Source organism: Lepidochelys kempii, chromosome 7 (genome assembly GCF_965140265.1).
Source record: "Lepidochelys kempii isolate rLepKem1 chromosome 7, rLepKem1.hap2, whole genome shotgun sequence".
Taxonomy (NCBI): domain Eukaryota; kingdom Metazoa; phylum Chordata; order Testudines; family Cheloniidae; genus Lepidochelys; species Lepidochelys kempii.
The window spans coordinates 71,919,754-71,991,842 of record NC_133262.1 but is presented as its reverse complement, the minus strand read 5'-3'; the positions used below and the strand labels follow the sequence as shown (position 1 = coordinate 71,991,842).

The window sequence follows — 72,089 nt, the reverse complement described above, 5'->3', positions numbered from 1 at the left end:
AGCCTTCTTAAACCAAAGTATTGTTTAATCTTTACAGTAGGATCAAAGCATAACATAAGAGAAAAGGGTTTTAAGACAACAGAAGGGCTACAAACATGTCTGTCTTACCTGAGGCCCTAGACAGGCCTATCTTATCCCAGATCCCACAGGGTCTATTCTTCCAAACAGTTCCCAGCAACTATATAGCCTCTGGACAGAGACAGTCATCAACTGTTTCTAGTCCTTTTGATGTGTTGCTTCCCAGCATCAGCCAAACAAGCTCTGTAATTTAGCCGGAGCGCGGAAGGTAAGCTCTTCACAGTTAATAGCTCAGGCATTGTCTCTTAACTGCCCTGAAGTGTTTGCTTGGAGGTATCTTACCTCAAGTCATTATTTCATTTCCTGCTTGTTTTTCCAACAGCCATCTATTAAAGTAAGCCAATATAGTCATACAGTAAATATTCCAATAACCGGGTCAACATACACTATTCATAGATTATTGAAGAATGCCCTTCCCTTGTCATAACTGCAAGTTTCAGACCACGTGACAATTACACAGCAGGTCCAAACATAATTCCAGTTTAAAGGACAGAAATAACATACTCACAGTACCATACAGCAACTCTGACACTACAGTGTATCAACACTGCAGATTAATTATTAATACTGTAACTCACATATCAGTAAAGGTATTTCTGCTCTGGAATTGAAAAGATCCCTTGCACAAAGATAATGGTTGAGGATAACTAATACAAGATGACATTATTTTGTGTCATATCTTTCCTACAAACTGCATCCCAAAATGTTTCGCAAAATCAAATAAAATTATAAAGTTAAATTAAATTATACATAGTACCGGGAGAGAAATAGTAAAGGTATAGGCAAAGGGTCAAATGTGATCTGAAAATAGATGCAGAGACAATGAGGCTGTGAAATACAGGATGGCTGTTCCAGAGAACAGGAGCTGCACAGAAGAAAGTTCTTGCATCAACAGTGCTAAGAATGAAGGGATAGAGAGAAGGCTGGGGATAGTTTAATAGTTTATAAGGCCAGAAGGGACCATTGTGATCATCTAGTCTGATCTCCTGTCCAACACAAACCATAGAACGTCCCTGAATTAATTCCTATTTGAACTGCTGCATCTCTTTTAGAAAAGCATCCAGTCTTGATTTAAAAATGACCAGTGATGGCAAATCCACCACAACCCTTGGTAAATGGTTCAGTAATGGTTAATGACCATGACTATGTGCATGCCATATTTCTACTCTGAATTTGTCTAGCTTCAACTTCTAGCTCTTGGCTCATTACACCTTTGTCTGCTAGACTGAAGAGCTCATTATCCAATTTTTGTTCCCCATGTGGGTACTTAAAAACTGGGATCAAGCCACCCCACTTGAAATTCTTTTTGTCACGGTAAGCAGATTGGGGAAAGGAGCAGTGAGACAACAGTTCTGTGAGGTGGGGTGGACTAAGTCCAAAGAGAGAGTATCAGGTTATAGTCACAACAATCCAGTTGACCTCCTTTTTCCAGATTCAAGGCAGGATTTTAAAAAACGCTCAGCATTGGCCAGACTCCGCCCTCACAGAAGTCAAAGAGAATTGATTTCAAAAATGGGTCAATGGGGCTACATGCTTCAAAGTTAAGCACATACATATGTGCTTTTGCTGGTAAGGCTTTCAGGTGAGGCTGTCATTCTGCTTATTGGTTTCTGTCTTCCATTTACTTAGCTAAAGATGTTTACTACTGGAATATGAAGGGTCAGTACAACTTTATCAGAGGCACAGTTAAACCTGGGTTTAGTGCTGACTTGCTTAACTTTGCTATGTTTAACAATAAGATGATGAGATCAATAATATACTCCATTACAGCCATTCTAAATCCATAGTTAGTGTCCTCTGGAGCAATAGAAAGTTAACCATTAAAAAAAGTTAGTACATTAAAAAGTTTCACCCAGATACTGTTGCGGTAAACTTCATCCCATTTATGGGCTTTTGAATGGTCTCTTCCTTTCTCTTACTACTTTTCTTAATTAACAAAGATATTTGTATTATTAACACAGGCTTCTGCCTGCACATTTTCATCTCCTATGAGATCTTATAGTTATACCGACTTTACAACTTGGCAGCATTTCCATGGTGAAGGCTAAAAAAACAAATGATTGAGGGCTTGGCTACACTTGCAAGTTAGAACGCATTAAAGCAGCCCCGGGAGCCCTAACTCCCGATGCGTCAACACTGGCAAGGCACGTAGAGCGCCTGGACTCTGCAGCTGGAGCGCTCCTGGTAATCCACCTCCATGAGAAGCATAAGGCTTGCTGTGCCCTGGCTGAAACGCCCGGGCGTCAGTGTGAACGAGGTGTTGCGTTACTGCGCTGTGATTGGCCTCCGGAAACATTGCATAATCCCCTGAAGTCAAGTGGCCACACTGGTCATTGTTTTGAAATTGCCTACAGGAATGCAGATATGCCCTTTGAAAGCTCCATTTCTGACGGCTGGCATGCTTATCTGCTCCGGGACAAAGCAAACCATTAGTGTGGAACGCTGCTGTTGTGAGCGTGTGTGAGGTGGGTCTGCTGCTGTCTGAACTTACAAGACAGCATGCTGACATGCTCTCAGCCCCCCAAATACCCACTCTCTCTCCCCCCACATACACACAACACACTCCACCCCACCCAACCCATTTGAAAAGCACGTTGCAGCCACTTGCACACCGGGATAGCTACCACAATGCACTGCTCTTTGTGGCATTGCACGAGCTGCTAATGTGGCCACGCCAGTGTGCTTGCAGCTGACGGTGTAAACACACAGCAGCATTTTCCCTGCTGTGGTCTCCGAAGGCTGGTTTAACTCCCAGCGCTCTACATCTGCAGGTGTAGCCATGCCCTGAGAGTCACTGCACTTATTCAGACAGGAATCTGCAACAGTAGTCAAGGGAATGGCTTAAGACAGCTTCTCAAGCTATCTGATGTGGGGGACCGGCAATTTTTTTTCCCCAATGTGCGCGCAGACCGGCAGCTGGCAGCTCGCGGACTGGCACCGGTCCACGGACCACCACTTTGAGTAGCACTGGCTTAAGAGTCTAAACAGAAAGGCCAAGATTTTCTAAAGCAATTATGAGTGCTTTACTGTATGCATATGAATAGCCTATTGACTTCACTGGGACTACCCACTTATGCAAAGTTAAGGACATGCATAAAACGTGGCTGGATCGGAATTTTATTTGACAGGTTTAAATGTTTCTAAAAATCTCAGTTTTCCAATTCAGTGATTGTTTTTTTCTTTCAGATTGAACAGTGCACAGGTATAAAATGAATTAATTCCAGGATGTCTATATCAGCTGCAGGTGTAACAGGGTCTGAACTAACTCCCTCTCTCACACATTCCTCCTCCTCTTTCACAGATATTCCCTTTGAAAAGGTTTGAGTTTAACTATAGTTGTGATGAACACAAAAAGCAGTAGGGGGATGCCTGAACTGACTATGGCCTGTGCTCTGGGAGGGGTTAATGAGACAAGTTTTCTGTGTGCACAGATTTACTATTGCATTCAATCTTTTAATTAGTGTTTTGAATCTAGCTAACATTCAGAAGCAAAAACTGTAATAGAAACACCTTAAGGGGGATTCCAGCAAAGGTTACCCAGGAAGCCTTTACAGGTTTCAGTACCAGGAAGTTTCTTGTCCTTTATAAGAAGTTTATTGTCAAAGCCATCCATGCTTAGATGTTATTGTGATATCAGAGCAGGAGTATAAAACCACCTTAATAACCGTCAACAGCAGGAAATGTGATCAGAGAGGAGGAGGAGCTGCTGGTTAGTCAGGGCAGCAAAAGTTGGGTGGGAATGGAATCAAGAAGAATAGAACACCATGGGTTCTCTCTGCCATAGTTTCCTTCTGCTCTACCCACACCATCTCCTTGTGTGACTAAACCTTAAACTGAGATGTGTAGTAGTGCCCAATCAGTGGCACCTACAGATCCCCTGGGGAATAATGAAACCACAAAAAGAGCAATCACACGACTAAAGGGCAACAAAACCCAATCTATATATACTAGCATAAAGTAGCCAGAGAGTGGCTGAGAATCTGGGACAGACACTAAGTGCGGAATCACATACATTTCTTCTTTCCCTCTAGGAAGAGATTGGTTCTTCCTGATCCGTACACAGTCATGCCATAGGATGGACAGACACACCACCCCACTGTTGAGCGGGTCAGACAGCCAAACTCCACTTCCCCAGTTTACTCTGCTATGCTCCATATCCTGATCTGTCTCCTCATTGGCTGTGCTGTGCCACAGGCCAGCAGCTCAGATCACCTCCTCCAGGTAATGGTGTCAGATAAAGTGTTAAAAATAAATAATGACAAGATTCTGTAAAGGAAGCTAACATGGAGTGTAAGTTAATTTTTTTATTGGCGTTTCTGGCTTGCTCATCCGAACAGTATCTGGGCAGCTGTGTGATTTAATATTAAGGCAATGTGAGCTTAGCAAACATGTTACCAAAGCAAGACCCTCTCTCAATCCAGTTGAAGTTTCATGATATTTCCTCCTCTCCCTCCCTCTTCTTTAGAGCACCATTCGCCCTTGGCATCCCTTTGCCTCCTGCTCTTCACTCCCTTTGCCGAACACCTGCTGTCCCTGGTGCCTTACGTCCCTGCTGAAACAGGCCCTAGAGCTACCAAATTAATGTATACCTGGGTCTGTATCCCGGGAGCTATAAAACTCAGATGAACCCAGCCACACCCTTGTTAGGCACATTAAGCAATAAAGGCCAGACCATACAGTGTCAGGAAATGAGAGCATATAGTTGCTCTGTGCGAGTATATCCCAGCTTTCTCTTAGGGGATATATTTTCCTTTGGGGTTTTGTTGAGCCTAACTGGTTCATCTGAGACATTGAGATGGTTAAATCGCCAGCACTTATCTGACCTAATGCTTTATTATGAAAATAGTTACATTCTACATATGAAAAGCCAAAGCTCTTAAATCTGACCTTCACATTTATACAGCATACATGATTTCTGGCGGGGACTTAGAGAAATGACTCTTTCAATAAAAAACTCACCAGAAATCAGCAGCACTCCTTTCTAGTTCCTTAACAGCGATTGTATTTCTTTCTTATTAAGATGAAAGGAAGGCTCCTCTTCCTGCTGCTATACAGGCAGGTTGCATGAGCAAGGTCTACAAGGAAAGACAAATAAACAAACCAAACAACCACCACCAGAACTTCCCAGTAGGCTCATCAAAGAGGCATAGTTACCTATTCAGCTGCTGTAATAAATCTACTGAGGAACGTGTGAATACAGGATACAATGAAATTGGAGGGAAATGTTAGGGTATACAGTACTTGTGGATTATTGATGAGGAGCATGTGGTGGGGGAAATGGAAGATAATTAATTATGGGGGAGATCTTCACCTTACAGATTAGGCCTTCTGCAAATATCACCCAGGAAGTCAGTTTAATACCAGAGCCTTTGGAGGAGGAATAAAAAGCAAAAATGAGGAGAACCTCCTGCCTGCCTAACTCAGAAAAGTACAACCAAAAATAAGCTCCGCTAGATTTTAATTGAGGGCCTTGGTTTATAACGACCTTTAGATAGTCCCCCTTTCCAGAGTGTTAGGATAGCAAAATTTGCTGGATTGACATTGCTGAATACTGAACCCCTTTACTCACAGCAGACAGCCACCTTATGACTAGGGAGGGGGAAAATGGTTAGTATTTAGATAAAGGTAATATTTGTATTCAGGGAGCCTAGGGCTCAGGAAATATTTGTTCCCTTCAGCGTACTCAGTTACTTACCACAGTTGCACATGCAAATGGATAGTATAGCAGGCTATAATTGTCTATTTCCATTCACAACAGCCCATTTTGCATTTGTAATTATGGATACATGTTGTGCATCTAGTTTTTGCATACAAACTAATTCCTTCTTCCTTTTCTGAAAGTTTGGTCTTGAATGTCTCTCCTCCATCATGAGTAGCTTTAACTCCCTCATGGACATCTGCTTTGTCTTTCTATAACAAATGCTAATCAGCTCTCAGGAACATGACTAGCAGGTTGTTTGACTCATCTTCAGAAATTGGACCCAGTATATTGCAATTCCAGAATTTGTGTGTGTATGTGTGTGAGAGATGATGGGAAAGCTTGTCTCTCTCACTAACAGAAATTGGTCCAATAAAAGATATTACATCACCCACCTTGTCTCTGCAATATCCTGGGACCAACACGGCTACAACAACACTGCATACAGCAAGATGAGTATGTTTTCAGTTTGGCTGCTCTCAATGATAGTCAGTGACCCAATTTCTTGGTTTACACTTTTGTAGGCTGGACAGATGGTGTTACGACTATAAGATGATTATCCCACAGCAAATCCCTGGCCTTAGTCATTCTCCCACAGAAGGTGAGTCAAGTAGAAAGTGTGACATTAATCTTCCTTCACCTGAAGACACTTATAAGGAACTGCATGCAAGACAAAAATAAACATTGAGGGATGGGCTATGACTCAGGAGCTCAAACTTCAACCCTATTCCCAAACCCATCTTTCTGCTTTTCTAGGTAGAAGAGAATGCTGTCACTCCTGCACTTACATGCTTGAGGGGATAGAATTCATACTTAGGGGATTCATGATGCATGAAGTGGAATCATAAAGAGAGCACTTAGGGCTGGATCCAGTGTCCATTGAAATCAATGGGAGTCTCTCCATTGATTTCACTGGGCTCTGGGTCAGGTTCTTAGTGAGAAGTAAGATGGCAGCACTCTTGTTGTGTGTCTGTACATTGGTGAACTGGATCAAGACTGTGGTGAGCTTACTGCCTGGAGCTTGTCCGTTCCTTGGTGGGCTCTTTATATTTCCTGGCACCAGCCCCATGTGTCCTGGCTGCCAATGTATTTTAAAATCAAAATTACTTTAAACTCAAACCTTGAAAGCAGCCAGTGTCTTCTGGGTGGAGTAGTTTCTCATTGCTCTCCCACCACCTGGGATGAGAACTTCCAGGGGGTTGCCAGTTTACCAGCAGAGCAGTATCTCCCTCCAGGAGCACTCCCTCACTGAGAGCAGGGCTCTTAAGTGCTGCTTTTCCCGCAGGGTTTTGTTTTGATTGGCTGGGGGATTAATTGGTTGATTGGGAGGGAGGGGAATCTTACCCTACCCTTCATTATAAGGCTCCTGGCCCTGGCTCCCTAAAGAGACAGCTGTCTCTTCTCATTGAGACTCAGCCTTACCTTGGTACCACTTCCTCTCTCCTATGTCTGCTCCTGCTGTCACCAGGGTTTTTGTACAGTTGGTGTTATTTGGAATGGGGTAGCCTGGGCCTCATCTGACCCCTTGATTCTTCTGTACTTAAAGGGCTGTTGACCAAAAAGCAGTGGGGTTTTTTTTTGTGCCCCTTCTGTCCTTGTATATTTCATGTACCTACTCATTGCTCTTAATTAGTATATGAACTATAACATGCTTATCCTTTGGTGGAGTAAGGGAGAAGAGAACGGATTTTGTTCCTTTACTCTGATGAGCATGCATAGCAATTAGAGGAAATGTTATCTATGTACAATATTGTTAATTCAGCAGACACAGCTGTAAATGCCACCATCTTGGCCAACAACAGGGATTGAACTGGAGACCACCAAAGCTAAAATCATGAGTCTACAACTTGAGCTAAAGAACCAAAAGCTCTCTAGCACTGAGGAGTAACAGACTTTCGTCCTCTATGGACTGAGTATAGCGGGGGGACAAACAACACACCATGACCAGTGGCTACATAATAATCTTCTTTTCATTCCTTCAGGTATAAGAGAAACATGATTGCGTACCGTTTTATTTCTTCAAACAACTGCTTTTGAAAGAAGTTAGAACCCTTCTTCCTCCTTTTCAGATAAAGACTCTTGCCTGTGTCATGATGTTTACTTTCTAATATTGCTGCTTTTACTACCCTCTTTCAAATTTCCAGTTATTGGACTATCACATGGGTCACTCCATGAATCACAGAAGCTCAGAGTCCAACACTTATTCAGGCAAACACAGGGATCAGTCAAAAATATCTTTATTGTAACTTGTAGGGTACATGGTTGTTCTGTTTAAACGTATTTAACCTAATACATTAGCCAGATAAACTAGGATAGATTTTGTATAATATATTTATTGGCCTATTTTAAATGCAGTAAGTAAAATACTTTTAGATCTAAGTAATGTCAAACATACATAATCCAAGAGAAAAGAAAGGGAAGGGAAGAACAGGTACTTGTAACTTATGTCATGTGCAGATTCTAGTTGCATGCTACTAGGTAGTAAAATACTTTAGTTTGTCCTTTCAAGGTTAGAGCCTGATGCTGAAAATATTCCTGTACTCAAGTAACTTTAGTCATGCAAGTAGTCCTACTGAGTTCAGTTTGACTATAGATGTAAATAAAGTAACTCAGATGTGTAAGAGTTTGCAGAGAGTCAGGCCATTTCATGGGAAATATTCCACAGAATATATTTTTCCACTGTTGCTAATGTATTTTTGAACTTAAGTTTTTGTTATCCAGTTTCAAACTCTCTTTCTTCCCCTTCTCCCATCAACTGGGATTGGGTTATTGTGGAAGCATCCACCATCATCATCTGTCCCAGCTGGCACTAAGTTTCAATTACATTGTTTTAAAGGGCTAATTTTTTCAGAGAATCATGTCACTTGCTTAGAGATGAAAACGAATGGGGTTAAACATTAGAGTTACTGGTTATTACTATGAAAATAATTTCTTCAGACCCATAAATGTGCATTGTGATTTTTAAAAAGTAAGTCAACCTCCTTGCCCCAAACAGATCACAGTCCAAGATACATGTATTACATTTAATTGTATTAGACACATTCATTCAACAAACTACAAAACAATGACAAAACTGAAATTAACATATGTGCCAATGAACCAGAATATTCAAACAGCTGATTTACATTTCTGATCTCTGAGATTAATGACATTTGGCACCTGCCTATCTCTGTTGAAAGCCAATTCTGTAGTTCCTGAGCATGGAGATACAGAGCCTATATTACAATGAGAATATTAAAACACCAAGCAGAAATGTAAATGTAAGAAATGATGGAACCCATCTAATGTCTGAACTGGGGACCACAGTACTTATAGTTAACTGCAAACGAGCCCTGCCAGTCAGGTTTGAGTGCACTTTCTGTTGTCCTTATTTTTCAATCCCTTGGTATCATTCTATTCCACCCTTTCAAAATGTGCTTTTGTTTATGTGCCATGAAATACTAAATTCAAGAGTGCTTCAGAAAGGACAGGGTTAAATAATTAATGTTAAGGGGTTTTCTGAATATTGCTCATCAACCAAATAATGCCATTCTCCTAGAGATAAGGCATCTGCATTTTGGAACTTAATCTAAAGCCCAGTGAAGTCAGTGAAGAGCTTCCCGCTGGCTTTGTATCAGGCCCTTAATGAATACTTCAAATTGACCTGTTTGCCCCTGTGTTGTGGTTCTCAGCTCCTGCTCAAAAGGGGGAGCTCTCTCTCACATGGGAGAAATTCAGCTCTCTGGAAAGGGCCAGCAGAAATTCTAAACACACCCATGTAAGACTTAAAGTGTTGCCTTGGTGGGCTTCATTCAGGTCCTCTGCATAGAGGCAAATTTCAGCACCCAGACATCTGTCTAAAATTGTGATCCGTTTGCAGATCTAAAATAAATCATTTCCAGAAACGTGGATTTAGGGAAAAAAACTGAATGACTACACGGAAAAACAAACAGTCCCTCCCCAGCACAGGTTTTTGTGCCACAATGATGTCACACAGAGTGGTAGCGTGGAAGGCTTCTAGCCAGATCTGTTCGCTCTACCACTTGTTGGGAGAGATCCACTAATGGAATGGAGGGCTGACGTGTAACTGTGGAAATCTTGAAGACCAATGACAGTCCACTTCACAGAAAGGCTTTAGCACCCCAGCTGGAGAGTTTTAACCGTATGCAAAGGAGAGGTGAGAACTCTATGAATGGATGAACATTAGTGACTGAAAAGCAAATACACTCCTGATTCCCCCACAGAGGGCCCCAAACGAAGTAAAAGCATTATGAGATGTGGCAGCAGCCAGACTGCCATGGACCACAGGCCTTTTACGCGCTGCTGAAGCTGTTCACTTTAACTCTGAGGAAGCGGTCCTGTTTTCCGAGGCAGCATGGGTTTTTTTTTTAAGGGATTACATGGTCTGCAGTGGTGTCTCTTTAGTTGGCCAGCCATGTCTGTAAAACACAGATGGAAAGGAGAGAGAGAAGGGAGGCAATGTTTAACTACAAGCATACAGAAATGTGTACATTTTTAGCAACAGAACACATTGAAGCCTTTACCTTGTCTCAGAAAATTCAGTCTTTGGATACCAACCTGCTTCATTAGAATGATTGACACCAGAGTCTGATCCACAGTCTGCTGAAGTCAGCTGAAAGTCTCCCATTGACTTGAACAGGCTTTGGATCAGGCCCTGACAGCCTACTATTAAGAACATCAGTGATCTGAAAATATCCTGTTACTTTATATACACTAGACGCCAAAAGAAGAAGGATTGGCTATTTTAGGGGATTGATAATAGAATGCAAAGTCTTTCACCATTTGGCTGATGGAAGTGACTAATTCCCAATGGACAGATGTCCCATCATTGAAACTGCCATTGTATTTGTCACTGTTGTTGGCCGTCTCCGCAGAAAGGCAAAGGACTGGATGAACATAGGGACAAAACTACCCTCTCACTCTAACCCATGACTCACAGCAAATGAACTGGTGCATGCTGGCTTACCCCCACCTCGCACTCTAGCCCACTTAGAAAGAACTATCTGGTGGACAATATTGCATGTTCTGTACTTTCCATCATTTTTATTGCCTCAGTTTTGGTATTAGAACTATATTTAGGCAATCAGGATCTTTGTTAAAATTTAATCTGAAACTGGTTGCTTATTTTCCCCCTAAAGTCATACTTACTATTTGGATCCCCAGATCTGGTTGCCTGACGTTTCAGGCTATGTCTACACTAAGGCCATTGCAGACATAATCCCAGAGTAACTGTATAGATACAACGTACACTGCAATAGAAGAAGATTTTCTGCTAGGATAGAAACATTATTAGCTCCCTGAATGACACTAGCTATGCTGACAGGCGCACTCTTATGTCGGCATAGCTGTGTCTACGCTGGGGTTTTTGCTGGCATAGCTATGTCAGTCCAGGAGATGGTTTATTTCACACCTCTAACTGACATAGCTATGCTGGTAGTTTTAAGCATAGACCAAACCTCAGATGAGTATGACTTGAGCTGGGGAAAAAGCAACAGGAGTCAATGAATGCTTAAGGAACAACTACCTTGTTTGTGTTCAAAATGTCTTTAAAAGTTTTAAAAAATCATTCGTACTTAAAGAGAAAGCAGCAGGTAAGCCTATGACACAAGATCTACCATTACGCCAGTATTCAATATCAACACAAAAGAGATGGGCCTGGGCTGGGAAGTTCAGATCCGGAATCATATATGAATGCTGGTCTGACCAATTTTGACAAGACTGAGCACTAAAGTTTGTCTCTGGATCAGGATCAGAGTGGGTTCAGATCTGGTGGTTTTGTATAGGTGAACCTATAATTAAGAGGCACACTTTGAGCACTGGAGAAAGGGGAGCTACTGATAATTATTTATTAATTATTTGTACAACAGCAGCAGCAGGCGGCTCATTTTGCTGGGAATTGAGCAAACCCATACTCTGAAGAGATTACAATCTGACTATGTAGCAAAAGACAACAGAAAGATACAGACAGACAGACAGACTGGGGAGCCACGAGGGAACAGTGAGAGTTAAACAATGCAAGAAGCAGAGGTCACAGCACACCAGCTGTCAGTCTAACCATCAATGAGTTTTTGTAGGCATCATGGCAGAGGAGGAATTTAAGGACAATGTGGTGGCTTTGTAGATTTTTATGAGGAGCTCTTTCCATGGACCTCTTTTTCCCAGCAGAGCCCTCTCCAGTGATCCATGAAACCTATGGGTATTTGCACATGGAAGAATTTGTAAAGGGGCACACTGAAAAGGCCCTCACCTGAGGGACATTCTACTCCATTAGCACCTCCAAAAACCAATCAGAAAAAGCAAATGACTGTTTTACAAATGGAGTTTGAAATACTTGTCAGATCTTCACACCCTAGAAGATTTCTCAGACATATTAACAAAGACTGGAGATTTCAGTTCAGTGCTCTGGAGACATAGTAGATTCAACCAGAATAAAGCATCCATTCCCGCCTATCCCAACCAGCAGCAAAGAATGAACTCTTCCTCTCTTTGACCTACATTGAAAAGGAGAATAACAATGCCAAGTGTGTTCAGGCTTGCCTAGGAACGCACTGGCAATGCTGCAGGGCGTAACTGCATCAGTATCCAGAAAAATCCTCTGACTCTATTCCACACAATAATTAAACCATATTCTGAGAGAATCACATCTTCACGCTATGCAGATAAGATGGAATTGGCACAATCCCCAGTTTGCCAAGTCAATAAAAACAATCATATTCCTCTGGTCACAGGAATGATCCTGTCAGGTGCTTAGTGTTCTTGGCTTACATTGTACAATCTAGTGTACACAACCTCTCACTGGATCAAGCTCATGCCACTAGGTGAAATAAGCCTTCCATTTGAAAGTATCAGTCACATTCACTGATTAAAAGAAAACTCCAGAGGAATACAACATATGAGGACTTCTAGCTAGCTCATCTAAATACAAAGAAGAGTAAAAGTACTTAAAGAAAAAAACTAATATAAAAATGAAAATTAGCACACACAGAATGCAACTATAGTAATAAATTGATGATGATAGGACTGAAAGATCAGCCCCTCATAGGAAATTAAGAGCAATCAGATTATTGTAGGTAGGTCAAGTTCTATACTTAAACAAAAAAGGATTAATTTAACCAAAGTTAAACCTTAACAAAACCTTTAACAAAAGATTAAGCCTAAATAAACAAATTAACCTTAACAAAAGGTAAATTTAAGAAATTTAAACAAAAGGGTAATTTCAAAATTAATTTGAAAAAAAATTAAAATTAAAAACTTTATTCTGCAATATTTACTCTAGCCCTTTATATATGTAATGATTTCTAAAGACTACAGAGACTGATCTGCAAAGACCTATGCATGTATTTCACCTATGTTAACGAGACCACTGACATGCAGAAAAGCAAGCAGGGAGTATTCTCAGGAGCAGGGTTTTATTTTGGGTCAACCACCACCATTCACCAACTAGTAAAATGGAGACAAGTGTTTTGAAAAGCAGCTTTGAAACTGTATTTCTTCTTTAGGAAATATTTCTTTAGCTGCCAAACGTATCGTTAACTAGAACTAGGAAAATACATCAATACACGCTTTGCGTGTTCGCATTTTGTGAACATCCCAACAAGTGAGCTGACTGGCAAGAATGGGCAGGTAATACAGGAAATTTTAAACAAATAAAAGAGAATGCACAAAGTGAATGCTTAGTCGCAGATGTGAATACTTACACTGAGATCCTAACTGTGGCTATGGCTACACCTGGAGCGGGGGGTGTGATTCCCAGCTCAAGTAGTCATAGTTGGGCAAGCTCTCATTGAGCAAGTGCACTAAACATTGCAGTGTCACCACAACAGCATGGCAGTAGTGAGTGGCAGCATGGGCTACCCACCCCATGTATACCCAACACCTGCTATCATGGCTTCTCTACTATTTTTAGCATGCCAGCTCTATGACAGCTAGTGCGTGGGACTTGTGTTTGCACTCAAGCTGGGAATCCCACCCCTAGCTCCAAAAGTAAGATGTAGCCTCTGACAATAAACACCAATACCCTCAAAAATACCATAGAGCTATGGTCAAGCTTTTAAAAAATGACTGGTGATTTTGGGTGCTCAACTAGAGACACCTTAAAGTAGCCTGATTCGCTGTGGGTGAGTGGCCAGTATTTTTCATTTTTGAAAATCTTGGTCTCTGCATCTTACTGACCAACACAGCTTAAATTGTGAATACTTTCATGTCTTGCTCATGCTAAACAGTGTTCCTTTCCTGTTTCCCTATGGAACATGTGCTTCCAGTGTGTCACAGCAGGAAATGAATCTTATTAGAAACAGTTCAGTTCCTTCTGAATATGAGCGTGCTCCTGCCCACACAATTCTTAAACTTTTCTGCTAAGGCTGAGTTGGATATTTGTGAGCTGCAGGGTGTGGGGCAAGCTGAACAGAAACAAAATAAAAGTTGTATTTGATTTACAGAGATGTGCTTTATTTAATCTATAATAAAATATGCCCTGAGAATGCCGTGGACATCTAAGGGGGACCTGAGCAGACAAAGGACAAGAGAAGGACCATGCAAACCACAGAATGACCTAATTGCTATTTGTGCGTTCTCTTTTTTTCTTATTTATAAGAAACACCGATGTCAGAAAAATCTTACACCTGCCCTCAAAACAATAGCAACACTTTTTGCATAGCAGGTACTGATAGATGGTCATTACACATTAAAACAGGAGTGTATTAGCCTTCTCTGATTGTTTTATTCTGTGGCCTAAAGTGGTTTCACTTCTACTCACTCTTGTGCTGTGCAGACAGGTATAATAGCCAAACAGCAGTGTGCATCCTGGTGCTCAGATATCAGTGGGTAGGGGGCAATATATGAACCTCAGTGGAATAAAACAACAGTCATCTTCTCCTCAGCCTGCTCCTTTTTGGCGGGGGGGGGGGGGGAAGGGATAGCTCAGTGGTTTGAGCATTGGCCTGCTAAACCGAGGATTGTGAGTTCAATCCTTAAGGGGACCATTTAGGGATCTGGGGCAAAAATTGGGGATTGGTCCTGCTTTGAGCAGGGGGTTGGACTAGATGATCTCCTGAGGTCCCTTCCAACCCTGATATTCTATGATTCCTCTTATATATATATATATATATATATTTATTTATTTCCTTTACACACCCACTCTTTTAAAACTTGTACCCAAGCTCAAGACTCCAACATATTATGACAGGAGTTAGGAGGGAGATGGGGAGAAAAGGCTAAAAGCTTGATAAAGGACCATGTATGGAAGAAAGAAAGGTGAACTACTCATGGTGATATTGTGATGGATCCAAATTCCTGTAGAACACTGAAGGTTTGAGGATAGCTGATTATACTGAGAAGAGCACACACATCTCATACCAGTAATACTAAAGTTTTCTGTTGTTCCTCTTTCTATTGAACTAATACTAACACTTAAAACTTATCTAGCAATTAGCATCTTCAAGTGGAGGCAGTGTTATCCACTGGATATGGCACAGGACTGAAAATCAGAAGACATGGCTTTTATTCACAGCTCAGCCTCTGATTTATTGCATGCTACTGGCAAGTCACTTAACCTCTCTGTGCCACATTTTCCCTGTTTGTACAGCGAGGCTAATACTGCTTACTTGCCTTTGTGAAAGTGCTGTCAGATTTACAGATAAAAAACACTATGGTGCTAGATATTATGATTAATTTATAAATACCAAGAAATTAATCTACCTAAAACTCAGATATATTATTATTACCTTTGCGAATTTTTGGACTCCGTCTGCAGCAGTGTTTTCGACTGTACCGACCTAAGGGTGAAAAACAACATGTTGCCAAAGGATATAGAGAATATAATAAACGTGTGTATGTCTGAATATAATCTATAGATACTGATGTTATTTCATTTATAGAAAATCTGAGCAAAGATAGCTGGAGCTTTACTGCAAAGCAGAACACATAGTAAAAGGATCATCAAAAGCAATGCTTCAGTGTAGAACTTGATCACCAGCAGGAAACAGGAATGGAGTTTGCTGCTCACCCGTCATTGCTAGTTGATACAATTGGCTAAGTACTGTAAATCACAAAGATTTTCTCTCTCTCTCTCTCTCTCTCTGAAATGTCAGATGCTGGCAGTCAATACAGTCAATGCATGACAAACTGCTTTAGGCAAGTTTCAGAGTAGCAGCCGTGTTAGTCTGAAAAGGAGTACTTGTGGCACATTAGAGTCTTTGACTGGGAGTAGATGTGTCATTACACAAAGTAAAACTATTTCTCCATGTTTATTTCCCCCTGCCCCCCCATACTGTTCCTCACATGTTCTTGTCAACTGCTGGAAATGGCCCACCATGATTATCACTACAAAAGGTTCCTCCCCTGCCCCCGCTCTCCTGCTGGTAATAGCTCACCTTACCTGATCACTCTCGTTACAGTGTGTATGGCAACACCCATTGTTTCATGTTCTCTGTGTATATAAAATCTCCCCACTGTATTTTCCACTGCATGTATCCGATGAAATGAGCTGTAGCTCACGAAAGCTTATGCTCAGATAAATTTGTTAGTCTCTAAGGTGCCACAAGTACTCCTTTTCTTTTTGCTTTAGGCAAAGAAATGATAGATTTGCGATGCACATTGGGGAGTAGGGAGAATTGCTTTGACGAGACCTAGCCATTTAAACCTTGGTTTTTCCTTGATCACTAGATCTGAACTGTGCATACTGAGCTCTTGTACAATAAGATTTGTTTTTAATACAGTATGCTTCATTTAAATCCATTACAGAGAGGCAGTCACAAGGTGCAAAGTGGATGACCTTGTAGGACAGGAAGTGAATCTGAGGTCTGGAGGGTGAGAGAGGAGAGTTTGAGATAGGTGAAGCATCAGCAGGAGATGCCATGTCTACACACAGTGTTATAACATTTGCTCTTGCAGTAAAGTGGTCTTGGGCTAGAGGAGTTCTGTGACCACACTAATTATTGGGGAGGGCTTGCCCACTCTTGTGCAGTCCACAGTGTGAACTAATCAGAAAATATATGATTATAATAGTGTTCACATGAAAGTATTGCCAAATAGGTGTTTGTTCTCTGGGAAACACAAGAATAGGTTACCTATCTGATGAAAGTTTTAAACTATCATACTAGACACTGTGCAACAGAGAGCAAGACAGATTAGCTCTGCGGTGCAGAGCTAACAGTATAAAACAAATGGAAAGCTCTGGTGTAAGACCAAATTGTTCAGGTCTAACTCCTTCTCAAAGTTAATTGCTCATCTCAGAGTACCAGGTGTTGGTAGTTTTAGAGATTGTGAATTCAGCCTAAAAATAGCAAAATATGTACTTTAAGTTGAAAAATGAAAGACTAGGAAAAAATAAAAGCATCACGGATATGGTTAGTAGGAGGTTACTGTACCTTCTGTGGAGAAAACACTGAGGCACAGGATCAAGACAGACAGCAAGCCAAAGAGCGTGAAGAGCTTCATTCTTCCAGCTAGTCAGGCAGTTTCTTTGAAGGGAGACTGAAGCAATGTTTTTGGTCTGCTTTCAGATATAAACTGGTGCTTTTATAAGGTATACTAAAGGAAGAATGCTGTGTTCATAATGGGTGGAGATTTGGCCTTTGTATTTCCCTTCAGGCTACAGAAAGAACCAGCCCTTCCCAAGCTAAGAAATGACTGGCTGCCAAGAAGTCCCATTTGTATTAGAGATTGGCCCAATGTACAACACTGGGATTCTGGATTTTGAGCACAGAGCATTCAGGGGTGTTTGCATTCAGGGTTTCAGCTTTGGACCCTTCTTTTGTTGGGACTGTACCAGCTTTGTTGAACAACATTGCATAAGTTTTGATGTACGCTTTGAGAATTGTCTGGGTGAGCTATGGATGAGAGGTATCAAGAGGTGATTGGTACTGAAAAAACTTTTAAAAAAATCACCCTGCTGTTTACATCAAAATTATTGTCTATAGTGCTGTCAACTCAACAAAATAATAAGACTTCTGATCAAACAGCGTATCTTCGGGTTTATTATTAACTTCTTGATCGTTATCATATCTGCAAATACAGCTGAGATAAAGATATCCATCAAACTCCATACAGAATCAAGGTCCAGAAGGCATGTACCGAGAATGTCTTTTCTAGTTTTAAGTAGGGATGAGCTGTGAAGCCGCATTCAGCTTGAGATCAGGTGGGGATTCGGGTCCTATGGCAGCAAAATCTCAAACATTATCCTTGAAAATTTTATCCTTCAAATGGTAGACATTTCATGAGACTAGCTCTTCTTGTGAGGTTTCAGCTGCATTAGAATCTGAAGTAGAACATAGACTCCTTCAGGACTTGGATCTGCTTGCAAAGGAAACTAGAGTGGACAGTTCCAATCCAGGGACTCTGACGTCTCTTCCCATACACACATGTTGAAATTCAAAGGGTTCAGAATCCAGATTCTGGACTTGGCCTATCTCCAGTGTTCAGGTGTAACAGTTTCAAATCTGACTACCTATTTATATGCATTTTAGAGCTTGCTACTTGAACGAATGTGGAAGCATGTTGATTAGTGTATCTTGATATATCTAGAAAATCTGATGATTGACATTGCTTGATACTGAGATTTGCCAGAGCTGCCATCACCTCCAACAAAAATTTAAAAAATAACAGCACTTACTACACATAGCAATGTTATTTTCAAAGTGCATTACAAATATTCATGCCTCAACAATGGGGCAAATAAGACAGCCAAAACTCTACTGGTTCAGCCTGCTGCAAACTCTTCAGTTTGCATCACTGCTAAAGCCTTTCATGATGTAAGTCTTTCTACAGTTCAGTTAATGATGTTGAGAAAGAAGAACCGGACAGCAGAGGCTTGATGTTGCTTAACATTATGTTCTCAGCCTGTCCACTGATAGCACAAGGGTACACATATAAACTTTGTTCCTGCACCGCTCTCTTTGGGAGTCTTGCTACCGATTTTAACAATCATAGGTTCATCCCTATAGTACTTAGATCATTGGATCATGGTAGAACAAGCAAAGTCCGTGGCTTTTTGCAGCTCATCTTTTACTTCATAGTTCACAATTCTCAGTTCTGGCTCTCTTCTCTAGGAATTCACTTCCTTTCAAAGGACAAACCCAAACCAAAAACCAACCCACTAACCCCATTAGTCAAATAGGTTTTTTTGTTTTCTTTAAAGTGCATTATAAATGACAAAAGCAATACTATTACATTTAAACCATTAGGCGGTACTGTAGGAGGTACTCTTGATTGGAAATGTCTTCACAGTTGGTTTCAGCTACACCAACAGAAATGTGGAATAACTCCATTGACTTCTGTGAGTTGTTCTGGATTAAAGCTAATCTGAGAGCAGAAGTTAGCTCATATTTTAGAAAACTGCATTAAATCAAATGGTTTAAGAGTTGAATCTCTTCAATTTAACTTTCCCAAAATAACCCTTTCAATCACATCAGCATATTTATGCTTTATCTGCCTGGTATAATGTAGTTCTGTTGACTTCAATTAATAAAAATTATACATTTTGAAAAATCCCAGCAATAACTTTAAACTTGCTCTGGCTAGCAGAGATTAAAAAGGATATTTTTGTTTGATGTCTCTTGGAAGGTATACATACCATGGTGACCTTATAACAACTGATAGGGAGACTATTTTCTAATGGTCTTTCACTCTTAGAATCCATAACCTATATAGGAAAGAAAAAGAAATACTGAAGTGGTTTAATGCTGAAGGTCTTATCAGCACGAGTTTGGGGTGGCTGCATGACTTATGATTCGAGTTGGGTGAACTTTTTTGGCACATAGCAAATTCACCGAAAAGTGTGTGTTTGGGGGGCACTGAATCTATTCGTGAACATGAGTTGAATTCAAGCAAATAGTTTCAGTGGAAAAAACTAAAACAAAAATTTCAGAAACGTTCACGTGGTTTGTTTCAAAAATGTCAAAATGAACCTTTTCAATATTTTGTTGTGAATCAGCATTGTCTGATCAGATGAAATGCAGATTCAAAACAACATTTTCAAAATGAAAAGGAGTACTTGTGGCACCTTAGAGACTAACCAATTTATTAGAGCATAAGCTCTAATGAAGTGAGCTGTAGCTCACGAAAGCTTATGCTCTAATAAATTGGTTAGTCTCTAAGGTGCCACAAGTACTCCTTTTCTTTTTGCGAATACAGACTAACACGGCTGTTACTCTGAAACATTTTCAAAATGAAACTCTGATTTGAATTGACATTCAAAACATTGTTTGACCTGAACAAAATTTTGGTTTTTCATTTCAGCAAAAAACCCCCACAAAAACAAACAAAGAAATTCAGTTTCAGCTTCAAACTGATTTGTGTGCGTGCACGCATTTGTTTGTTCAGATGCACTTCTGATCAGCAAAGTATTTCAAAAGAGTGTCCATTCAACCTTTATGCAGCACAGTCACTCAGGACCCAGTTCAGGAAAGCACTTGCTTAACATCAGCATGGTTAACTGCTTTCCTGAAAAGGAATGTTTTTCTGAACCCAAAGTAAAAAAAGCTGAAGTTTTAGATTTTCTAGAAAGTAACATTGAGTAAGTGACATTGCCATCAATATTATGGGAATCCTTTCTTATTGCTAAATCCTCTCAGAATTAAAGAGTCAAGAAGAAAATAAAACAAAAGAAGAAAATTAAGGACCTTTAGATTCAATATGCAAATTTTCAAAACACTTTCATTCCTTCTGGTGATCAAAGTGAGCTTTGTAATATTGATAATGAGGCAAAATATGTGCTTTTTTCTCCTTCAACAAAGGCATTATGATCATGGTGAGAAAGCAGGGACATTTGACGTCCCAACTATGTTAAAATCAAGCTCGGCATTCATCTCCTGCAATTAGCTCCCTGCGGGTCAAATTAAAACAAAACCAGAGGAAAGCAATAGGCGATTCTGCTGTAGTTGCAATGGAGCATGTTTGTCATAATCTGCAGCTTCTGGAGATCACGTATAAAGATCTCTCAATAAACTGGATACGCCAAAACGTTGTAGTGACAAAAGAGCAAATAGACTTGGCTTTTTTCACCAGGAAAAAAATACCAAAGATATAAAAATCATAAAGATCAGGGAAATCACTGGGCATCTGATTCTGTTTCTTCTGAGGTCAGCCAAAATTTTGATATTTACTTAAATGGGGACAGAATTAGGTACTGGGAAGAGAGGCGTATTTCTCTGTTGCATTCTATCAAACCAAGTTGAGATGATTTCCTGAAGCAGATATTTAATGAAGTAGGAAATATAGGGCATTTTTCATCTAATTCAAACTCTTATCTCCTCTTTTCTCTCTCCTGTGAAAATTACAGGCTAAGCTCATGAATAAATGTGGATTTTGCAAAACATTGGGAGACTTGGGATTTCCAAGCAGTAAAAAACAACATGGAGGAGGGAGTAATATTAGCAGCAATGGGTACTTTTAGGATGCCTATGATAGACAAGGAAATAGAAGATATACTCCTGGCCAGGAGGTCTCAGAATAGGAGCAACATTTTAAATCAAAGAGAAGCAGAAGTATCCCGAAGAGTACAAGGAAAAGACTGGCAAGAGAATTAGCTAGAAACAATTCAATTTAGAGAGAATTCAGCTATTACGTTGATAGGCACTAAAGAAAAATTCAAGACAGACAAAGCGTCAAAGCCACAAGTTATCAAAAAGTAGACAGAAAAACTTGTATGAAAGAACTGGCTTGGGGAGAGCCTAAAGACAGTGAAGGAGAGCACAACACTCCCTGATGTTGTGTCGTGTTGCTTTTTGCCCTTTGATACCACCCATTGTGCCCTTTCCTCATTACTCTACTGCTAAACCATTGCCCACATCTTGGCTATTTATTGCCTGGAGTAGTATAAATCTCTGACCTCATTTCTCCCACTCAAGTCTATTTTAAAGGGCACTGTTTAAAATATCTTTCCAATATCTTCCAGGTCATCCCCTCTTGAAACCCCATCTAGCCATCCTGACTATCTGTGCATCAAATTTAAGTCCCTCATCCTCATCTACAAGGCTTTACATAATTTTGCTTCCCTGTACCTTTTGCTCTGACTTCCTCCTCTTCCCCCTAATCTCCTTGCTTTACTGCTCCCTTCATCTCGTGCCAATATAGAGAAGGACCGGGATATCATACAGGAAGATCTGGATAACTAAACTGAAGTAATAGTAATAGGATGAAATTTAATAGTGAAAAGTGCAAGGTCATGCATTTATGGATTAATAACAAGAACTTTTGTTATAAACTGGGGATGCATCACTTGGAAGCAACAGAGGAGGAGAAGGATCTTGGAGTATTGGTTGATCACAGGATGACTATGAGCCGCCAATGTGATATGGCTGTGAAAAAAGCTAATGCGGTCTTGGGATGCATCAGGCGAGGTATTTCCAGTAGAGATAAGGAGGTGTTAGCACCGTTATACAAGGCACAGGTGAGACCTCATCTGGAATACTATGTGCAGTTCTTGTCTCCCATGTTTAAGAAAGATTAATTCAAACTGGAACAGGTACAGAGAAGGTCGACTAGGATGATCCGAGGAATGGAAAACCTGTCTGCTGAAAGGAGACTCAAAGAGCTTGGTTTGTTTAGCCTAACCAAAAGAAGGCTGAGGAGAGATACGATTCCTTTCTATAAATATATCAGTGGGATAAATACCATGGATGGAGAAGAATTATTTAAGCTCAGTACCAATGTGGACACAAGAACAAATGGATATAAACTGGCCATCAAGAAGTTTAGACTTGAAGTTAGATGAATGTTTCTAATCATCAGAGGAGTGAAGTTCTGGAACAGCCTTCCAAGGGGAGCAGTGAGGGCAAAAGACATATCTGGCTTCAAGACTAAGCTTCATAAGTTTATGGAAGGGATGACATGATGGCATAGCCTAATTTTGGCAATTAATTGATCTTCAATGATTAGCAGTTGATATGCCCAATGGCCTGTGATTGGATGTTAGATGGGGTGGGATCTGAGTTACCACAGAGAATTCTTTTCTGGGTGTCTGGCTGGTGAGTCTTGCCCACAGGCTCAGGCTGATCGCCATATTTAGGGTCGGGAAGGAATTTTCCTCCAGGGAAGATTGGCAGAGGTCCTGGGGTTTTTTCGCCTTCTCTGCAGCATGGGGCATGGGTCACTTGCTGGAGGATTCTCTGCACCTTGAAGTCTTTAAACCATGATTTGAGGACTGTAATAGCTCAGACATAGGTTAGAGGTTTGTTACAGGAGTGGGTGGGTGAGATTCTGTGGGCTGCGTTTTGCAGGAGGTCAGACTGGACGATCATAATGGTCCCTTCTGACCTTAAAGTCTATGATTCTTTCCATCCCTCTCCGCTCTCTTTCTCCCTCTTATCATCTGCCAATGGCTCTCTCCCTATTCCGGTTCACTCCCTTCTTGAAACTCCCTTGTTCCAAGAATGCTCCTACTCACCATCTCTGATTTCCCAACTCCTCCCTTTCTCATACTCTTGGGCTGTGCCTTGCCTTTGTTTGCCTTATTTTATATCTTCCAGGCAGGAAACATACGTGAAGTTTTACAAACAGTTGGGTAAGTTTATAGTGCTATAGATGTGTTTTTTAATTACGCATCATCCCAAATTTCTTATGAATTCCCCACCTTTCCAGTTAAGGGAATTTCACATTATAGTATATGTGCCAAGGGCCATTAGAGTCTTGGCATACATTTATGCTGTAATTAAATCAGTTTCTCATATAGACCTTTTCATCAGGATGGTGCAATATCCTCAAGATATTTCCAATGTTAGCCTATGTAATGCTCTCACAGAGTCAAATATGGGAATCAGAGTAGCAGCTGTGTTAGTCTGTATTCGCAAAAAGAAAAAGGTGTACTTGTGGCACCTTAGAGACTAACCAATTTATTTGAGCATAAGCTTTCGTGAGCTACAGCTGTAGCTCACTGCTGTAGCTCACAAAAGCTTATGATCAAATAAATTGGTTAGTCTCTAAGGTGCCACAAATACACCTTTTCTTTTTGCAAATATGGGAATGATATCTTTATCTATGGAACCAGCACAGCTCTCCACACTGCAGTTTACTCATCAAGGAAGGGTGGTCTCTTACACTGAAGTGCTCGGGGGGGTGTTTTTTCACACCCCTGAATGAGAAAGTTGCAGCGCTGTAACGTGCCCGTGTAGATAAGCCCAAGTTCTTGTGATGGGAAAGTAGTTAACTTCTTATCTCAAAGAACAGTGAATGATATGTTGCCTAATTACATCTACATATCTATCTTTTGGATCTGAAAAAAGTGATGCAAACAGGTGTGAACATGTTCTTTGAGAAAAAGAAAAAGATATTGGCTAACCATCTCACCTCTCAGTTTAGGTACTTTGAGCAAGAGCATTAATATGGAAGGGGTGATAGTTAGGGTTGCTGGGACTGAAGATGCTACCTTGTCTGTTGTTTTTAGTTCCGGTTATAACACTGATCACTGTACTTTTGTTAACAAACACAATCGTGTTGCCACAAACAGGGATAGGATACAGAGGGACCTAGACAAATTGGAGGATTGGGCCAAAAGAAATCTGATGAGGTTCAACAAGGACAAGTGCAGAGTCCTGCACTTAGGACGGAAGAATCCAATGCACCGCTACAGACTAGGGACCGAATGGCTAGGCAGCAGTTCTGCAGAGAAGGACCTAGGGGTGACAGTGAACGAGAAGCTGGATATGAGTCAACAGTGTGCCCTTGTTGCCAAGAAGGCCAAGGAACTGGGATTGTTTAGTCTGCGGAAGAGAAGAATGAGGGGGGATTTGATAGCTGCTTTTAACTACCTGAAAGGTGGATCCAAAGAGGATGGATCTAGACTATTCTCAGTGATAGCAGATGACAGGACAAGGAGTAATGATCTCAAGTTGCAGTGGGGGAGGTTTAGGTTGGATATTGGGAAAAACGTTTTCACTAGGAGGGTGGTGAATGCGTTACCTAGGGAGGTGGTGGAATCCCCTTCCTTAGAAGTTTTTAAGGTCAGGCTTGACAAAGCCCTAGCTGGGATGATTTAGTTGGGATTGGTCCTGCTCTGGGCAGGGGGGTTGGACTAGATGACCTCCAGAGGTCCCTTCCAACTCTGTTATTCTATGAAACAGCTGTATTAATGTACCAAACAATTCTTTTGCCCCAGTGAGGTATATTCCCTATTTTAGCCATGCACAGAAGAGCTAAAAACTGAAAAGTCATTTTTCTTTTAATGGGCAATTTAGCAACGTGCCACGTGAGGCCATTCCTTTGCAATGATCAAGACACCAATTAAAATGAATGAATATTAATTTTAAATGCTTGAGCATGTTTCAAAGAAGTGCCATGACAGTGTTTGCTTCTTGAAAGTTATGAGTTTTGCTAAGCATGATCATATTAGCCATTGACGGTTTGACATCTAAAAGGAATCTACTACTAGAAAAAACTTGAGCTTGTGGACATCATATGTAACCAACACATAGATAAATGCTACATAACGGATCTGGAAACTGAAATCTTCCTTGAGTGTGAATGTAGCACTCATGAAAGAGGACAGACCAGCCTGAAACCTGAAGTCCTCCAGTCACCTACAAAAGTACAGTATGTACAGTAGAAGAACATAGCTCTCACGTCGTCTTGTCAACGTGTTTCAATACTGGTTGCGAGACCCGGAGAAATCCTTGTTCACAATCCACAGGCCATTTATTCATTGTCCCCTCTGGTGAGGCTGCTAACAAGAGTGCCAATTCATTCTGATTAAGGTGATAGATTTTGCGCTGTGGATGCCTCTTCACTGAGAACTAGACTGAGACCACCCCTCTTGTTCCACAAGGGCAACTGAAGACATCAAATGAGATCAACTTTTGACCACTACTGACTGATATGATCAAGCGGCGACCCAGAAGTAAAGGGTATGTATATCGTCAATCCCACTGAGTGGTCCAGCCCTACTTTTCTAAAATAAAAGAGCTTTATCCTTACAAAATAAATGTTTCAAAAGAATAAAATACACCAAAGGTGCTTGTTAAAGCAGTATTGCTCAACTATGGTTTTTTTTGAAGAACTTGTAAGAGCATGTGAGAATTTCATGAAACAGATGTACAAGTAAAATTTCAGCTACAAGGGAATAATAAAAGGGAATGGCCCTGAAGAAAAAAAAATCCCTTATTTATTTTCTAACCAGAAGGATAGATTTAGGCAAGGCTATGTTCCACACCTGTGCCCCCAATACATGCCTCAGTGGAATTTTACTAAATAAATATAATTTCCCCCCAACTTAAAAATCTTGCTCACGAACAAAGCCAACTGACCTGCAAAAGTTGTGTCAGCGATGGGAAATTGCGTGGAGCGAGCCAATACTCTGAGGGGGCAATCAGAATTCTCTCTCAGGTGCTTGACTGGTGGGTTTAAGTGAGTGCCACATGTGGGGTCTGGAAGGAAGGTCAGATTGGCAGGGCCAGCTTGGTTTTTTAGCATATCTCTGCAGTCTGGGGGACTAGTCACTTGCAAGGATTGCCTGGGTCTCTCTAAATAAAATCAATTCCCTGCCCTTGCAGAGGCCTCAGACATTGGTGCACCTCAGTCCCTCCTATCCTTTGTTTGTGGCACATACTAGTTTAGTCATCTGTGAGCTGTATTGCTTTGGTTTAATTCTGGTTGCTAGGTTTCGTGTGTGGGTGCTGGGTGCTATTTGTGACCTGTGATATACAAGAGGTCAGATTAGATGATCTGATGGGTCCTTTCTGGCTTTAAACTCAACGATAATCATAAGTAGTCGTAAACACTTCTCTCTTTCCCCACTCAGCACAAGGACTATCTGTTGTGTTAGTGTCACGTCTACACAATGGGGTCTTGGTCCATGACTGGGGCTCCTAGGTGCTACCTCAATACAAAAAATAAAACGGTAATAATAAATGGAGGATTAGAATGCTCCTTAGATTACCTCTCTTTATGGGGAAAGAAAACAAGCTGAAATTCATACAAAAATAGGAGCTGTGACAGCATTAGCCTCTCATCTCCGAGGGTCTAGCTTCAAATTCTGGATATCTGATCATAGGCAAAAAAGAGTGCATTACGGCACATTACCAAAACTGCCAAGCAATATGGGATCACTGGCCCTTTCATGGGTCTACACAGGATCAGCAGGTGTGTTGACCTAGCAGGATTAAGGTATACTGGCAGGCATGGGTGGTGAGAAGCTTCCCATACCAACCCTGCCTCAAACCATTGCTATCAGTCCCTCACTTTTCAAATTGATCTGAGTTTTTAAGAAATGATTTACATGAAGATTAGTCAGTCTTCCTCAAAGCCCTGAAGGGTGACAGCTGCACTGTGCTTTCTCTTCAGTGGGCTAGCTCTGGAAGTGCAGCAGTTTATGAATTTAGATAAATGGAAAACCTAATTTCTGACAAATTGGCAGAACGCCAGGCATGTGTCATTCTCTAATTACAAGATGTAATACTTCCTGGAACAGGTAATTTCACTTCAGATAAATGGCAAGCAGTGGCCAGTTGAATTATTCTTCAAGAAAGAGGCATTATAAAACCATTTAGTTTATGTCAGGAGTAAGGCCCTGCAGCTGTGCCTGCTCAGTACTCCTGCCACCTTAACGAGCCAGCTAGGCTGCCTGATGGAGCACCCTGCCCGACTGGCTGAGGAAGCCAGAAGGCCGATTCTTAAACTCAGCAGTTTCTTGCTGGTTATTCAAATGCCCATGGACTTTGCCTCCCTAAGCTTGTATTTCTTGCCAAGCTCTGCTCCTGTTCTGCCCCACCACAGCTCCAGCCCAGAGCCTGCCCTCCTCCTGCAATCTTGGTAATCTCTCTTTGACACAGGCCTGGTTCCTGACTCTGACTCTGTCTTGACCCTTGACTGTGGCATTTGGTTTCCGACTCTGGTTCTGATCTTTGGCTTTGCCTCAAACCCTACCTCTGGCATTTGGACTCTGACAACTAGGCTTGATAGCGTATTTCTTAGACACATATCTTCTTAAATTCAGCCCAAGGAGCTTTTGCATTCTCTTACCAACTTATTGAGAAAAAAAGGCAAGGAACAATACTAGATTTCTCAGAGAGTGACGGAATAAAGGATGACTGTTGTCTTTGTAACTATGGTTAATGAGACGACAGGAAATTTTTTCACATTGAGGCTGCATGCATTTTCTTCACTTTACATACAAACTAACCCTAGGAGGAACATGGGTATAAGTGCCTGTATAACCAGATGGTTACCAAGATATTTCTGATCATCCTGGCTACTACAGAAGGGTCAGTTCCTGTATTTATTTTTTATGAGAGTCCCAAGCAGATTGGATTGTAAGAACTATTTATTAAATTTTACTAACCAGAATAATAGGTTTTGCTTTAAGCATGGGGTGCCAATGAATGAAACCAGCAAGCTTTGATTGTGCTTCTTTTAAACCCTTGTTTGCATTATTATAAGGCATAACATATGAAATGAGCTCTTATTTAGCTCTCATGTTTTAAATACTATATCTTTCATTAACATGTTTGGATTGGGATTGAATGATATAGGCAAAAAGACTTTTGTTCACTGCTTTTCTTTAGAAGCCAGGTATGATAATAGCCCTGATCTTAGTTGGAATCTCTAGCTACTATTGTAATACAAATAATCTGTCTAGTTTAAAAAGGGAAAATTGAAATTGCTTGTTTAAGAAAGTGAGTGAAACACTACTATCATTTCTCCCCTTCAGAGGTTGAAGGAGTAGTTAAAAAAAAAAATCAGCGAAATTTTTTTGACAAAACCCTACTAGAGTGTGCAAAGCAGCTGGCAAATGTGACTTTGTGGGAGGGATAGTTTTGTTTATGTATCCAAACTAAGAGGGATCTGACTGTAGAGAGCAAAAACAGAACATAAGGAAGAGAGGAACTACAAGGTAACACATAGGCAATCAACTCTAAGATGTTTGAGCTCCAGAGAAGGCAAATCAAATCTACAAATCTACAAAAATCTACATAAATCAATGCTTTGAAGAAACTCAGAGAAAGGCAGAGGGAAACTTTGAGCAGTCAAGTACTCCAGGGGAGTAGTCCAAGTAATTCTTAACTTGCCATAAATGGTTATGAGAAAGTGCTGTTCTTGCATTTTCTTACACTGTTACCCTGACTCCAAAACTCTGCCTGTTACAACGTTCAACACTTTCATTAAGTCTTTTCCTCATAATGAAACTATATCTGAAATTTCCTCAAAATACAGCCTTTTTCAATGAAAATGAGCCAAATTAATCCCTGATGTACTTTTACCAATTCCACAGAATTACACTAGGACTGCATCAATAATGCATTTGTTGTGCAATTTCTCCAGCCTCTCTCGAACGCACTAGTTAACGTTTTATTTATTTCCAATTTTAACACTATCACTTAGTCCAGCTGTTTCATCTTCCTGGCACAAATAGCAGCCTCAGCCCTCCCAGCCTGTTTGGGAGCGTGCTCCCAGCTGAAGTACAGGTACATCTCAGGGTCACTAACTTTCACAATTTTATCACAAGCCTTGCAGCATTTGGTGTATTTCTTAAAGCCCCAGCTTCTGAGGTCATGTGGATACATAGCAATCTCAGCTGTCTTTCAAAAACAAAGTAAGTTTCTAGTCATCATGGTTAGAGAGAACTTGAAAATGTGACCTGAGCAACACCTAAAGGTTAAAAGAAGATAAACAAGAACCCCAAATGTATTCTTCTTTAACAATCACATGATTTGGGAGGGTGGATCTCACTCATTTCTGAGATAGTATTGGGGTTGGCAATACTAGTTTCACACTCTAGACTAGGGAGAACTCTAGAACGCTTCCATCTTTTTTACTTAATCCTTGGTAGGTCTGGAACAGGCCCTGGACAATGATAAAGACCCCAGCTCAACCCAGGAGCAAATCTCTACTGCTCTTTTGCCCAAACAAACTGTTCCCCAGCTGGCCATAATCCGTAAAACTTTCAAAGCACCTAAGTGACATAGGAGCCCATGTTCCAATAGGATTTAGCCTCCTAAATCAATTTGGTGCTTTTCAAAACATGTCCCTTGTCTCTATGCACATGCATACTCTCCCCAAATACACCTGCATTGACACAGTTTTGCTTCACTTTCTTATAGAAATTATTAAAGTTTAGATTTTGGATTGTGAGTTGGTGGGTGTTTTTGGTGTGTTTCTCTGGATCTGGGAGGATTTTGGAGATCGGAAACCTCATGTATTGCTTCCACTATTGCTTTTCTCCCAGCTGCATGGCTTGCTCAGAATTTATTTTTCCTGCATCCCCTCTTCTTCCATCTTGTTTCAGGTTGGCTTTATGATGGAGTTCCAAAGCTGCTTCAATCCCCTGAACTGCTGGTGCCAGTGGATTTTTATGTGGAAGGAAGACAGCTTCCTGTGTCTTACCATTGTAGGATTTTCTCAGCACTATTGAACAGTCTGGTCTCCAACAGTCATTTACTCACTAATAATCTTGCCTTCATACACAGCTACTTGTCAGGAGCATTTTCTCCACTTTTTCTCCCCCTCCTGCAGACTATGACATATAGCATTCAGAGAGCAGAAGCCCTGTCCCCTTAATGAATATTCATAACACCTTTTTCTATTTACTCCACTCTCTCCACCTACTGGTCAAAACTGCAGACTGAAACCCTACACAGCACTCTTGAACCTCACATGTTCTAACTTCATGAAAACCAAAAATCTTTATGGTCTCATACTAAGACTATTACTTTTACAAAGTTATTGCTGGACACAGCACCTCCCACTAAATCATTGGGACTACTCTGGTGAGTAACATTACTCCCCATCTTGAATCTCTGCAGGACTGGGCTCTATGTTTGCACAGCAGAAGACAGATCAGAAGTTCTGTCACCAACCAGTATTTATAACAATGTTAGTCTGTTCAGCCAAGGGATTCCTCCTCCTCTTTAGTAAATCACAAAGGGACAAATCCTGACATCCTTAGTCAGATGAAACTTTTAATGAGCGCTTACTTGAGTCAGATTTGAATAATCACTCCAGTGCTCAGAAGTGTGAATAATGGCTATAAGAATGAAGGTAGATGGCATAGATACATGGGGTCAAGGTTTAAGCACTGGAACTTTTTACAGTTAAACATATTGTATAACTTGGTATCAGAAATGAAAATACATTTATGTAGCTGTAAGAGCTCTTTGGGACATCTGAGATAGCTTGAATAACCAATATGTAACATTGGCTTGGCAGAATTCAATTTTTATTTTCTGATGAGTGGTAAAAGTTAAATTATTCCAGTACTCTGCATTTTACACAATACAATCTAGCTTTTCTTCAATCGTATCTGCTTTGATAGTGTTGCTATTCATATGAGTTATACTTTCTGAAACATCCATGAGCAACAGCAAAATGCAGCTAAGATTGTTTCCTACTAAAAGTTCGGGTTGCATCAAATATTTACTAGAAATAATTGGACAAAGAAAAATGTCCTTTTTGCAGAAGATTGTGTTGAGTACTACTTATGTTCCAATGTCTCAATACTCCTTGTTGGTAAGGCCAAAAACGAAGGAACAATTGGTAACAAAATTCATGAACTAGCTTATCACATGGAATTGTGTACATAAATCTTCATGTACTGCTTGGATTATTTACTGATCAAAAACAGTGAGATACTTGTGTAAAGTACATACTAAAGAGGTCATGAAAACACGACCTGTGATTTCAGCATCACAACTTTCACTACTATTGGAATGCAGTATTGTGTAGCACAACAAAACAGAATAGGTACATCTGCTACTTTAAGGACAGCTAGGATAGCATAGCATCTGCATTGTCTCACTTTAAATTATTTAAGATATTCAAGATTAATCTTATAGTGAAATAGTTGTCATAATACATCAAATACAGATGCAGTTAATTTTTAGTAGGTCACTAATGCTGTCTCTCTCAGTTTACCTGAGCAATGCAACCGGTATTTTGAGATGGGCAAAAGCATTTTTACCTCCCATACCAATTTTCTCAAGAGTTGCCTTACCCTTCTCTGCCCCCGCAGACATACTTGTTAGTGACTGAATATACCAATTCTAGTATTTTTGTTCTTAAGTACAGCATGTTTGTTTTCTTCATTTATGTACAAACTAGTTTTAGGAGTCCTTATCCAGGAGTGCAGGGCGAGAATCAACCAGAATAGAACAGCAAGCTCTCGAATTTTCTTTTGGCAAAGGCAACTACCTGTTCTCATTCTTGTCCAATAAGTAGCATGTGTTGATGGAAGACCATCCTTTATCTTACTTTGGGACCTGGTGTTAGGCAAGGAGGTAAACCAACTAGAATTAGTTACCCGCATTTATTATATGAAGAGATGGAAGTTTCTACACTGATTTGTCTTTTGCAAACCTATTATAGTCAATACATCCTGGAGAGTACTAGACCGTACTGATTACGGAATCAATTGTGGAGTCATCCCTCATATATGCACCACTACAATTCAACTGTAACCAAATATGTTCACAAGGGCTGCTATTAAAACATCTCTTCCAGTGGTGGAGAGGATAAGGGGGTGGGGAGATAGAACAGTAAATATCTCCCTCTCCTACCAAATTAAGGCTGAAAAAGTGGATCCTGCCATATTTTCCTTCTCTATGTACAGGTTAAGAGCTATGTACAAAGCCTCTAACTTCAAACTTTGCTAAAGAGATTGCCTCCCCTTGTGTTTAACTTTGTACAATAGGGAAGTGATATTGCCTGAATATACAATTGGCTGCCATTAGATCCAACAGTACTTTCCTGTATTTTCCACAGTATGCATCCAATGAAGTGAGCTGTAGCTCACAAAAGCTTATGCTCAAATAAATTGGTTAGTCTCTAAGGTGCCACAAGTACTCCTTTTCTTTTTCCACAAAGATCATCCTTACACCAGTGAGATTTTTAAAAGCCTTGCCTATAACTGTCTTGGGACTGGACAGCCATTGATCTTTTCTCTTGGTTTTCACTATCTTAGTTACTTCTTTTGATGTCAGTGCTCCAGAGTTCACTAGAACAGTTAAAATTACTCCCAGTCTGTTTTAATTCCCTCCTTGGGTTGTAACAAAAATATCTTTAGTTTAAATAAAAGATTTCCTAATTAAAAAAAGGATTGTTATAGAGCAATATAAAAGCCAACTGAATACACCTGCACATAGCTCTATTGAATCAATGGAACGTAATAGAAGTTAAGATTTATGTGGTCACTGTATTTGAGATTAACAAAGACCCACCCACTAAATGGGCTACTGAATCTTCACCTGTGACAGTATGATCTGGAATCCATTAGTTTCCTCAATGAGGATCTAATTCAAAGCCCACTGAAGTCAACAGAAAAGTTATTAGATCTGTCCCATAACAATACGACAACATATGGCTGCAATGTGGATTAAGCACACACAGCAGTCATGTAGCAAAACTTACTAAGAGTGGTATCTACTGTAAAAGATTGTGCAATGTAATCTACTGATGCAAAAAGGAATTTGACAAAATTCTTCCTACACGCCACTGCTCTCCCCCCAAACGCAGTCATCTGGAGTACCAGACAGTTGGGCACTGTTCCTTCTTGTAGGTGAAGCTGATAGTGCTGTCTAGTTAAAGGTTGCCTAGCACTTCTCAAATTTAGTGACACCAAAAGTTATACCATGTAGTTCCACAGGGTGAGAAAAAACTTCTTTACACCATGAGTAAAAGATACTAACGTTTATTCCACAGAGTTTTGTCTTTGTCTGTAGTGTTAATTGAGAAGAAAATGCATCTGGAAAAATAGCATTGTGGACTCCACTGCAAAACAATTATGCAGACACTCCACACAAGGAGTAGGCACTGTTCATTTAATTCTCTTATAAGAAGAGGAACTGGGGGGGGGGGGGGGGGGAAGGAGGAAGATGAAGTTACAGTGCCCTTACTAAACTAAGTAATGTACTACAGTATAAACATTTGAAAGGAGAAACAAGAGACCAATGAACTGTTAGTCTTGGACTTTATTGTTTCAGAAATCAGTACACGAGCACAGCACATTGTCAGCATAGTACAGTGAAAGGATAAAATAAGTTTCTCAATTGCTGATTTGAACTTTGCCAGGACTGGTAACTAGATTGAGTACAGCAGCATTTACATAGGCCTCATTTACTTTTAAGGATTTCCAGCAATAGCTTATGCCCAATATTTTCACAGGCTTACCTGGTCTCTCAGCATAGAATACTTGTATTTGCCAAACCAAGTATGGTACTAGAGCAAACAATGAAACAGTTGTAGAAATTCACCATCAATGTTAGTGGGACATTTTTGTTAAATATGGTAAAGAAAATACCAGTTGTATGACAGCAATTTGGGAAGAGGAGTCAAAGGATTACAGGCAAAAGCACTTGCAAGTATACAGCATTTGGTTTTGTGGCCTGGAGGACAGGTTAAAAAAGCAGAATAGAGTTCACCTTCCCTTTGTTCCTGTACCATCATTAGGTACATTTTAGAGTGGGACTGGTCACTGAGCTCAGACCTTAGGAAGCCATCACCAAAAAGAACAACTTAGTTGATTTCAGTATTTAAAAAGTTAATCTACAGTTTTATTGGCCACCACACACATTATAGCCTAAATATTTTTTGGTTCTGGAACCAACACTTCAATAGTTTGATGTTCCCAATGTTTAACTTCTCAGTGCAAAGACACAGACACAGCTAATGAACATTAAGGATGTTGGAAACATTACAGCTACACTGAATACTAATTTTTCAAGTACATTCAGGAAAGGTGCTGAAGTTCTATTTACCCACAGGACAAAGTAAGAGCACAAGCTTCTTTACCATTGTCCACCATTCCGGAAGGGTCGCATTGCCTTTCCAAGGCCTTTGTATTTCTCTGTACTCACCCTAATCCTTTCTAAAATTTCAGTTGAGATGTTACAAGGGCACAAATTGTGATAGATTAAGTCAAGTTCTAGTAGATAGAGCTCTAATTCCTTTCAGATAGGTCACCCAAAGGCCATCCAATAGCAGCAACGGCTCTCAGACACCACCACCACTTTCTGTTTAAGCACAACAAGGTTCCATATTCCAATATCAGTCTCTTGAGTTATCTTGTGCCCCTTTCTGTATACTTGAGTCCCCATTTTGGAGATCAGTTTCTTTTTACTATGCAATTATGGTAGATGCAAAAAGTGATAGTCACAGAATAATATGTTGTCAAACCTTTCAGAGAAGCAGACCGATTTAGTTTTATTTACTTAAGTTTAAAATATAATTTACTGAAATATATTTCTTTCCCATTAAGATATCACAAATTACGTACAAGTGTTTGCACTGTTATCCAAATTTGACCTTTTCAGAAGAACTGGAAAACGTATCCTTGAGATTCATGTTGTACTGAAACACCTTAATAATGCTCAAGTGCTTCAAACTTCTGACTTCTACATGAAAGCTGCTTGTACACCAGATTAATTTTTACTAGGCATACACACTAAGCAGACAGAGTTTGGTGAACTATCAGATGGTTGCAAAGAAGAATCTTAATTCATTTCTTCCTGCTACTCCCACCAGTGGCAAGCATGGTGGCCACTCGAATAAAGATGTTCAGTGTATCCATGTAAATACCCAGACACCTAAAAAAAACACCCCAGAAAGCCAGTTAGTTTAATTTACTATAAGCAGTGTTATAAGCAACATTACTCACTCAATGTCAATACATCACATTAGGAAACTTTAAAAATCAGGTTGAGGACCCAAGTGTCTCACTCAACTTGTTTTTTAAGAAACTACATTGTGTATGTGATTCTTGTTTTTCTGAAGTGAACTGTGACCATTACAAGCAGAAATGGACTCATTTGCCACTAAGACTTCAGTTATGACATATAGCTCCTATTTATATTTGTTTAAATCATTCTGGAAACTGGAATGACAACCAAATTTGTTAAGCAATAAGCTATAGATGGGTAAAAATGCACAGTAACTTCTCATGGGACATTAGTAGCTAACACACATATTGGAACTAGGATTTGGCCCAAAACAACTAAGCTTCCATTAAGTTCAGTGGGACCAGGATTTAGAACAAAGTTTTGAACAATGTTGGGTAGCTTCCTTCTTTCTTCCTCCCAACAGCTTACACCTCTTCCCCCCCCATCCCTTTTCTTTTAGGGTCAGTTATTTACGTAAAAGTAAATACTGAACTTAGTTCAAAAGGATAACAGAAATATGCCTTTCCAACTCAAAAATATAACTGAGGATTGAAGAAACACCTTTACGAAGTGAGAAGGTTAGAGCCAAATCTGATAATAGGCCTATTGAGGACAATTAATCCCTATATTACTATTAGCTACAGCACTCATAAAAGTTTTACTGATTTACAATGACAAAGGTTAGATATATTATATAAACTAAGATATTTTACAGCTTACAACACAACTAAAATTGCTTGTTTGAACAGGTTAAGTATGTGAGCTGAAAGTGTTTCAGAAAGCAAGTACAAAGAATTTCCCCCACCCACACAGAAAAACTGTTAGAAATAACTAACATTGGCTGAGAGAAGGAAAAAACCCCTCAAAACCAAAAAAAAAAAACCCTAATTTTTTGGCATATGGAGTACTTATGTATTTTTCAGTAATAGTTTTATCCCCATTAACTATTTTCATATTGTATTTGGAAAATAATGTGGCTATAATCCTGTACATTTTACTGTAAACTGAGGTTTACTATCCCAAAGTGAATTTCTCTCTTTAATATCTGCAGGACAGCAGGTACATTTTCTTTATACACTACTGCATAGCTTGAAGGGACATCATTAGTTAAAATAGTCTTAAAATCAGATCAGTGTTGACACCAGGATAATACTTACGAGTTGATGGGGTCATACTTTGCTACTCCATATATGGACACTGGGTGTGTCTCTGCACGTTTGATAACTTTTTGTGTGTCGTACAGCAGGAACATGCCAAAGAGGATCAATCCACCATAAACTGCTACAGAATACAGGCCTGCTCCAAATGCAGAGGTAGGAGGCAGGAACACAGATCCTGGAATAAGCGTGCAAAAAAGGTGTTAAAAGCAAGCCCTTCCTTTATGTATATGCATTGTTACAAACTTAATTATTTGAGGAATAGCATGATTTACAGTGTATGATCATGGAAGGACCATCCTGTAAGAGTACTCATGTCATTCCTGGTGCTTCTGAAATGCCAGCTATTTTCACGGATTCTAGCGTACAAGTACACCATAGTAAGAGATGTGACATTTATTCAAAATTGCAGAAGAGTACTATATAGGGCTGTCGCACGATTAAAAAAATTAAGTGTGCGATTAATTGTGCTGTTAAACAATACCATTTATTTAAATATTTTTGGATATTTTCTACATTTTCAAATATATTGATTTCATTACAACAGAAGATAAAGTGTTCAGTGCTCACTTTATTTTTGATTACAAATATTTGCACTGTAAAAAAACAAAGTAGTATTTTTCAATTCACCTACTATAAGTATTATAGCACAATCTCTATCATGAAAGTTGAACTTACAAATGTAGAATTATGTACAAAAAATAACTGCATTCAAAAATAAAAAACTTTAGAGCGTACTAGTCCACTCAGTCCTCTTCCTTGTTCAGCCAATCGCTGAGATAAATAGGTTTGGTTACAATTTGCAGGAGATAATGCTGCCTGCTTCTGGTTTACAATGTCACCTGAAAGTGAGAACAGGTGTTCGCATAGTGCTGTTGTAGCTGGTATCAAGATATTTACAGGCCAGATGCGCTAAAGATTCACGTGTCCCTTCGTGCTTCAGCCACCATTCCAGAGGATATCCTCCATACTGATAACAGGTTCTGCTCGATAACGATCCAAACCAGAGCGGACCTATTCATGTTCATTTTCATCATTGAGTCAGATGCCACGTGCAGAAGGTTGATTTTTTTTTTTTTTGGTGGTTCAGGTTCTCGTTTGAGTGCTGCTCTTTTAAGACTTCTGAAAGCATGCTCCACACCTCATTCCTCTCAGATTTTAGATGGTACTTCAGATTCTTAAACCTTGGGTTGAGTGCTGTAGAAATTTTTAGAAATCTGACATTGGTATCTTCTTTGTGTTTTGTCTTAAAACAAACATGTGCTGGGTCATCATCTGAGACTGCTATAACATGAAATATATGGCATAATACGAGTAAAACAGAACAGGAGACATACCATTCTCCCTCAAGGACTTCAGTCACAAATGTAGTTAATGAATTATTTTTTTTTAAATGATCATCATCAGCATTGGAGCATGTCTTCTGGAATGGTGGCCAAAGCACGAAGGGGCATATGAACATTTAGCATAACTGGCACATAAATACCTTGCAATGCCAGCTACGAAAGTGCCTGTTCTCACTTTCAGGTAACATTGTAAATAAGAAGCAGGCAGCAGTATCTCCCATAAATGTAAACAAACCTGTTTGTCTTAGCGACTGGCCAAACAAGAAGTGGGACCAAGTGGACCTGTAGGCTCTAAAGTTTTATATTGTTTTGTTCTTGAGTACAGTTATGCAACAATAAAAATCTACATTTGTAAGTTACACTTTCAGAACAACAAGATTGCACGACAGTACTTGTATGAGATGAACTGAAAAATACTTTTATCACTGTTACAGGGCAAATATTTGTAATAAAGAGTACTGTACACTTTGTATTCTGTGTTGTAATAGAAATCAATATATTTGAAAATGTAGAAAAAATCCAAAAATATTTAATAAATTTCAATTTGTATTCTATTCAGTGCAATTAACTGCAATTAATTTTTTTTGAGTTAATTGCAATTAATCAATAGCTGGAATATTGTATGATCTAGAATTTTTTTTTAAACACTATTCGATCACATGATTAGACTGTACTGTAATGTGGAAGAGCAATGGGGCACATATGCAACCCTCACTTCAACATTTTGTGACTTTTGAATTCTCAACTGTCTAGCCTTAAGTTAAAATTTAAATAGTTGAACTTGTAAGCCTCTCACAAGTTTCCTTAAAGTATCTTTTCACCTAGAGGGCGAAACAAAACCCACCTAATTGGTGTTATTTTCATATGAAACTTCTACGTCAGACCATTTCACAGAGCAATTCAAGCAGGTATGTTACAAAAAGAATACACAGAAAAAATATTCAGTAGCTAATCTGAGTCACATTTAATCCGTCAATTTTAATTTGTTACCAGAAGACACCATTGCAGGTTTTTGCCATGTTACAGTTTACTGAAACTTTAACCAGACGGATTTTTATCCTAGACTTTTTTAAAAAAAAAAAAAATGCATGAACTCCATGTCTATCAGTACTCTTCACTGAGAGTATTTATAGTGTGGTTTTAAAACAGCAAAAACATTATTTTAAAACAGGGACATGCTGACAATTTGCTGTGGTGCCAGACTAAAAAAAGCAAAAACCAAACTTGCTGCCTGTCTACGAGAAGGTTAAGGGGTGACTTGATTACATGTACCTACATAGGGAACAAATACTTAATAATGGGCTCTTGAGTCTAGCAGAAGAAAGTATAACAATCCAATGGCTGGTAACTGAAGCTAGACAAATTCAGACTGGAAATGAGGTGTAAATTCAAAACCAGTGAGAGTTAACCATTGGAACAATTTACCAAGGGTCATGGTGGATTCTCCACCACTGACAATTATTAAATCAAGATTGGAAGTTTTTCCTAAAAGATATGCTCTAGGAATTATTTTGGAGAAGTTCTATGGCCTCTGCTATTATCCAGGTCAGGCTAGATGATCACTGTGGTCCCTCCTGGCTTTAGGGTCTATGAAGATAACAGCTCTTGCAAATACTATCTAGCCAGGTACTTTTGGGTGTTCCTTTCTCAGTCAGGGCCAGTCTCACTGTATTAAAGATATAATGAGGTGAGCTCAGTTTTAGACACTTAGAAGTCAAACATCAAAACAGTATTTTGTTTACCAATTGACGAAGCAATAACAAGGCCCAGGCCTACTCCCAGTGGTCCTCCCATGTTCAGAAACTTTTCACTTGGTGCACATATGGCCACAGTTGAGAGACCTCCTACAATTCCTGCTGTGTACCAGGCAGCTCTGATCAGCAGAGGACCACCCAACAAGGTCAAAGGAGCCACCACTGCACCCATAACACCTAAGTGAAGAAAAAGACAAGCAAGGTTGGAAATTTAGTTATGTTTAATGCCATATATACTGAATGGCTGAAGATAAATGCCCTATCCCAATAGGGTATTTTTCAGCCACATAACTGAGTCAATAGGCCAAACTCTGTATTGATTTACACTCTGTTCAATCTTATTGAGTTCAATCGGTTTGCACAAAGAAAAGCCAGTGCAGGATTTGGCAGAAAATATTCAATACAATGCCACAAAACTTAGATCTTAGATGAAATGTGTTACTATTCATTTAATTATGAAGGACAGTTCAGAAAAAAGAGCAGTCTTTATGCTGGCTGATGACAATTACAAGGCCTGTTCAAACTCAGCAACAAGTATATCTTGAACTGATAAATGCTTCAGACAGTACAGTCAGCCTATGAAATGCATTTTCACAGGAAGCTGGAGTTGTAGCTGTATTTTGAAAAAAGGAAAGAATTCTTGACATTAGGAACAGCTATGCAATCAAGTCACATGCTTCAGGGTACAAAGCGAGCAACAAAAGCATCAGAAAGGAATCCCTCTTCCCAAATACAGCACTGTGTATTATAAGAATTTGGCCTACCTCTACAGCAAGAGTATTAGACTTGACTGTATATGTCAAGTGCTTTGATCTTAAACACCATACTAGGTCCTATAGAAGCTAGTAAACACAGTAGTTATGCATATACAACACTACCACATTAGCATTTCTGAAATCCACAGACAACTGCAAACGCAGCATTAAGGTTTCTAACGGAAACTGCTTTGAAAGTAAGCAGCAGTGTCACTTGAACCCGTTAATCTGCTTGATATGAGTGAAGTTCATCAGCCATATCTTCTTACACAAAGTGTTTCAGAACAGTGGGTTTTCAATGCCCACCCTGACAGGGAATTGAGCATGTGGACATTTAATAGGTCAAATAATACTACCTTTCAGAAGTTACAAAAAGCAGGAGAAAGGGGATAAATGCTCTTCCTGATAACATACTGTTAACAGTACAATTACAATTCCTCTCCTGAGACACTTCTGTTCCCTAAGAGAAGATGGTCTTTAGAGGACAGACCTTATTAACAAACAAGTTGCAGGAGACCAGCTGCATTATATTTAAAAGTGAATGAATACTGCACACAAGGTACACAGCAACTAGCTGGTAGCTCACATCGCAGTGGACATAACTGGTGTTGCTCTACCCCTTCCCAGTGATCCACTGATGGTTCACTGATGATATTGTGACAACATGGTGAGTGACTGGCTTACTTCAGTCATTTGCATGTTACTATAATGTTAAACTATTATCATAGATCAAAAGTAATGGTACATTCATTTGCACAAAAAATTCAATTCAAGTGACACCTTACTTGCCCACATCAGAACTGCAGAAATAATCTGCTGCACATTGACTCATACAACTTGATTACATAGGACTGATGATGAGGTGGTTAGTACCAGTATGATATTTATAAAGTCATGCTAACCATAAATCAATCATTCAGGAGGTAAACTGAAAAGACAGCTAGAAGATGCAAGTAATTTAATTTACTAATGTGACATATATTGCAGGTTTGATTTGAACATGCATTCTCACAGAAGAAAAAAAAACTTACAGTTCTTTAAAGGGACACATTTGACTAACCACATTTCCACCTAACCGTTCTTACCATTGTAACTCCTAAGATCACTATAAAAGATTCAAGGAGAAAGTATTTCGGTTCTTTAGTTTGTTCATTTGAGTTTGTTCATTTTTGCACTGTCAGTTTCATTGTTTTGTGGAAGGAATAAAGCCTTCCCCAGGCTCTTCAAGAACATGCTTTACCTGTATTAGCAACTCTGACAATGAAATCAAAGGAAGTAAGAAATAGAGAAACAATGTGCACGAGAGGAAGAAGTTTGAGCATATTTGCTCTTTTGAAGGGTGTTTTCAAAGGACTTCAAAAGAAGTCAACAGGGAGCAGAACATTCCTTTTGGGGTCGTTCTGTTAAAATTTTCAAAAATATGTGTAAGGGAGCCCATAAAATTCCTTAAAAAATAAAGTTGAAAGATGCTTCGTAAAAAGGAAGTCCCTTCAACAGACAAAGGAATGGCTTTGCTTTTTCAATTACCAGTGATGTGTCTAAAGTAATTGTTAATTTTTAATATAATGGAAACATTTATGTACCTTTTTTCTATTAATAATGAATGCAAATAATCACAATCTTTCAGCAGATGCTCTGCTGAAAACAGCCTTGTGACTAGTCATGAGGACTTCCAACATAACCAGCAACATACCACTAACCAACCAGTAATTTCTATGTTCCTACTGAGCTACTGAACTGAAGCTCAATAAATTCACTGGTCAAGCATAGGGTGGGCAGAGGAAATCACCCCAAACTTTGACCTTTGTAGGATCTCTGGTAAAGTCAATCTGGATTATTAGCTTTCAACTGCTCAGGTACCCTCTGAATCCTATCATGAAGTCTGGGCTTCCAGGCTGCCACCAGGCCCTCCATTTTTACTTAACCATCACGGGAGGGGGCCCAGGTTCTGGCTTCTATTAAAGAAGAGATTTGGGAAATGGTTAGATTGAATCAGAGAGCCTTGGCTGTTCTGTGGCAGCTGAGTACAGTGAATAGAGGGTAAGGGTTCCTCAAGTGGAAAGGCATGCTTGCAGAATCCAGATATCACCAGAACCATTTAATGAATATTAGCAAGAGAAAATGCACGGCAAATACCAATACCTGCAGCAACTTTACAGAGGATCTGTTATCAATCCATTTATATTTAAGAGAACAAGGATGTCAAAGCAGCTCAATGCTATACAATGTACTTGGGGCAAAAGACATCTCCACAGCTCACCTATAAGCCCCAGCCAATGTAAGGAAGATACTTTAAAGAATATTTCATTAACAGCCACACAGAAGGTGCTGTGAACAGGAATAAAAGGAGCTAAAAGGAAGTTACGGCCTCCCCAAAAGCAATAGTTATTTCATTAAAGTTTTGGGAGACTAAACTTGCTTTCCTTTAAAAGTAGGCTTATCTTCAGCAAAACCACAGACATAATATTTCATATTAAGTAGCTGAGATACTGTCACACAGAAAATTAAATGCACCTACCAGCATGAAGCATCCAGGCAAGGTGTTTAGTACCAGGATTACCTTCATAGGATATTGACCTAACCAGCATCCCAGCACCAATCATAGCTGCAAAAGTTGCACCTATTGCCTGTAATATAAAGAATTACCATATAAGAATTCAAGAGCACACTGAGATGTACAAAATTCTCTACTCTGCCTCTGAAATCTTATTGTTTATATTAATTTTTTACTAGCCTAAAACTCAGTGGTACTCCTATGCACAATTATTTCTCAAAGATTCAAGAGCAGAAAGCTGCACATAGTTGAGTAAAAGCACAATTAACTCAAGTACACAACTAAACTTCACACAGTAGCCCAAATCCAGTAGTCCTTACTCTAGCAAGACCACAGTGAAGTCAGTGCATTTTTTTAAACCCACAAAATATTAGGACTGTACAAGCCAGGTGGCACACCAATTGGTGCTGCGTGTCTAAAGCTGTCCAGTACAAGATATGCCAGGTAACAAAAACAAAAACACACACACAGAAGCAGCTAACTGGATGATTCTAAAGGTGTCCTCTGATGGTTCACTGTATCCCCACTTACGACCTTTCATTTACTTAAAATATTTAAACATTACTGCTTGTTCCTAGTACATGTTTTTGCCCCAAGCCCCATCCAAATACCATCTGTCCCTGCTCCCATTTGTTTCCAAACCGTATGTCTCTCCCCTCGTGCTCAGTCTAGCTGCTTCCTGCTTGAACAGGAGTGTGTGACCAAGCAGCTAATAGATGGTTGACTGACACCATGAGTGGCTACTTCTGGTTTGCTCTTGCCAAAACCACATCTCTATGACATGCCTAAATGGACCTTGGGGCAATTCTGTAAATAGATTAAACATGGCTATCTGTAGCTATGCCTTCTACTTTGTAGAATTATCTACATTTACCCCTTTCAGCACACATGCTCTGCAGATACCCAGCTGCCGCTTTTAATGTACGTCTCCTGCTCTCCCCCTGTCATGTATGCGCACATTCATTGGAATTTTACTCTGGGGGGAATTCTGCACCAAAAAATTAAAATTTCTGCAGACAATTTAAAATTCCGCCATTTTATTTGTCAAAACACAACATAATCACTCCAGTTTCAATTATTTTGGTAATTTGTTTCAAAATACCTGTCAACAGTACAGACAAGAGCAAAAAAAGATCCCCCCAGGAGTAGAGAGTTAAAGACACCCTTACAAAAACCCAGTTTCAGTGGGGGGGGGTGGGTGGGTGCTGGAGAGAGCTCTGGGGACACCAGCATCCCCCTCCCCACGGAGCAGCCTCCAGCCCAGACACCAGCACCCACAGAGCCTTTACTACCCCAACTTCTTTACTGTCCTGCTGAGGGACATGGTATGGTGCGGCCCAGCCCTTCCTCACCATTTGCCAGAGTTGGCTGGATCTCCCAGGTCCTTTCCTATCCCGGGAGAATGAGAATCAAAGAGCATGCAGCCTCCAGCCCCACCAGGCTGGGCACTCTGCTCACTGCAAGCTGGGCTCTGCAAAGTCCAGCAGCCCCGAGAGGCAGCCAGAAATTCTGCCAGGTAAACAGGGAATTCTGTGAAATTCTGCATTGCACAGAATTCTCCCAGGAACAGAATTTACACCAGCATGAACATTTGAAAATTTGGACCTGAATGTCATCAGTACATTATGCACAATTGATAAATGGATTTGCAGAATCTGGTACAAATGTCATTTTAATACTAAATTTTCAGTTAGTCATATACCTACAAATGCCAGTGTGCACGTTCACAGGGAAGAACAAGCAGGAGACATGCATACACAAGATTTCCTAAGGAGGTGGCTGGACATCCACAGAGCATGTGTAGATGCAAATGGATAAACAAGATTAACAAGCCTGGCCTCAGACAGCCAAATACCATATTCATAATTGTGCATGTCGCTGATCAACTTATGTGCAGGCAAGCTAGGCATCATTTTGGCAGCAGCAAGTCATCTGACCTGCCTTTGAACAGTTAGCTATTGGCCACTGGTAGGTTTATGCAGCCTTTGATGACATATCTGATCAGATATGTCAAGTCTGATGTGATAGGTCAGTTTCATACCAGAAGCCACAGCTTTAGTATTTCGCCAACTTTATACTATGCTAAATTGTTCAATATGACCAGCTGAAGAAACTTTTACATGACAACAGACTATTTTAACAAACAATATTAGCTAGCACACATTAGGCTCTTGACATGCAAATATACCTAAATTTAAACAGAAAACGAACTTAAGTTTATATATGTATGTTTAGTTAGGATTCTTTGACGTTCTTCATAAAGCCATCTTTTACAAGGATTAGATAATTAGCAATAGCTCCCTCTACCGTACATAATGTGCCCTTAGCGATATTTCTGAAACAAAATGTTTAAAATAAAACCACATTCAGCACTTTGTGGAGTAAAATTAGTTTAACCTTATCACCATTCTTATTGCCAAGTTATGTATTGTAAATTAGCCACAGTTTAACTATAACTAAGCTATGCATGTTTTAGCTAAGATAACTAAACCTTCAGTTCTTTATGACACTTTACCGCTACTCAATTTGTTCGCATTAAATGTTTCTAAATTACTTTAAAATAGCTATTAAAGAGTGTTTAAAGCAGACTATTTTCAGCTTTTACTACTTTATGCTGTTAAACCATCTAACCATGAGAAACTGATCTTGTTCAGACCAGTTTAAGTCTGAGGTTATCCATAAATCCAGTTACCTAAGTATCATACTGGTTAATTTAAAAATAGGATTTACCTCTACAAGCTTATTTCAAATATTCCTGTTATGTTTGTGAGAGACTGCAGCACATTAAAGTCAGATTTCAGTTTTATTGGGGTCTTTAGTATAGCTGACTAGAAAACGGAATTTCAGTTCTGTGAAAATTTGAGTGTTCACAAAATTTTTATCCTCAATCAGGACCAAAAGGCAAAAACTCAAAAGTTTTTGTGGAACTGAAATCCCACTATACTGTTTTGAACATATTTAGACATGGCATTGCCAAAACAAAACATGCTCCCCAGATACTTGTCAGCTTACCAAGAGTCTGGCTAGTTTCACCAGTACAATTAAGTGGTGAGCAACAACCAAACTGATCATCATGTCAATTTCACAGCTACCAGGATTTCCAGGGTCTCTGGTGGGTTGAAGAAAAACCCTGGAGCCTGGAAATGCCAGCTCCCAAAGTTCAAGGCTCCTTCCCAAGCTCCCCTTCAGCCTGCCAGTGTTCTGTTGGAAGTTAACTGATGACAAACCATTTCCTTGAAACATTTCAATTTTGACTAATCGTTATATATCAACAAAAATGTTTCCTCAGAATTTTTCCAGACACCATTAGTATTTAGCTTAACTACTGAGACACATTTAGGAGGAGACTGAACAGTCAGACCACTGAGCTCTAACTGCTTTCAGGTAGCAAGCTCCTGTCATCAGTCTGGTGGTGGTTTTTTTTTTTTTTTTTTTTTTACACACACACACACACACACACACACAAGAACAGAGGTAGTCAATTTTTTTTGTCAAGGTCCAAATTTCTTGGACAAGGTATAATCAAAATCCAGACTCCAGAGAAAATAATAAAAAAACAGTAACGATAAGTACATAAAAAAAGATGTCAGTGTCTGTTCAAGAGTGTATGGTGGGTCCAGATTTGGCTTGAGGTCCACCTATTGAAAACCCCTGCCCTAGTTCATGTAAGACAGGGGTGGGCAAACTTTTTGGTCCGAGGGCCACACTGGGGTTGCAAAACTGTACAGAGGGTTGGGTAGGGAAGGCTGTGCCTCTCCAAACAGCCTGGTCCCCACTCCCATTCGCCCCCTCCCACTTCCTGCCCTCCTCAGAGCCCCCGACTCATCCAACCCAAGGGCCAGGAAGGACGGTCCCGTGGGCTGGATGTGTGCTGTAGTTTGCCCACCTCTGATGTAGGAGGAAGTTTCTCATCTTCCCCGCCCACATCAATGACCAGAAGTTTGTAGACGCGCTTTATTCAAAGAATTATGTAACCCTGTATTGCTGGTACCAGGTGATTGGGGCTGCTTTAAGACAACTAGACACACCCCATAAAGTTTCACCCCCCAAGATTCCAAGTTCTGCTTCAAAACAGTTTTCTTAACACTAATCTTTCTGGTGATTAAAGAGAAAGCCCATATAACCTTACCAGCCAAGAACCCCTCATCATGAGGCTCATGAGTGCAGGAGATCTGCTGACTGCTACAGCAGACAATGCTGTCAAACCAACACTTCCTGCAAAGTACATGTAGGTAGAACGGATTCGGTCTTTCACATACTGAGGCCAAATACTGAAAGAGATGAAATTATGAACAGTTATGTTGCTATTTTTTCATGTTTTAATTGATCTCACCAGTTATTCTTAGTTCTGGTACAATCAAACTTATGAATATTTAAGATTCATGAGATCCATCTTACACAGTGGCATGCAATATTCAGTTTAGAGACATTTGTCATAAAATATATCATGTTTCAGGTCTTAATTTGTTAACTTCTTTTCCACCATGCACAAAATTATGTTGTTTCCATGGAACTACGCTAGTTTACAACAGATCAGTTTCACATTTCCTGTGTGCATTCCTTTCACCCCTGTCTCCGTAAAGTATCTATCTTACTCTATCACTATTTAAAAAGGCAAGAGTGATGTGAATAAGTATATTATAGGTTTTAAAACTGTCTAAAAGGAAAAGCCCATAGTCTATGTACTAACAATTGTAAGTAATTAAATGAAATGGTCACAAGTTGCTAAGTCACCAGAGCAATGTATCATCACATGACATACATGCTATGTTTTGAGATAAGGAATACCCTGGAAATTATAACCTTAGATAGGAAAAACTTCTGTACTACTATGTTTAAAGAACTGATTCTACAAAGACAGAATTTCCACCAGTTAGCGACATTTAATAAAGAATGCACATTCCATTTTACAAAGTTACTAGTTTCCCCAGAAGTCCGCAGACAACCCGAAAACATCTCAAAAGTGCAAACTGTTCCCCATTTATCTTAATGGGTGGGGAATGAATGACAGGTATTTGAATGTTAACAGAGAAGGTTGTCAATTGTATTAGAAGACTGGCACAATAGGATGTTAAAGTGAGATGTCACTTGAAGCAAGAATGCGTGGAGCTTGGAATACCACTTCTTCCCTATCTTTCTGTTATGAATCTAGTAAATTTATCACAAAACTGAGCAAGATTTTCTTATTTTAAGCCCACACATTCATAAACTTTAACATAGGATTTATCACTTGAAGGCTTCATCATTAGATAGGATGCTCCACCCCTGCTGTAGACACGGAACAAAATTTGTTATACCAAGGGCAAACACTTTTTGTAAGTTAGTGTTTGCAAGAGACAGGTAGATAGGGAACAATTATGACCTGCTTACAACGTTTATATTTTCTTACAGCTCTTGGTGAATTCAAGAAGCTATTTTTGCTTTCTGAACAGGGTCTCAGAGGAACCCTAGATAATGTGGATTTAACTAGCACTTTCACAGAAGTTAGAACATCCACCTACGTTTTAACTCATGACATTCCCCAGACAAGAATATAGATGCATACTATTTGAGATGGGGCAGGAGGCAAAAATACTTCAAAGTTAACAGTATTTGCAAGATAGGAAGTGGGATATTTATAGCAGCAATCAGCCAAATTGCATTTAATCCCAAGGCTTTACCAAAATTTGTTCCCAGGTTTATATATAAAAATCAATGCTTTCTGCAAGAAACTAGGGTTTCTCTTTTTAGTTTAAAGTCATGAAGAGTAAGCACGCACAGAAGGAGACTGGTTGGGAGAGAAATTTGCGTGTAAATAAGGGTGTCAACTGTTCTAGCCTTGATTTGAAATAATAAGCTTGGTATTTTGCTCACACAGCTTTTTCAATGGCTCCAATTTCATTGGACATTCCCATTCCATAATAACATAGAGCTCCAAGACCAACAGCAGCCCCTCCGGCAACAATCCATCTTCCCATCTGGTCCACTGCACAACAGAAAAAAAGATATTGATATTCCTGTAAGAGTTTTGTCCTGGGATCGAGTAGAACAGTTTTCTAATTTCAGTTTAATTATGTATATAACAACTGATAAGGAAGGGAAAAACCTCAAGATTTATAAAAACTCTTCATTCTTAATGTCCAAATGAAAAGGTTACCTGTTAGTCTATCATTATTTTATAGGAGCTTGTTTCTCTTCCATGAAACCAAGTTTAGAGAGGAACAAAGATGTCCTCTGAATATCAAATTCTCTTGTACTGCTACACGATGCAGTTTCAAACTATAGCTAGCTAGCTATGTGGATCAATAAATAAATGTTACATATTTTAAGTTTATCAACAGGAGGCAGCCATTTCTAAGACTATACAGTAATTGGAATAAAAACCCAGAATGAAAATCAAGAACAATATCACCCACCAATTGGTTAGTGATATATGCCTATCATCTAGGTAAGTTTCTTCATTAAAACAGGAGAGGAGAAAAAAAAAAAAAGTCAGGCCTTTCAGGTCTCTTACCCTTTTGCCCTTCCCTCTCAATGTTGCCTTCTAAACCTGCTCTCATTGAGAACAGTTATAACAATTTTTTATCCATCAGAAAGACCTGAAATTGGATGTTACTGACACTGCTGTAAAGGATAACTGTCTAATAAAGTGAGAAGTAGCAACCGTTGATATTTCCAGTTGCATGGTTTGTTTTTTATTGGGAAAACTATAGTTTCTCTCAAGGAAGTTTTATGAAAAAGATTTAATATAAAACAAACCTGGGTATGTGTGTACTGGACTAGATGTGCTACTCAACAGTAACCCCTTTGTGGTCTATCTGGCAAAGCCATATTTAGAAAAGCAGAGTTTTCAACTTCTTGAATATCTGAAGTCAGTGCATTTGGCATCTGTATTGTGTACATTATGACAGCAGATTAAATTCAAAATTGTTGTACACTTTTTACTAACTACAAAACACAGGAAGACTGATCTTTCAGTAGCTATGCTGAGCAATGCTAAAGGTATCAAGACAAACATTCACTCTTAGAATAGAAGATAACCATTCTCTACATCCAAAGAAGTGTTGATTTCCATTTAAAAAAAAATTTCAATCCTCAAGCTGATCTAATAGAGCAGTGGTTCTCAAACTAGGGCCACCGCTTGTTCAGGGAAAGCCCCTGACAGGCCGGGCCGGTTTACCTGCTGTGTCCGCAGGTTCAGCCAATCGCGGCTCCCACGACACGGCAGGTAAACAAACCAGCCCAGCCCGCCAGGGGCTTTTCCTGAACAACCAGCGGCCCTAGTTTGAGAAACACTGTAATAGAGTCAATCACCACTAACAGCCATAAATTGCCACTAAATTTATCGTACTGTAAACTGGCACCAGTTCCAGTGATTTCAACTGAACTGTACTTGTTTACACCAGGGCTCAATTTGGCATAGTTCTCTTTAGTCACATGAGGTGACTGTTTAAAACCTTGCCAATTCAGAAGCAAAGAATTATATTTTGAAATTATACAAGCTCAAAGTAGCTGATCAGCTAACAAGCAGACCCTGGAACTAGAGCTCAGTTTATCTTCCAGCTTTTGGTCACCTCACTCCCCAGCACCAATCCCACACTAATATTAGAGTATCAGGAGATGTGAATTCTGTCACTGACTCACTATATGAACTTGGGAAAGTCACTTAACCTTTTTGCCTTCAATTATCCATCTATAAAATAGAGGCAATACCTCAAGGATGTTGCAAGGCCATAGAAATATGAATCCTACACATAAAAATAGATCTCTGCTTCTTAAAAATATATTTAACTTTTTAAGAAACTTTACTACTGACATATGAATGACAGAGGGTCTTCAAGTTCAGGAATTTCCACATACTTCAGAATGGTTATGACTGTGAACAACTCAAATTGCTCCATGGCTACTGGAGGTATTCGCAATATCAAATGTTGCGGAGAAGTGAAGAAACCCATTTTTCAGACATTTGTTTTCAAAAGCATAATTGATACTTAGTCAAACTCTATAGTAAGTCATAATGATCCAGGATTTTAAGCTTATTTCTTAGAAATAGCTTTACAGTTGGTGTTCAAACATTTGGAATACTTGAGTAGAATGGTTATTTACCTTTAAATGCAGTTTCCATTGCTGGCTCAAAGGCTGCTTCTTTAATTTCTTGGCCAGTTCTTCCACGCCGCACACCCACTTTTGCTTTGGAGGCATACCCCTGTTATGAGCAGATAGAAAGGAAAGACAGTTAAAATAGATCCTAGAACAATAAAGATGTACATATTTACAAGCAGTACCTACAGAGTAATGGAAAAATCTTTCCATGAACAGCAAGATAACATAGTATAATTAAAAAGGAGTTATCTAAATATAACCGATCCCTTCTAACTCAGGTGTCATTATCCTCTTCAAACTGTGCGACACTCTTAACACTGACTACACTAAATTACAAAAATATCAATTGTACCTTAATATATGAATACTGGCAGAGCTGACAGTATGATTTTATTCCGAGAAACAGCTCAAACCTCCCACACTACCCACTGGCCCTATAAGTGGCCAGAACACACTTTTTTTTGGCTTTAAATAAATAAAGCTAAATATTTGCTGCTTATGTGCTTGTGAACAGGTCAGACTGAAAGGTGTGGAGACCGAACTCAAATTGATCACTGTTTTGGGTGAAGCAGTTATAGTAGTACTCCAACCTTCTTCACATTGTACCACTTGAATCCTTAAACTCTTCTCTGAAGGGCAAAAGTAGAATTAGGGCCCATAAATTAAGATTTTATGGCAGGGAAGGTCTAAAAGAAGAGATTTAAGATAAACGCCAACAAATTTTTGAAATACAAGCAAATCAAAATTTTATGATTTCTATGATCCTTGGCTCTCACTGGTTAAAACAGCCCCTGGAAATCTGAAGCCATTGCACTCTCTTGGCTTTATTAATCCGCACATGCAGATGTGTTCCTAAATATGGGCTGTAAGCACCTAGGAAATTAAAATATTCTGCAGGACTGTTTCAACACAGATTTAGAAAACATAAGGAAAGGACTGGTAGTCAAAGTTGACCCTAGAAATTTTTTAATTATACTTGTGAGAGCAACATATATCTCACTTCTGTTCTAATAGGTATCAGCATTTAAGAATTTAACATTTATTTTTAAATAAGCAATTTACAATGATATAGTACAGAAGATGCACTGTCACACATAATTTACAAAACAAACCCAAAGTGCACAAAAAGAGGATATTTAGAATTTAGTTGAAATAACCTGGACTTTAGTGGTCATGAAAGTGCCATAATAAAAATCTGGGAGACAAACACACTGTTTGCTTTGTGCTTAATCAGAAACTTTCCTCAACCCAATTTTTTTAAACTCTGCAATTTTTTTTGGAGGGGGTAGGGGAGAATATACCCCTGGTGATACAGACAGGTGGAAGAATTTTAAAATGGAGTAGTTTCTAAATCTACTTAGGCCACAATGGTAAATATGCCCAATTCCTGTCTACACTAGTGTTTCCAGCGTAGTAGAGACAGAAGTTGGGTGAAGGAGGTAATAACGTCTGTTGGTCCAAAAAAAGACACTACCTCACCCATCTTGTCTCTACTATCTTGAGCCCAACATTGCTACAACAACACTGCAAGTTTCCAGTGTAGTGCCAGAATAAGACTGAGAAACTGGTGCAGGCTTCTCCAAGAGATCAGTGCCAGAAGACAAGGTGTTCCCAGACACCACTTGTGACGTGAAGGAGTCCAGTCTGTGAAAGAAGCTTATTGGAACATCTCTGGGGGTGAGATTTCATCTGTAAATCAGTTTCTTAACGTATTAGGCTTAGACTTGCCTGTTATGTTTTATTTTGCTTGGTAACTTACTTTGTTCTGTCTGTTACTACTTGGAACCACTTCAATCCTACTTTTTATATTTAATAAAATCACTTTTGTTTATTAATTAGCCCAGAATAAGTACTTAATACCTGGGGGAGCAAACAGCTGTGCATCTCTCTCTATCAGTGTTAAAGAGGGCAGACAATTTATGAGTTTACCCTGTATAAGCTTTATAGAGTAAAACAGATTTATTTGGGGTTTGGATCCCATTGAGAACTGGGTATCTGGGTGCTGGAGACATGAGCACTTCGTAAGCTGTTTTCAGTTAAGTCTGCAGCTTTGGGGATGTGGTTCAGACCTGGGTCTGTGTTTGCAGCAGGCTAGCGTGTCTGGCTCAACAAGCCAGGGCTCTGAAGTCCCAAGCTGGCAGGGAAAATGGGCTCAGAGGTAGTCTCAGAACATCAGGTGACAGTCCCAAGGAGGTTTCTGTGATCCAACCAGTCACACAACTAACATGAGAGATCTGAGGGGGTTTACCCAAGCTTGATGTGTGTGGTTGGTGAATGATTTGCACACAGAGCAACAATGAGGAACACTTGCATCCCCAAGACAAAAGAGAGAATACATTTACTACTGGAAGAGGACACAAGGCCTTATCAGAGAAGTGTGGTTTGATGTCAGACGGCTTAAATGAGCAAGTATAAGCTCATGAAAGGCTCAGTGTAGCCTTAAAGGCTAAATGCCCAATGGGTGCAAAACTCAAACACTGTTGCAATACAATATTTTGTATAAAAAAAAAGTTCTGCACTTTCCTAAAGAAGAGAGGGGAACAACTGAGGAGTTGCGTATACCGTAGAGTTCCTGCTTGTCATCTGCAGTGGCCAGAAGGAATTGAGTGGCTGGGGGAGTATGCTCTCTTATAAGTCCTTGAATCGCATAGGGTGAGAGGAGGGAGAGAAACATAAGGACAGGCAAGGTCTGAGCACATCTCCAATGATTGCTGCTGTTCAAGAGTTTTGAGCATGGATGCTCAAGATGTACATGACATTTAAATGGGAATCTGTGCAGACAATGCAAGAAATACCACTCCATTCTAGTCTTCTGAGCCAAGATTTCTAACAAGCGAGTCCCAATTAGAGTAAAATATTCATTTTACATCTTTGGGCCACTGTTAAATAACCTTTTTGCCACTAACAACTTTACAGCAGGTTGCTGCTTCAGTAAGACATTGAAGCGCTGTCGTCCCATTAAGTTGGGTCTTCCATTTCAGTTACCTCACTTACATTTTGGTGCAGATGAAAATGTGTCTTTTGGTAAAGATGGAAATGGCCTCAATGGTCTAATTTGAGACCCTTTGTACAAGCAATCCTTATCAAATTAAAAAAAGCTACCTTACCCGGTTAGGTTGCAAGATCCACCGGTTCGCTTTTATGCTGGAATTCCTCAAAGCTGGGAAGGTCTGTGTAAGCGCAGGACGGAGACTCTGGCGTGGCAGTGTCCATAAACACGCTAATCTTGCTGCCAGCATGGTTGCTGCTATTGATTAAATAATGAGTATTCCTGTAATGGCATGAGAAGTGATGCTTTAGTATTTGGTTATTGTATCACAAAAAGCACAAATAAAGCAGTAAGATTTGCCAGTTATGTAACAAAAAAAAAGTTTTATTTATGATCAACTACTATAAAAAAAAAAGAACCGAGCCACTACATGAAATGTTCTGGAGTTAAATACAGCCAGTACAGACACCGGCTAGTTGAACAGTGCACTCTTTAGTTTAGGAAGTCAAGGATTTGATTTCCTATACCAGAATTTTTATTCATACCACATGCTCACCAGAGAAGAGGGAAGGTTTCTCTTCCTCTAACTTATCTGAACAATCTTGTGTGTGCTCATAACTAATGGCAACCCAAATGCAGGTTCGAAACATTGTGGTAACTAACTTCTGATGTTAAGAAATAAACTAAATCTCCTGCTAAACATTCACCCCACCCTAAATTCTGGAAATAGAATGCACTACCAAAGACTATCACGTACGTGGACTACTAAATCAAAATATCATCTGAAGTGCTTTGAAGTGATGTGTAGTACAACCCCACCACCAGCAAGCTCTTTTTAAATAATTTTAAGAACACAATTAACTAGCCTCATCTTAATACTCCACCAAGGTCACAGATTAAAGCACCAATACAAGACAAACTCAGTTTTATTTACAACAGTCAATCTACTGTATGCTCTACTAGTACTACCAGAACTACCAACTTATTTTCATGAACACTGCTTTTTCTAGTCTTAAAAATATTTTCTTCTACTACAAAAGATTATATGTATGACTTTTCTCTATAAAGATGAAACTAAGCTATGAATACACTATCGCAGTTACTTGACACTTTCATAGACACCAATTTGCTTTTATTTGTATGTAGCACCAAAGGGATGCATAGCACAGTTTTAATCCTCATTTCAGGCTCCTACAAAAAATACAAACAATTTTATTGGCATTTATGCACATTAGAACAAGCACAGCTGTTTTTTAGAATTCAGCTGAAAGTGTCTACTAGCCCTTAGAGTAAGATCTTTGGGACAGTCACCAAGTCTTTGTTTACATAATGCCCAGCACAGTAGAGCCCTAACCTGATTGAGCCCTCAAGCACTACCATAATATAAATATTAAATGAGTCAATTTCAAAAGAAGAAAGTAAGGCAGATGTTCATAACTCAACTACAAAACAAAGTGAATTTTTTGAAATGCCACTGTTATAAAGAGTTTTTCAGAAACCAGTAGAGAATCTTTTGTTTTTTTGTGTGTTACTACATTCTCTAAAAGGCTGATAAGTGTTGCAATTTATGACAAATTTTCAGAATTTTAAAGATTTGGGACAGGACACACAGCTTTTAATTAATTTTCAAAACAGACTTGCTCTCAAAAGTCTTATGTATTAAAACTTTGAGCAGAAGTTGGGTAGGTTATCAACAGAATGAAACAAATCCTAGTAACATTTCAGATCATCTTTTATGAAAGAGCATGAGGCAAGAAAACAGTTTGGTCATCACTATGACACATCATATAGGACACAAATTCTAATCCAGAAAGCCTTTTTGCACAGAAGCCTTGCTAGTACACTTCTTAAATAGCGATGGGATCAACCAAACCTACAGACTGAGTCAAGACTCCTGGATTCTGTTTCCAAACTGCCACCAACTTGTCACAAGCAAGTCATAGCCTCTTCGTATTTCAGTGTATTCATCGCTCACATGGGCATAAATACCTAACCCTCACAGATCATCCCAGTACCTTAAATGGTATTACATATATGGCCAGTGAAAATTTATCCAAGATATGTAAGGGTTAGGCTTTTACTGTCATTTGCCATACACGGATTGCCACTGACAGTCATTTGAGAGAATAAATGTACCACACAATACTGGGATAAATCTTGCTTTCATAAGCCTCTAAGGAAAAAGAAAAATACAAGCTATAACTAGAAACGTGAGCCTTTAATCTGCATTAAACGCCTTAGACCATCAGTTACCCAAAATAATACAAACAAGAAACTGGCCAGCCTGTTTTTAGGTGGAGAGAGTTCTGAAATGATGAGGTGTACAATTTGAAAAGAAATTCTTGTTCAGCACACTCCCCACAACCTGCATTTTTGGTTCACAAAATACATCCCCCAGAAGGTTGAGTGCACATTCGGGGTGGGGCAGTAGAGCTAAGGTCACAGGGAAAAGGGAGTGAATTATTGTTCCATACCTGGGAAGGGGACGGCCTCTCCCCAGTGTCATTCCTACCCCAGGATTACTCTTATTTTAGAGAAAAATCGCCCTCCCTCTCTGGCCAGATAGTTCACTGCATCCCATGGGAACTCCCATGGCACTTCCCTCTCCCCAGGGCCCTCCCCCGACACAGCAAGAGTGACAGCTCCCCCGTCCACCCCCAGGGCCCTTCGTGTCCCCTCCCGCACGGCGCTCCGGCGCCCGGGGCAGGAGGCACAGTTCCCCCGCAGCGCGCTGCCCGGCTCTGAGAGCGGGGCCGGAGCAGATGGGGGAAGCTCACCGGCCCGGGGCCGACAGCCGGCTCCAAGACCGCTCACCTTCCCAGCGCCCACGCGACGCCCCGCCACGGCGTTCTATGCCGTACGCCTGATGTGCGAGCACAAATTGTGCGTCACGAGCTAAGTCACATGTGATGACGTCTGCAGCAAAGCTGAGTGGCTCACTCGTCTCGCGTGCTCTTAAAACGGGACACTGCCGTTGGCTACAGCGCGCGCTCAGCTGCCATATTAGATTTGGGCAGCGAAGGTACTTGCCCCATATTGAATAAGGGCAAAGAAGCCATCTTTAATTCGGCCGTGGAAGCTTCTGGAAGACATCTTGCCTGGGAGCGAGGGAACCATTGACAGGATCTGGGGCGTTAGCAGCCATCTTGCAAGAGGGCATGCCTAGCTATTAGCAGCCATTTTGGATGTGGTAAAGGCAGCCAGCAGCGACAGCCATTTTGAATGAGGGCAAGGAGACCTTGCTCAGGCTGAGAAGCTTGTGGCTGGCGCTGGGTCAAGCACCTTGCCGTTATCCCTCATCCTGTGGTGTGCTGAGTACTTGCAGGGCACCCTCCCTTTGCTGCTGGGGAAAGCTGGAGCTCTCGGCCGCCCTCAAGGGAGCAAGAGGGCCCGGTCGCTTGGCCTGTATCCCCCACCACATAAGCAGGCCAGGCACCAGCCTGGGGCAGCGGCGTGAAGGGTTTGGCGGCCAGGCCCTGGACGGCGCTGACACCCTTCATTGGCCCTGCAAGGGGGCACTGCCTCAGAACCTGCTGTCCTGCCTGGCCCGCTCGGCCTGGCGCTGACTCCTCCGACTCCCCAGGACGGGAACACGGCTCTCTCCCACAACCCCACCCCAAAGGGATGATGTTTGTGCTTTACAGTTTAATGCTCTCAGGGGCACACAGTAATTGTAAAGCAGACAACACCCTCCCCACCCAGTCTAATATCTGTATGCTCTTTACTTAACAGCTGAAGCCCAGGGGAGTCCATATCATACAGAACATCCTAAATGTAATGTCCCTCACTAGCTCAACCCTCCCTATGGGAGGTCTTGGGGTATCATCTGTTATCACCCTCACCGACCCTGCCCCTGCAGCAGCCTCCCTCTTCTTAATCTAGTGAAAAATGGTTCTTTTCCCCCCATCCCCACTGTGAGTTCCTTTATAGACTCCTGCTGGATCATCTGCTTTTTTTCTGCCTTTTGGTAATTTTCCATTACTTCCAGCCCCCTCCCCAACTTCTGACAAAAAGCGGAAATGTTTTCTCCCAGGTAGGTACATTTGTCCCAGTGTATTTTACTTTGAGTAGACCATTGTTGAGTGCTGATTACTCACCCTATCTCTAGCCTGGCAGAGACATGACACACCCCTGCTAACTCAGAGAAGATCCCCATGCATATCTGCTTTTCATAACAAAGTTTCATAAAACAATCTACAGTTCAGAAGTGGTACAAACAGAACCCCATATTTGTTACAACATTCCACAAAATATGCTATCAGCTCTGTCAAAATACTTCTGTGTGTGTATGAGTGTTATTGGGAGGTGAATGGCTGAAGAAAAATAAAATCATAACACAAACCTGGGGGCCACCCTCTGAAATTAATAGGCTGCAGGTTTAAAACAAACAAAAGGAAGTACTTCTTCACACAACACACAGTCAATATGTGGAGCTTGGTGCCAGGGGATTTGTGAAGGCCAAAAGTATCAACTGGGTTAGAAAAAGAATTAGATAAGTACATGGAGGATAATGGCTATTAGCCAAGATGATCAGGGATGCAAACCTATTCTCTGTGTAGACACTGTGTTGCTTACATTGGCTGTTGGCTGTCTTGTCAATTTCATGGCAGGAGCTGTGAAATTGACAAGAAAGCTGGGAGCTAGAGCCCAGCTACCCTCCATCCCCCACTCTCCTGGAGAGCTGGAGGGCTGGACTCCACTCCTGACTGGGAGCCAAGGCAGAATGGGAAGCCTGTGGGGGCAGCCAGGCTCCCAGGAGAGAGCTACCTGTGGAGCTGGGGAGCTGAGAGCCTTACGCTGCCCCTTTTAGGTTGGTGGAAGTGCTCCTGGTGAGACCACTGATCCAAGGAGGGTATGCATATTGACATATATGGACATGCATACTGCAGTGTTTGTCAACTGACCTAATGTAGGTTGACTTACGTTTCTAGTGTAGACATACCCTTGTATACAGTTTTGAAGCTCAGTTATGACATTCCACCCCCAAAATCCCTTTCCTTCCCTCCCCATCTATCCTTCCCTTCCCCCTATTTCTTTAACTCCCTCAAACCTTCCTGGTATTCTTCTTGTCTCCACACTTCTGCCCCTTTAGGCTGGGATTTTCAAAGAAGCCTAAACAATTTAGATGCCCAGTTCTAACTGAAAGTCAATGGGAGTTAATTCCTTTTGGTTCCTTTCAAAATTTCAGCCTGTATCCTTCCCCATAAACAAAACGCTAAAAAGATGTGTTTCTATCACAATTCTGCTCAGTTTATATGTTGCATCCTTTTTCCAACCATGTTTTCTTTTTAAATGATAAGGTTTTCAGAGCAGAAATTATTTCTTTATGTATTATAGAGTGCCTAGCATATTGTGTATGCTACTGTAATAAAAATAATGTATCTATTTAGACCTTGTATGGAAGTTAGGCGAAAGGTTGTGGGGGAGTCTCACTGAACCTTTGCCTTCCTTTGGGTGTGCACAAACCCTGCTGCAGTGGCAATTTGGTCCAGAGTGTTGTGCATCCTATGGACTGTAAAATAGTTTCTCTTTGTTTCCAGCAGATGGCATTAGCTGTGTGAAAATAAATACGAATGAAGGCTTTAAAAAGTTAACTTTCCCTTCAAGGAGCAGAATAGTCCATCTTGCTCTCTGTGAGTTTCCCTCCATTTTGTCAGAACTGTGTTTGCTGAGACAGGCTTTAGAATGGCAGCAAGGAGAGGTTTATTAGCTAATAAATGCAGCCACTGAGCCGTAATAATAATAGGCATTTGATCACTCTGTGTCAGTGGTATTTTGTTTTAAATGTGTGTTAACAATGACAAAGGTACAGGCAGCAGGCAATGACCACCATATATGTCACTGTATAAGTAAATAAGTTATTTATCATTTCCATAGCAGCATACTGTATGTATGCATGGAATTTTACCGACAAATAAAAGATACTGTAAGAGCCTTGAGAGATTTAAGTCAAACATAGGATAACAAGGAATTTAGGGTAAACTGAATAAAATGTGAAGGTTGACAGAATTATTAATGATTGGGAGATTAGCGATTGTATGTCCACATCTTATTTCCTTTTTTATTAAGAAAGTTAATACAATAAACAGATAATCTGAAGAAGCAAATTCTGGCAAAAATCACGTGGGGCAGATCGATGGCTAGCTGATCAGAACATCGAATCTTGAGGAGGGATTTGAATGAGAAGACTGAGGCTGCAATGGTGCACACAATCTGGGAGGATATTCCAGGCAGAGCAGGGGCAAGTCTAATGAGATTCAGGGCCTATTGTTATTTACTCTAAAGCTTTTTTACACTGCTCTGGTATAACTGAAAAAATCAGCCCCTTAGAGCTTTGAAGTCTGTTGAGTTAACTTCAATCCCAGAGTGCTACAGCACTGAAGAAAGTGCCAGCTTCGAGCCCACTGTAAATTTTATTTATTTAGAGTTTTACAGTGCTTATTGCAGGCTCTAAACACTTTATAATTCTTACATAAAAAGGATTCAATAGAGAAATTTAAATTTACACTGCAACTAATAATCATGATCCATGAAAACAACACATCTTTCCTACTAAGGCACCCGGATGACAGAAAAATACCGTTGGGACTTTCAGTGCAGTTAATCAACCAGTTCTGTCCTAAATCCTAATTCAAAAATGGCTTTGCAGTTTGCCAGAAAGTTCATGAATCCACGCTATAGTGGACCAAGGTGCAGAACAAATTCCACAACGGAAGTGAGTTTATGGAAACTGTTCTGCTAGCAGCCCCTCCCTTTGTAATGGAGGGGGTTCAAGCGTTTGCAGTTCACTCAGTCAAACACAACTGTGATGATATATATGTAAACAGGTCCACAGCCATTTAGGGCTTTTAGATTAAAACCAACACTTTGGATTCCACCTGGAAACCTACTTGCACCAGTGTAATGTGCTCCTTTCACTTAAAGGCACACATTTCTGCACTAACTTCAGTTAGTGCATGGCCTCAAGGTGTAGCCCCATGGAAAGTGCTTTGCAGTAGTTCAATCTTGTAGTGGTAAAAGCACAGATGATACTGCAATAGCAAGCTCGTCTTTGAAAGATAGGGTAGTCAACTGCAGATGCTGCATTAAAAAGCAGATTTTTCCAAGCCATGATTCCTTCTCAACCCTCTACTTAGGACTGCATCTAAATTCTAAAGGCTCAATTTAACTATGTATTCTTGACCTGAAGTTTGAATCACCAAAATAGAAATGATCTCTGAGGAGCCAATTTACACAGGACCAATTTACGCCAATTACAGGTGATTGGAAAATGGTATTTCCTGTAAATATTTTGAAAGAAATGAAAAATTTCTGAGGAAATAAACATTCTGTTTTCAATAGATTTCACAGAAATTTTGGCTTTGACAAAAACCTGAAAATTTGATTTTTCATAAACTAAAACCCCAACATTTTTCAGTTTTCCCATAAAAAAATTCTACAAATTTGAACAAAATGAGACTTTTCTGTGTGGAAATTTTTATTAAAGAAGGCCATTTTCACCAGTATAAATCTTGACAGAAAAATTTCAATCAGTTTTAATGCCAATGCAAGATATGTTGGAAGAATCCAGTACACAACAGACACTGTCCATCTTGTGAATAAAGATTAAACATGCAATTCCATCCAGTAGGCAGTGTCTACATATATCTTCTTTCTATTGCAGGAACAGAAAGCATGGATGTAGTATGACTACTTTAATTAATTGAACCGGTATAATTTGACCTCAGTACAGCCATAAGGAGTCCCCAGACAACTCTTCCGTTGTATGGTGCCACTTTGGCAGGTGCTGAGCCAGCATAGTTGGCCCTACACACCTTCCCTCAGAAAATCCTGGTACAGAAAGGACTTGTACTGAGGGTGGGAGAGTTTTAGTTTCATGATCTTCTGTCCCAGTTATTTCCCAGTAGCATGACAGACCATTGGGCCATTTCTGCCAAGGCACAAATTAGGTTGGCATCAGAATGCCCTAACTAGTATTGGAGGCTGAACTAGCTGTCATCAGGCCAAGGTAGGGGAGTGTGGAAGGCTCTCCGCCTCTTGAGTACCCTCTTATGGCCTGAGGTGGCTCTGCAAGTGGCCCCTGCCTTGGAATTCCCTTATCCAGAGACGCTAGTAACAAAACTTCTTGTACCTTAATTCAGAATTCCCCAACACTGTCCAAACAGTACATTCAGTCTTTCAAGTCCCAACAGTCCAACAACTCACTAGTTACAGCTCCAGCATCTCTCTTTAGGCACTCAGGTATAGCTCTGACATCTCTCACCCCACCCCCTCTAGCTGGAGTGCTTCTCTGCCCTGTTTCTTTCTCAGGTATGGTTCTAGCTCTCACCCAGACATCAGCAGGATCACCCTCCATCATTCCCCAATCTTCAGTCCTTTCCAGCCCCACTGGCTTCAGCTCTCCAGCCACGGCCATGCCTACACTACAAAATTTGGTCAACACAGGTTATGTCAGCATAAAGCCAGTGGAGTTAGTATATTGCTTGTGCCCAGGCATATTTGACTCCTTGCATCAACGCTGCACTTACTCACCAGGAATGTGTTGCTATTGTTGTGTTGTTTTGCTGCACAGTGTGTGCACCATGGGTAGGTATCCCAGTATGCAGCCCATCACCATCCAGCACACTGTCTTTTGGGAAGTTTCGTCAATGCGTGGTGGGGCAAAAACAAGTCATGCAGCATTGACTAGGAACAAGGGGTCAACTTCCCAGTGTGCAGCTGTCTTCATCCTATTATGTCTTCTATATCCCATAATTCTCATGCATTTTTTAAAAATCCCATGAACCTGTATGGCCCTCCTCACTGTCTGCCATCTCTGACAGAAACACAGTGCCTGCACAGCTCTGCACTATTCTCATAAGTGTTACAAGCACAGGACACATAATCCTCTAGTATTTGCAGATCCGGAAGGAGAATCAAATCTGTAGGGAACAGGATGATTTCTTGGAGGACAGATTGCTGTGGGACATAGTGAGAACCAATTCAAGGTTTTTGGTGGCATTCACGAAAATGAATGCTGAAGATGGTGGAGTGCTGCTTCCGGGCTCAAGAAATGAGCAGTGACTGGTGGGATCACACAGTAACGCAGGTTTGAGATGACAAGCTGTGGCTGCAGAACTTTTGGATGTGCAGAGCCACATTCCTGAATCTGTGGGCCAATCTCGCCTCAGCCCTACAGTGCAGGGACATCAGAATGAGAAATGCACTGACAGTAGAGAAGTGAGTTGCAATAGGACTGAGGAAATTTGCAATGCCAGATTGCAACTGGTTAGTGAAAAATCATTTTAGAGTTGGACAATGCACTGTGGGGGCTGTCATCATGCACATGTGCAGAGCCATTCGTCGTCTCCTGGTACACAGGATTCTGACTCTTGGGAATATGCAGGACATAGTGGATGGATTTGCAGCAATGGGGATCCTGAACAACAGTGGAGCAATAGGTGGCACGCATGTCCCATTTTTGCACCAGACCACCTTGCCACAGAGAAAATCAACAGAAATGGTTACTTTTCTATGGTTATGCGAGTGTTGGTGGATGCTTCACCAACATCAATGTTGGCTGGTCAGGGAAGGTGCATGATGCGCACATCTTTAAGACTGTCCAGAAAACTACAAGCAAGGACCTTCTTTTGCCTCCAGAGGATTACCTTGTTGAAATGCTAGTAGTGATCCTGGGGGACCCAGCCTGCTCCTTGCTCACCTGGCTCATGAAGTTGTACACCAGCCACCTTGAGAGCACCAATGAAAGATTCAGCTATCAGTTCAGCAGGTGCAGAATGACAGTTGAATGTACTTTTGGTAGACTAAAGAGACGCTGGCATTGTTTATTTACAAGAGTGGATCTCAGTGAAAAAAACATCCTAATGGTTATAGCTGCCTTCCGTGTCCGAAATAATATCTGTGAAGCAAAGGGGAATAGTTCCTGCCGGGGTGGAGGTGAAGTGGCCAAGTACTGAGTTTGAACCACCAGGCACAAGGGCTATTAGAAGAGCTCATGGGAGAGTTATATGGCTCAGAGAGACTTTGAAAGAGCATGTTAACAGTGAGCCACAGTAATGCCATTTTCCAAAGATGGTTCTGATTTTAGCTGATCTCTCATTCCTGAGAGTATTAACGGCACAGAGTTGCTGGCATCCTGAAGCTGCGCGTATGCTGCGCATTTGTGTAGTGCAATGATGCCTACCAAAGTTATTGCTGACTGGTGTGGGAAAGTGTCCTACTGCAGAAGAAGAAATAAGGCTGTCAATGCTAGAAACTTTCAGGAGAGGATTGCAGAGTACTCCATGAAAGTTTCATCGAGATCTCTCAGTACAATTCAAGGGACATCCCTGTGTAAATAAACAAACTGCTCCACATGGCTCCCTTGCCTAACTCTGCGGGGGAATGAAAAGTAGATAAAAACACTACCTCTCTTTATTGTATCGCTATCTCTTCTAATACAAGTAAATTAATGAAAAGTCAATATCTGTGTCCTGTTAAGTTGCAGGCACCATCAGTACATCACTGTAATGGGAAATATAATTACACCCTTTCTTGAGGTTCCTTCTCAAGCATAGGGGTTGCCCATGCTCAACGGCTAGGACTGACTGGACTGTGATGGAATCTCAAACAGGTCCTGGCTCATGGCATAGCTGGACCCCCCTGACTGCATGTCCTCCATCCTTCTCCTCTTCCTCTATCTTCTCTTCGTCTGCGCTGTTCACACCAGAGGCGTGTGACCAGTGTTCCCTCTAATTTTTTCCATCCATGTTCAGAATAAATTTTGTTATGTGCACCGAGGTAATGTGCAGATGTGCACCACCAATAGAAACAAAAAACCTAGATATAATATATATTTTTAAAAAGTTACTATGGGGATAATTACTCCAGCCAGGACAGGTTAGGCATTTTAGAACTCACTACTCAAATAATTTAATTTAAGTGTAAGAGAGAAATAAAAATTATGAAATGCATAGACCAGTCAAAAAACTAAAATAAAACACTTTGAAAGAATAAAATTAGAGAGAATATATATGCATTGCAGGAAGTACCAAGAAGTAACAACAATAATACAAGTATGTGTTGGGAGGTGAGTGTGAAAGACTGTGTGTGTGTGTGTGTGTGTGTGTGAGAGAGAGAGAAAGAGTGTGAGAGAGATAGAGGGAGAGAGAGAGAGATTGTGAGTGCTGACTGCTGGGGAAGTCTCTGAGAGACTGTGCGATGTCTCTTTACGACACTCACTCATTGCCTGGAAGGCTTGTTCAGACCTCAGACTGCAGCAGCTCTCCTGCTCCTGAGCTATGTTCCCGCCCCCTGGCTCTGCAGAGATGGGGTACAGGGGAGGGGGGGCAGGGAGAAGGGGACACCCTGACATCAATACCCGCCTTTCCCCCTGACTCTGCACAGCCAGCAGGTGGGTCCTGGGAGCAGGGGCTCCAAGGCAGAGGGTAGGAGCAATGTGGCTGCAAAGCAGCAGAGGGAGCGGTGCTTGAACACACCCTGCCAGACCTGCAGGGCTCTGCTAATCAGGTGCACAGCACTTGAATCACTCCTGGGCAGCCGCCAACCACGCAGCTTAGAGGGAACACAGCCTGTGACTCAGGCTCCTCAAAGGGATCCACAGTGGTATGTGGGGTGGTGGTGGGGCCTCCACCAAGTATGGCATGCAATTCTTGTAAAAGCACCAGGTCTGTGCCTCGGCATCAGATTGACTGTTTGCTTCCTTGGCCTTCTGATATGCCTGATGCAGCTCCTTCTGCTTTCATGCGACGCTGCAGCCGGTCCCCATCATACCCCTTCTCCTGCATCCCCCATGAAATTTGCTCATAGATGTCCACATTTCTATGGCTGGTCCACAGCTGTGCCTGCACAGCTGCGTCTCCCTACAGGCCCAGGAGATCCAATATCTCCTGTTTACTCCAAGTGGTAATGTGTCTGGAATGTGTAGCCAGCATAGGTATCTGTGCAGTTGCACAAAAACATGGAGAGCTGCTAAGTGTGCTGGCCAAGCTGGCCAAACAGGAAAAGACATTTCAAAAATTCAAAGGGCTTTAAAGGGAAGGAGTGGGCTTTCTGGTGTTTGTGACCCATGGACAGTGGAGTTCACAATTGTAACCAGAGCAGTCAGTATTGGGGATTGTGGGACAGCAGCAGGAGGACTGCTAGGGTCAACATAAGTAATGCAGCATCTACACTTGCACTACATTGACCTCAGTACATTGACCATGGCTCAGCATCACCCAGGGAAGCTGTGTTATTGTGTTGCTGTAACAGGGTGCTTATAGCAGTGGGAGACAACTTTAAGCATAGACACATGAACAACTACATCAATGCAAGGCAGCTTACATTGACCTAACTTGGTAGTGTAGACCAGGGTCAAGAGAGCCAGCAGGCATCTACCTCTGCTGCTGTCAGCCTTCAACCCTCTCTGGCCTGGGGAAGTTTGAACCCCCACTTGCCTTCCGCTTTCACCAGTCTCATCGCTGTATGGCTAAACTAGGGAACTCTCACTGCTTCCTCCTTCAGGGGCATCCCCTCTCTGATGCTCTCAACCAACCTCTGGTCATCTTCTGAGCTCTCTGTTATTCTCTAAATAAGCAGCTCAGCTCTCTCCTTCTGTGTTCTGGACTTTCCCTTGCCTTTGGGCTGTCTCTCTTTATAGCTTCCAAGGGTAGCCCCACCCTGGTTATTATACCAAACCAGGGCACAGCGATCCTGGAACAGGAGCACTGAGCCCAATTTCATTTAAGGGGTCAGGTACCCTTTTACAGGGAGGTACAAGCCACCTTCTCAGTCCCTGTGCTGGAGCCAGCACCCACATAGGGATGAATTTCCCCCTAAGTCCTCTGTCACCAACTACACCAATTTCCAACCTGTATAGTCAGTGTGTTCATGTTGATTAATGGTTTGTTAAGGTTTTTGACACTCATGCCAGATGTGTACAGATCACCAGTAATGCAATTATTTTCCAGCAAATACTACACAAAGTATGTTTCTGTTCAGTGGTGCATGCTGCCTTGCCAGGCTCCCTTAACAAGACAATAAAAAATCTTTAAAATTTAGCTCAGTGCACTAGTGGAAACAGCAAGAGCTACAACAAGCCCATAATTGCATTAACAAATAGGGTGATTATGAAGTTTGAAGTTTAAGCTCATAACTCTAGCTCTGGCACCCTCTTGCAGAAAGAAACAAGTTTATCAGTTGCTCACATGGCTGTGTTCATTGCCAGAAAATAAACGAGTCTCTGCTTCGTGCAATTTCTCCTTGGAGTGAGCTTGCAGTTGAAGTTTTTCAAATTAGATCTGAAGAAAAAAATCTGAACGCTTTGTGGCTCGGCTGACTGTTTAGCATTCCAGATGTGTCTGCTGGCATATTGCACAAGACTTGGGGACTTATCTATTGCTGCTATTTACATTATCAGCGCCCATTTAATAAGAAATCCTGTTTCTATTTTAGGCTAGATTATAAATAATATACTGTGGAGATTTTGGGAAACAATACTGCGGTCTATGTCATCATGATTGTTCATAACCTGGCAAGAAAATTTCCATTTAACAGGCAGAACATCACTTCTCTCTGGCATGACATATAAAGGTTTTCAAATATAGCCTTTCATACTGCTTGGGAATTGATTACTAATAATACCATGGTGGGCTGCTCCTAAGGTGCAGGTGGGTCAAAATTTCTGACACAGGGATGAGGCGGTCTTTACAGGAGCACTTGGTTTATTGGATGTCAGCTAGATCTTAGATGACATTTACAAACAGAAGGTTGATTCATTGTAGTGACACTTAGCTGAGATATTAGAGTTTAGGGTCTTTGGGCATTTCTGTTACAAGCAGAAGGTTTTAGGTTGACAGCCTAAAAGTTTTAAATAGCATTGTGCTGAAATTTGGGAGCTCAACATATCTGAGCCTGCATGCACTTTTTTTTTTATGTACAGAATGCAGCTTCTACTGGCTAACATTGGTGGCTAGGAGTGGGGTAGAAGGTGCATGTTGTAATGGTGGGGATGCTGTTGCTAATACCATGAAATCACCACTTTTGGGGAGTTTCGTATGCTTTTATTTGTCATGCTATAAATAAAAGTAACACAACAGGCAGTTCTCAATATGGAACAGTGCTTTTAGTTTAGTTTTGTTTTTAGAGCCGGTTGGGAAATTATTTTTTCTGTGTGAGAAATTTTGTTTATATGAAGAAAAGACCAAAAAATTGAAACGTTTCTGTTTATATTAAAAAACCTGGGTTTTAGCAACTGAAAAGTGATTTTTTTTGTTATAAAATTACAAATAAAAAGAATTTTGGCAAAAATTTCCATTTTATTAGAAATTTCCATTGAAAATTTTAGACTAGATGCATTTTGAATTATTATTAGACTGTCTAGGTATTTTCCCCTCATTAGCTGCATGAAATTTTTTAGACTGAACATCTATGTTCCATAATAACAATATTTTGTATTCATAAAGCACTTTTCATCCTCAATCTCCAAGTATTTACAAACACTTATTTTTAAGTGTATTAAGGAAAAAGTGGGAAAAATCCCTTGCTCTGTGCATTGTACATGTTCCCTCCATTTAAAATTAATATAGTGACAAAAATAAAAATGTAAATTCCATCAAACAAACCCTCCATTTAGTTCTCTTAGGCATCGTAAATAGGGGAGCCATGTACCATGCTTTGAAACACATGTTGAATGTAAAGCACGTGCTTAAGTGATTTGCTGAATAGAGATGGGAGTATTCAAATGCTTAAAGATGAGCATATGCTCAAATGCTTTGCTGAACAGAGGGTCTCACTTTGCAAGGGTATAAATGAATATGCAAAGTGCTGAACATTTCTTTCACTGAAGCTGCTGTTAGAACAAATTGTGCATAAAGAGAGATTCTCTTTCTTAATCCATATTTTCGAATGTATAGCATGAATTAAATATTTATGTCCAAAGAAAAGAAATGCTAGAAATAGTTTAAATCTTTTCCATTGAAAAGGCAAAATCTATAGGAACAGTGTGAGACCTCTCAACATTCAGGAAATTGCTATTCATTTCCCTTAAATATGACAAATACTCATTTCCCTAAATGCTGGTGAAGTCAGTGCTGCAGGAAAAGGTGACCTGGGACTTTTTTTTATGAAATTGCTATTTGTACTTTCTAATTACTTTTGGCATATAGGGCACCATTCTTCCATAATCTCTTGAAAAAATAAAATACTCTTTGATATTTGTTAAGCTTTGATTTAAAGTGACTGGCTTCCACATGGATGAAGTGAAGTTTTCTTCTTAGGAGGTTTATTAGTACATTAATAGATGCAAATACATTCCTAATTCTTTTCAGCTAATTCTCCTGGGAACAATTACACAAAGAAATGATTAATATACAAGAAAACAACAGTTTAAAATCCAAAGGGTAAGTGGGGTGTGGAATATATAAAAGTCTAAACATCTCTAACAATGGAGCTTGGCAAAAATAATAAACACTGCATAAAACTACTGTAATTATTATTATTATTTATTTGTATTCTGGTAGCGCCCACAGTATGCTAGGCAATATGTACTCACCCAGGAAGACTCAGTTCCTGCCCCAATGAGTTTACAGTCAAAGGTCCCAATACTACAAACGTTTATTTAATGTTATTCATACTCGTGCATAAAGTTAAGCACATGTGTAAGTGGCCAAATACGATGTTTCAGTCAGTTGTTAATATCTACTGCATCTGTACTATTCCCAGAATGGTCACAAACTCAATCCTTTATGCTCCAACAAATGTGTCGTTCATCTTCATCATAACCAGTGGATACCCCTCACAGACTAGTTTATATTTTATGAAAAATGCAGCAAACAGGTTTGTTTTTAGGGGGTTTTTTTTGGATGTTTTTTTTCTTTTGGTTAAAGTGTTAAACAGCCTGGCAGTAGTTGCCAGTTTTACTTTCATAGTTCATCTTACATGCTTTTAATATTAGATGTCTGATGAAAAATTTAAATACTGTCATCTGCAGAGTCAAAACACAGTATATCACCAGGACATCTGTATTTATGTTTGGATATCCACTTTCATCAGTAACTGACATTAGTGGGATAGCATCTGGCTATTGATAAGGAAGATTGGAATGGAATATCCAATACCTACTCATTGAAAAACTGTTCATAAATTCCAAAACATTGCACAACAAAAAACAAGCAGTGATTGCTGAGTGAATTCTATTTATAATATAGGACCATCAAGTTTAAGGCTAGGAGGGAACACCAGATCATCTGACCTGCAGTATATCATAGGCCACTAATCACCACCCAGCCACCCCCACATATCTCTCAACCAACAACCAAAATTAGACCAAAGTGTTATAGCCCTCAGGAGACTAAACTTTTGTGTGCCACAGGCAGAGAATAGGAAGGACCAAGGTGCCAAAGGCCCCTGCAATGGCAGAGAATATATACTGCCATTATGCTTTAAAAGAGACCTCCACCTTTTTTTATAGTTTTCCAAATATGCACTCATAATCTCAGCTACCATTGTGACTTTGCTCATCAACATAACTTTCCTTCAGGTCACTGAACTGAAAGTCTGGATGTGGCTTCATAAGTCTGGATGAGACTGGGTATGTGGGTCACATGGAATCACAACTGGTATAGAATATAACATACAAGTATTTTCCATCACTTGCATAATGGCTGTATCCAGAGAGACTAGGGACTGTCATTGGTTCTTGATCATTTGCTAACGGAAAAATAGATTTAAAGTGGAAAAAAAAAGTTTTTTGTAAATATTTCTCCTAGCACTAATAATAAATAAAATGCAACAACAATAATATACAAAAGCCCAAATAAAATCCAAACAAAACAAGTTAGCAGCACTAATCTCCCAACAGGAGGTTTCTTCATAGCACTGCTCTGCTTATAGTTAATCAAACAGATAACAAGCCTTTATTAAAGTGTTACAGTGTATTATTTTGCAATTTTAATAGGAGACTTCCAAATTTAGCTACTTCCCAAAAATAATCACTCTAATAATTTGTATTCAGGAGAGAGATGTTTCTATACTAATAGTGAAAATAAAATGTAGCACTGTAGAAACTACAAGCCAGAAACTACAAGCTTCCTCAGCATATAGGGACAGCAATCTGCCCAAAGTGGGTAAATGGGTATTCCTTCTGAAAAGCTAGAACAGGCAAGAAATCTTCTATGGAGACAGGCACACTTGCTCTTTATTGTAAGTCCAATTTAGGTTACGGGGAGGGAATCAATGGGTATTGTCTATCTAATGCTATGATTCCATACATTTTAAAGAACATGTAGACTTCTTTGGAGGGGTGGCAGTGTGGATCTTTGTGTGCAAATAAATTGCCCTAGTGGAATTCAAATAAACTTCATTAACATATTCCATCTAGTTTCTATTGGTTATTACTGGTCTTCTGGAGGACCAACAGCCCCAAGTACTAATAGGTCCATTGGCTCAATTCCAAAACCAATTACACCAACAGGAACCAGAAGAACAATTTGAACTGGAATTTCCACAAAGAAGTATTATTCAGTTTAAGCCATATTATGTTAAACTGTTTATCTATGAGGCAGTGTGGGCACAGGTTTGTGCTGAAAACAATGGGATAAGGCTTATCCATGTAATACAGCCTTCATTTCTCTCCCATGCAAAAAAAAAAAAAAAAAGAAAGAAAAAAAAAGAAAAGAAAAGAAAAGAAAAGAAAGAAGCTCAAAACTGTAGAAACCTTTAAAAGTTCAAAACCCAACAGGGGAATAGATAGCTCAGGGGGGTTGTTATATGCCTGGCTATTTGACTCTAGATCACCCATTGACTCCAGCTCAGGTTGGTTGTGACCAAAACCATTTACTCTCTGTAATCTTATGTCTCGTGGGGTCACATGAGAAATGAGTTGATGGTATCAATCCCATTCTTAAGAGAGATGTGTCTATGATAAAACTACCTTTGCATCCAGCTCTAACTGGCACCTGTACCTTGTTAATAATCTCAGCAGAGAAATTAAGGAACAAAATGAACACAGAAATTTGTTACCTTTGGAGCAGTCTCTCCAAGTCAAGATTGAGGCTTACTGGCGGAAATATCTACACTATTATGGCCCATGATGTACCTCTTCTGCAGCTAAACAGAACATATG

The 72,089-nt window shown here is 40.3% G+C and overlaps 1 protein-coding gene and 1 long non-coding RNA gene across 3 annotated transcripts; one reads left to right on the top strand and one right to left on the bottom strand.

The window, feature by feature from the left end:
* The first annotated feature begins 4,131 nt into the window (after positions 1–4,131).
* On the top strand, positions 4,132–8,331 carry LOC140915323 (uncharacterized). Its single transcript, XR_012160132.1, has 3 exons — positions 4,132–4,299; positions 6,301–6,377; positions 7,759–8,331. It is a non-coding gene; the product is annotated as an uncharacterized lncRNA (long non-coding RNA).
* A 25,314-nt stretch (positions 8,332–33,645) lies between these two features.
* On the bottom strand, positions 33,646–56,906 carry GHITM (growth hormone inducible transmembrane protein). 2 transcript variants are annotated; one of them, XM_073353292.1, is made up of 9 exons: positions 56,801–56,906; positions 54,105–54,268; positions 51,001–51,100; positions 48,769–48,880; positions 47,045–47,186; positions 42,880–42,988; positions 39,595–39,783; positions 36,507–36,684; positions 33,646–35,277 (listed from the first exon to the last, which is right to left on the bottom strand). In XM_073353292.1, the coding sequence occupies exons 2-9, from the start codon at positions 54,234–54,236 to the stop codon at positions 35,190–35,192; spliced, it is 1,050 nt and encodes a 349-aa protein (XP_073209393.1). In that variant the 5' UTR covers positions 54,237–54,268; positions 56,801–56,906; the 3' UTR covers positions 33,646–35,189. The 2 variants fall into 2 exon arrangements, with proteins under 2 accessions (XP_073209393.1, XP_073209394.1); XM_073353293.1 differs by having other exon boundaries at positions 56,764–56,903.
* Positions 56,907–72,089: the final 15,183 nt, after the last annotated feature.

Coding starts and splice junctions, on each gene's coding strand:
- GHITM (XM_073353292.1), bottom strand. CDS start 54,236: ATGCTGGCAGCAAGATTAGCGTGTTTATGGACACTGCCACGCCAGAGT. Junction 48,881..51,000: donor AATGGAAACTGCATTTAAAG/GTAAATAACCAT, acceptor TCTGTTGTGCAG/TGGACCAGATGGGAAGATGG. Junction 36,685..39,594: donor TGTTATTGCTTCGTCAATTG/GTAAACAAAATA, acceptor CGCTTATTCCAG/GATCTGTGTTCCTGCCTCCT.